Source organism: Medicago truncatula, chromosome 3, assembly GCF_003473485.1.
Source record: "Medicago truncatula cultivar Jemalong A17 chromosome 3, MtrunA17r5.0-ANR, whole genome shotgun sequence".
Classification (NCBI taxonomy): Eukaryota; Viridiplantae; Streptophyta; class Magnoliopsida; order Fabales; family Fabaceae; genus Medicago; species Medicago truncatula.
This window is the reverse complement of record NC_053044.1, coordinates 44,737,133-44,809,221: the sequence shown is the minus strand read 5'-3', so window position 1 is coordinate 44,809,221 and position 72,089 is coordinate 44,737,133. Positions and strand designations below refer to the sequence as shown.

Below are 72,089 nucleotides of genomic sequence, written 5' to 3'. Positions count from 1 at the left end.
CATCGCAGATCCAATACACATGATGCATAGTTGATGTAGTATTTTTGCATCAAACAATTGCAAGTATTTATATCGTCTCCTCAAGGACTAGTGCGATATCATGGACCGTTCGACACCAAATATCATTCTAAGTTGAAAATAATTTGTTTGTTTGTTTTAGTAACTAAATTGCAAAAGTAAAAGTTGAGAGTAATAGGGCGTGAAACTTGTTAGGATTAGAGTTCCTTGAGCAAGCGTCACACGTAACCTAATGATGTTTTGATAGATGGTTATTCTAAACCTAGATTCAAAAGTATTTCTCAATCACAATTAAATCAAAGATAAACATTAAGGTGCAAGAATAACATCAATATCAAATCAAATGCTAGAACCATATATTTATAGATCAAAAGATTACATGTTAAGCTAAGATCAAGGAACTCTAATCCTAACAAGTTTTACGTCCTATTAATCTCAACTTTATCATTTGCAACTTAGTTATTCAAACAAACAACAAATTATCGTTTAACTTAAAATGATATTTGGTGTCGAACGGTCCGCGATATCGCACTAGTCCCTAAGAAGACGATACAAATACTTACAATTGTTTGATGCAAAAATACTACATCAATAGTCATCATATATTAAAGCAACCACTGTCTATATGTACCAAAAGTGGTATATCATTGTTACTATTGTTGGTACCATTTTCTGTTTTTGTTATGTTATGAATCTTTTTAGAATTTACATGTTGTAGATATTTTAAAAATTATCAATGTTAATTAACGATGTCGATCTTTTTAATATTCTCTAATTTTGCTGTTACTTTCGTGGATCTTTTTTAACTCTCTAATATCAAAGTTACGTACTATTGTAGATAGTTTTTAAATAATTCTTTTTATATTGAATTTTTTTAAATGCGAAAGAAGAATAAACGATTAATGAGAAATATTAGAAATACTTTTCTTTTTAACATCCATTTTGACATTCACTCGTTTATTTGAAGAAATTTTGTGGTTCTCACCAATACTTTACAAATTTTAAAGTATGAGATACACATGAGTTTTATCCAACAAGAATGTGTTATGTGTTGGAGATTATTTCTTGGTATGGAGGTTGCTTGGTCGAAGAACGAAAGTGTGGTTTCACGGTAGAAATACATTCTCAATCTTTTATGAAAAACAAGAATGAATGGTTTCGACTAGCTGACCCCCTAAGGATCCTAATGCAAAACTTTAGGGAGAAAAAAATGTTCTTGTTGACAGACGAAAGGTACGAGAGATTGGTGGGTATGTAAGCTAAATTACTTTCCCCACTCAAGACTTGACATCATCTAACGAGTCAGTGTAGTGACTCAATTTATGCACTCTTCTAATGCGGAACATCTTGAGACAGTTTATAGAATACTGAGATATTTGAAGGCAGATCTTGAAAAAGGGTTATTTTTTAAGAAGATCGGTGAAATAAATGTGTCTATATTTACTAATGCAGATTGGGCCGGTTCAGTCACATACATAAGATTAACCTTTGAAAGTCAAATCAATGAACATTTTGGTTAAATGTAAATCACACCTAACACCTAAAGTAGAGAGATCATAAAAAGAAAGAAAATTACTTTAAAAGAAAATAAAAAGAAAGAAATTGATGAGGAAAAAGCAATTGTGGCTTAGTGAATAGTGATATATATCGTTAAAAGGGAAAGAAAAAAAAAAAAGCACGCACGTAGAATATATTTACAAAATGCCATTTTCTCTCTCTTCTAACTTAACCAAAGTTTTAAGTAGGCATGACATTTGAATCCATCCCATCCCATCCAGACCCGGTCACTCTCGTCCCATATTTAATAGGGAAAAAGTGATTTAATTGAATGTGGATGCGGAGAAAACACATTTCATTAGTATGGTTTTTTTTTTTTGGAAAAGTGGCTGAAATCGAATTATGTAACAACAAAAAAAGAAATTGAATTAGAATTTTCTCATGCAGTTGTGAATTTTAAGTTTATCATATCATATATTTATTGGATCATACTAACTTATACTATTAAGATACAATTTAATAAGTTAAAAAAGAAATTAATCAATAAATGTACAAGTTAAAAAGATGAAATTTAAAGTTTTTGAAATTAAGAATATACAATTTTCAAGATTTTATTTTTACTTTTAATTTCTTATCTTGTGCACTAAGGACACAAGTTAACATTTTCCATACTTATTTTAAATAATGTTCGAACTTTTTTCTTTTAAAGCCTAGCACGACTAGTTAATTACCTTTTTTTTTTCTTCACGTAATAAACGTTAATTTTTTTAAGAGAGTAAACGTTAATTATTTAAACACATATTTTATATTATTTTTAACTAGATAATGAACTTACAACCTCGTAATAATATTTTGAAAAAGGCTTAAACACATTTTTATCCGTTAACTTTTAAAAATTTATGATTTTGATTCATCAACAAAAAATCAATTTTGGCATTCTATCTTAAAAGAAACAGTTTTGCCCTTTTATCTTTTTAAAATGAAAAAGACTAGGTCCTCTATTTTTAGATACATGGTATCTTCTCGGCGGTTTGCAACGTTTTGTGAAGTTAAGGGGTTAAAATTACTAGCATTTAGAAGTTAAGAGATCAAAAGTAGTTCATCCGTCTCAAAATAATCATCTCTTTATTATTTTTCTAGGTCTCCAAATAATTGTCACTTTAGAATATTAATGCAACAATTTTTTTGACATTTATACCTTTATTTATTGAATTTCATTCAACTTAACTACTCCACTAACTATCATTAATAAAATAATTTTAATTATTTTCTTAAAAACCGTACATAAATCTTGAACAATCAATAATTTAAGTCGAGAAGGTTAAGATTCTCTCTATTTGCTAAAAATAAATGAATAATGTCATTTTGTGAGAGATAGACACAAAAAAATATGCAATTGGTCCCACTATTAGTATTACTTACTCCCTCCGTTCTTTTTTAAGTGTCACTTTTGGAGAAATTTTTTGTTCCTATTTAACTGTCACTTTTTGAAGTTCAATGCATCATTAAATATTGTTTTACCAATATTATCTTTGTTCGTTTATTGTGAAGAGAGAAATATATGAAATGAAATATTAAATGAATAAGGTTATTATAGTAAAAGTATATATTATTATATCAAAAGTAGTAACATTAATTGAATGTCTTGATTTATGTAAAATATCAGAAAGTGACAATTAAAAAGGAACGGAGGTAGTATTTTATTTTAAATGAAATAAAGTAAAGAGATTAATAAATGAAGATGATATTGTGGAATGAAGTATTTTACTACCACTAGTATTCAATTTTTTATAGGGATTAATGAAATTTGTCTCCCATGCATGGGCCCACTAATTGGCACTTGGCGATCACCCAAACCCCATAATTCTCTAAACCCCTTCCCCCTTCCACCTATAAATAACACCCCATTTCACCTCTTCTTTCTCCCCCTTCTCCCATTCCCTTCTTTATATCTTTACTCTGCCCACATTTTCTCTTTCATCCTGCTTCTCATATCGTGGAAACACAGAACAAGTCTACAACACACTACACCACTCCATAATCTTTGTAAGATCTCTTTCACTTCTATTATATGCTTTTTGTTTTATTCTATTTATACGTCCTTTCGTTTTTCTTAGATTACAATGTCATTATTCTATTCCACCTGTCCAATTTCTATGAATTTGGCCGTTTCATTTCCTTGCATGTCATTGATGTTTCGTATATCCTTAACAGTTAAGATAACATTTCATTATTTGTTTTTTTGGTATAGTAGTACATAACATTAGATAAAAAATATTAATATTTATTATTGTCGGTGTAAGATCAGATCATTCATAGTATTTTCTTTTTCCTTCTTCCTCGTCGGTGTTAATTTTTTTTTTTGGCTGATTTTGATTCCCTTTAACTCACGTCTCTGAGTCTCTCGTTTCATTATTTCACCCTTTTATGAATACTTTTAATATTATTTAAAAAAAAACTCATGGTTTTTTGTTTCATTTATGGGAAAAGAAATGGTGCACACGAGAAAAGAGAAAAGCGGTTGGAATTCGTTTTTTTAGTTTTGTTTTCGCTCTTTCTCAATTTTTCTAACGCAATTTCGCATTTTCTCAACGCGCTCGATTTTAGAGCGTGTATGATATTCACTTCCGCTTCTCGGGCCTAAAATAATGGCGCAGTTCACTCTTGGGCTTTTCTCACAGAGATATGGTCCGTACACGTGTAACTCAGACGGGCCCGTGGATTTGTTGATTCCGTCCAATCTGAGATAGATTAATCAATTTAATCGACCCCTCCAAAGTGAATAAAGTGACCAATATAAATCAACTAATTAAAGTTATATTATTGCAATTGGAATGGTTAATAATATCAGTTGATTTTCTTATTTTATTTTTAACTCACGTAAAATGTTTTTTAAAAAAAAAAATCACTTGCGAAGATCCAAATTCAGCAAAAAGTTAGTAGTAGTGAATAGTCTTTCAACAATTTTTTTAGTTGTTTGATCAATGTCTTTAAACATCAGATATCATTCTCTATAAAAAATAAGAGAATGCTATACAATGCTCCAAATATATTGATTAAGCATTCAAAACAAGTACACCCTCCGGTCACTAATATAAGCAAAAATCCATTTTTTTAGATACATTCAATTAATGATGTATGTGGTCTTTATTATATGTCACATACATCATTAATTGAATGTATTTTAAAAGTGAATTTTTGCTTATATTAGTGACCGGAGGGTGTAAGTTATTACTCCCTCCATTCCTTTTCTTTTGATGTTTTAGAACTTCAACTATATTCTAAAACTTTTGATGTTTTAGTGAATTTGTTATTGTTTTCTCAAGTTTACCCTTGTTGGAAAACACAATAAACTATTAAAGTAGTTGTGACCTTTGATTTATCACATGTGAATTTAATGATAAATAAGGACATTTAAGTAAAAAATACACAAATGTTTATATACTTTAATTACTCCTTAAAACTTGTGTCAAGAGCTAAAACATCAAAAGAAAAGGAATGGAGGGAGTATATAACAATAAAAAAAGAGTCACATTAACTTGTGCCTTTATGACACATGTTAAGCATTAAATTTCTTACCATTATTGAATTTGAAAAGTTATTACTTTTGATGCAATAACAACCATTGACTATCTTGGTTTATGTAAAATAACAATAATTAATGGCATTATTGAATTTTTTAAACAATAAATTAACACAATTTTTGATACAACATTTATATTTGTGGAATCTTTGACATGTGCATTAAGGGCAAAGTTAACTTTTCTCGTAAAAAAAATATCAATATCTAACGCATTACTCTTAAAAAAAAAACACATAGTAATTCATTAAAACTAATGATATTTGTACAACCATTTTGTGATAATTTTTAGACAACTTTCTTTTTTATACTCACATGACATTCTTTTTTCTCTCTGCATTGTTTTTGATCAATAAAAAAAGAGAAAAATAAGGTTGTCACCAAAATTGTGATCAATTAGATGTGCAAATATCATTACTTATTCTTTAATTTTATCTTTTGTTAAAATGAGTCGTTCGAGACATTCTTTTTGGTGTACTAAGATTGATTGAAAGGACATAAAACGGTTAAAGTCGGTGATATGAATACTTGGCATCGGAGCATGTTCCATTTCTGTCATGTTTGCCACTCTTTGCTGACACACTCTTATCTACTGCACTTTTCATCTCCTCTCAATTTTCTTTACTTTTTTTTGTCTCCCGTTCTTATTTCACTTTTCCACTTTAATTTACTAGTACAACACAGATATGCTAACCGATAGTATAAAAAATAAGTGCAATAAAACAGAATTTTATTGGCTTCTAATTTCTTTCATTAGAGCTGATTTTACCTGTATACTTATTCTATAGGTACACGAAGATTTCATCTGTTTATTTTTGTTTTTTTAGGCATAAGGTAGCACGTCCAAAAAAAATTACTTGATTTTAACAACTAAAAATAGATGATGAATTAAGAAAGAGTTGACTGTTTTCTCTTTATATATGAGTTATCTCTGTGTTGCTGCTGCAGCTGTCGGTTTGTCGAACGTAGATACTCCTTCTTCAAAATCAAAAGTGAGAGTTTGGGTTTTGTACTATTTGTAACATGTGCTAATTTTTACAAGGGTAACTTTATTGATTTTTTTGAAACACCAAAAATCATAAAATCGACTTTGAATCTAACGATAAAATTTGTTTAGTTTTGAACTAAAATAATTCTTCAAAAAAATATTACTAACTAGTATTAAATAAAAATAATAATAATTTTAATGTCTCTAGTTCTATGCGACTGCTTATGCTCTAAAAAACTGGTGATTCAATAATAGAGCACACAGAAATTAAATACTCAATGAGATATAATAATTTTTGTTATAGAAGTACTAGTATAATGTTACAGTAGGTGTATCTTGCATGAAAGAACTAGAGGTGTATATTCTGTGCTTCACGGGAATGGTGACTGTGATCTTTGATTCTTTGAGCGACACATCCCCAATTGTTTTTACAAGACATAATTAACACGTCTAAAGGAAGAAAGTACGAATCTCGTAATTTTAATAATGTTATTAGATTGACCGGTTTGTCGTACTAGGATGTCTTGTTTCCTACTAGGTACACCACCACCAACCCATGTTTAGTCCACTCTTTTTGCATCAATGGTTTTGTTTACTGCCACGTCAAATCTCTCTTTTTTTAACAAATTATTTTATAACTCAAATTAGTTTTTACAATAAGATCCAAATTTATTTAACATGGTGAGATGTGACTTGGATCTAGAAATCGGACAAGAGCTTAGATTATTTATCATACACTCGCTTAAATTATTTATCACTTCATATTTACTTTTATTGATAGTAATATTTTTTCTTGTGTTCATACTTTCGGCTTCAAAAGTCAATTGTGTCCTTTTTAACTTGGCGTATCTACTACTCTCTTTTGCTTTTCTTTTTTAACTGATAATAAAAAGTACAACTCTCTGGTTGCATAATAGATTACACGTGTATTCTTGTTTTATATTTCTCTTCACTCTGTTTCTGTGATTTTTCTTTTTTCTTTTTAATTAAGCCTCTTCACCAGTTTGTGGTTGGTGTTAGCTAGAACATGTTCACAAACCTTTACCTGTCACTTTCTCAAGCTGAAAACAGATTTCAGCCTTATTTTTTTGTTGGAAAAAACAATGTTCAGCGTTATTCTTTTTTGGGATCAAAAGCCTGTTTTTGTTGTTAACCGTACCTTGTTTTCTTGATTGAATTTGTGGCAAAAGATAGAATCTATGGGCGCATAATGTTTAGTACAATCCCTCACTTATTTGGTACAAAGTTTTAATTTTATATTTAAATTATACATGCAGGTTAACATGGTAACATTTCTTTGTTTTTATTTTATGGTTACTAAGATGAATTTCCAATTTAATTATATATTCAATCTTTTTGTCAAATTTGAGTAAGGCTAAAGATTTCTTTATTTAATGTGGCAGGTTAAAACCTTTATATTCTTTATTTGGAAACCAATTTACAGTATATAATCTGAGTTGATCAAAAGGAACATAATTTCCTTCACGATTTTGTTTAATTTCACCATGTTATGTGTTGTGTGCACTCAAAGCACATAGCATATCAATATGCTGTAGTTTCACTCATCAATAAATTATTTTAGAAATAACTTTAGATTATAAACCATTTTTTGGTAGGAGAAATTTAAATAATTTGGTTCAAGTTTAAATATTCCTTTTAAAATGCATATGATGTTGGAAGTCCTTTTCCTAGAGTTTACCTTAACCCAAGGATATTAGTATTGTTGTCACAATGTTAATGTACTAATCTTATTAAGAAATCCACTAGGAATAGATAGCGTATCAACCACGGGTGACTTCTATCATGGGCAGGGCCGGTAACCCAAGACACTATCTTTTTTAGGATTATGTAAGTTATTATTTTTATGTAGTATTTAATGCTATATATAAAGGCACCATTCAAACAAGGAGAATGTTAACCATTGTCCTTGGGGCATTGGATAAGGGGATAAAAATAGAAATATAGTACTCCCTCCGTCCCTGAATAAGTGACATATTTGACTATTTCACACAGATTAAGAAAAGTGTAAAGATGAAAGAAAGTAAGTGATACTTTTACTGAGTTGCCCTTGTCATTATTTTAAAACTTTTTCACTTTTAAGTAATGATTACTTTCTTTGTTCCACTACAAACTTTAACATGGGGACCACAAAAAGTATTTATAAGGGGTAAATCTGTCAAATTTTGCTTAGAAATCTGAGAAGGTCAAGTATTGTGGGACAAATATTTTTTACAAATAGGTCACTTATTCAGGGACGGAGGGAGTATTGAAAAATAGTGAAAAGTAATAAATTTAATTTTTTAAAAGTTAAAATATTGTTGAAACCAATGCAAACAATATATTTTTGCCTTTCTTAACCATTACTCTTATGATAATGGTTAGCAAGACCCTTCAAATAATTATAAATGCACAATTTTATTGATTTGTCTAGGACATAAAAAAATCTTAAAATCTACCCTGAGATCAACAAACCATTGTCATGTGAAATTGTTTGAAAAAGTATTAGTTTGTTGAAAACTTTGTTTAACCTATGTGCTTGAGAGAATATTAACTCAAATCATTTGTCATAGGATGGCTCTATTAGATGCTAGGTTATGATTGAATTAGTCAAGGAAAGGGAGAAAAAAAACTAAATCGGGTTAGTTAGGAAGAAGTTGGGAATACTTGGTGTTGGTAGAGACTAGAGAGTTAGTTAAGTGGACCCAAATTGATCCAAGGAATAAAATATCAATGTCTCACTTTTCATTGGGATATGAGAAGATTGAAAAAATGAAAAAGAAAGAAAATGATGTGAATGACTGTATCAGAGGTAAACTTAAACGCATATTTAATTAATTTTTGAGCTTATTTCACTCTCATCTGAGTCAGAATCGACTAATATCCTACCCAACTTTTGAGGGAAGTTTTTCAAACTTTGCATTTCTATATAGAAATCAGAAATGGACAAAGTTGTCAAACATCTCTAATGCTTTAATAATACATAGTCCTTTATTTTGTATTGTTTCTTTATGTACTTTTCTGTTTAAACCAAACAAAATAAAAAAAAAATTCATATGGAAAATGACCTTGGTCATGTTATTTAACTACTTTATTTTTCAATTACCTGGCCCACTGAAAACATCTGTTAGCTCCTGGTTTCTCCGAATTGATTGAGAGTGGCCAAACAGCATTTCTGCATATTAAATATGTTCTTGAACTTGTTTATTTAATATATGGTTGAAAATGACTTCATTCCTAGTACAACCGACTCTTTTTTTAACTTAGATTGTATCAATATATTTTTTTCAGCTAGAAATACATAGGAAAAACATTATACTTGCTTCTTCATGCAATCCACTAATGTAATTGTTCACCAAAATCCTGACAAATATAGATCTCTTTAAAAAGGATCCATTAAATATGGTCGCACCTTTTTTATATTATTATTTGCTTCAATTACATATATACCGTGAATATTGATTCAAGTTGGAAGTTAGACAATGACTTGTAAAAATCGCAAAATATGTGTTTTATAATTGCGCCAGCTAGGAAAATTCAGTTAACAGAGCGACACTTATTTCCATTTTACAAATTTAAACTTCTCTTTGGTGCAATCAACCTTTAAAAAAAAAAAATCTCTATTGTCACCGTGGGACCCACATTGGGTTTTTGTGAGCAAAGGTCCATCTATTGACCAAGTTGACAACTTGCTATTTGTTGTAGTCACGGACCCACAACCGGTTGCGATCACTGGTTTATGTTTTAGAAATCCTGAAATCGGATGGTTAATACTGAAAAGTATTATTTTATTATATCAAAGAAATAAAATATTTCCTTCAAAAAAAATATCAATATATTAACTTAAAGAATATCTTATCGATATATGCTTTGCTAATGACCGATTTCTGCGTTAACTAATGGGTATTAAAATTATTATTTTCTTTAGAGGGAGCAACAAAGGAGTAATATTGTAGCATTGATCCCGCACATATATATATTTTGTTTTTGATAGATGTTATTTAAAGATTTTTTATTTTTTTTTGAAGGAGTGTTATTTAAAGATGTTGAAAGGCTCTGATTTTCCATACCAGATATTGCCATATATATATACATGGAAATAGGCAACTAAGTAATTACAAATAATATCAAATTATACGGTAATGATTACATGTACATAGTGAAAAATAATGATCACTTAAAATCGTGCGAGATATTTGTTAATAATTGAGTGAGATATTAATAAATATATGGGATCAATTTGTACCAAAAAAAAAAAAAAAAAAAAATATATATATATATATATATATATATATATATATATATATATATATATATATATATATATATGTGTGTGTGTGTGATCAATGCTACAATATTGCTCCTTCCAAAGAAAAAGTTTGATCAATTGAAGTTATTGTATTTAGTCCAAAATTTAGACTAAATACATCAACTTTTTTGTTAATATATTTTTTGGTGGTGCTATATATAAGACTGGAGGTAATACTAAAAATGTATAACTTTGTAGTATTGAGTTCTTCCATGAATAATATACAATTGATCAAATTTGTATAATTAGTTCTGATGATCCAAACCTTCACGGTTTTGTTTTCAGGAAATTACTGCACAAAGGTGAGTGGAATCACTATCCGAGATCCAATTAAACATGAAACATATGATTTTTCTACTTGTCACTTTCAAGGTAAAATCAAGAAGTAGTGTATGTTTTCCATACATACATTTGTATAGGTATTATTTTTACAATTCTCACGTGATATTTTTTTCTTTCTTCTTTAGATTATAAAGAAGAAGCTAACAAAGCTACGTGAGAGTATGGGTTTTCAAACAGCACATAACACTAAGCTGATATCACAACCTGATTTGAAGGCAAAGGAAGACTCGTGCGATGGTCTAATTCCAAGGCCACTAAACTTTACTCAGTTCACTCCCTCTGGTTATGATTCGTGGCTGGTAAGCACCAACCAAGTAATAAACAACATTATATTTTATATTTGTCATATTATTAAGTGATTGTTTCACACTGTAACCGATCTCAACTGCAGATTTGAGATCGGACAGTTCGTATTTCAAACACATGATGTCACACAATCTGAGTTACCAATTTGATATCGGACGGACGGCACAAATCAATTACATAATCTTCAGAAAATTCATTCCACGTTTCTTGTGAACAGACAAACATGTACACAAGAAAATTAAATGATTTTTATGTTGAAATTATACGTGTATATCGACATATTATTTTAAAGTTATATATAAATGTACATTACATTACAATCAAATTTCGACAATTCATATACCGTGTTTAGATCCCACTACTAACTTGCAGTTGATAATGACGTGCATGCCTAGATTGATGTTTGTAATTATTAATTAATCATGGTCATTGTATGTGATCTTTGTTGGCATGCATTATTATTACTAGGTAAAGCACCCTTCTGCATTGAGCTCGTTTGATAGATTGATGAAAGCTGCCATTGGGAAAAGGATCGTCGTATTTTTAGATTATGATGGTACCTTATCACCCATTGTAAATGACCCTGATCGTGCTTTCATGTCCGATGAGGTAATAATTTACTACTAGTATATTTAATTAATTAATTAATTAACCTTTACCATTCCTATAGTACATTACAACCACAAATGCGTGTTTGTTCTTTTTTAATTTCATATTAATTGCGTCAATTTTTTTCTGAAATAATAATGTTTACAATAAAGATCATGTGGTGTTTAATTTAATTTGATATTAATACAAATAAATGGCAGATGCGTGCAGCAGTATCTGAAGTTGCTACTTATTTTCCAACAGCAATAATCAGTGGAAGAAGCCGAGAGAAGGTGAGTTATAAAGCTTACTTAATTTTTTATTAATTTGTTCCTTTTTCTATTAAAAAAAAAATAAAAAAATCTCATTATATAACTTTTTGGTTTAGGTAAAAGATTTTGTGAAGTTAAATAATTTATATTATGCTGGGAGTCATGGTATGGACATAATGGCACCATCAGGACCAATTAGATCTTCTGACGGCAACCACCAATGCTACAACAACACTCTTGACACAAATGTGAGTAATTCCATTTGTGCCAATATACTTTAACCATTTTTAATTAGAGCATTTGATTCTTATAAAATAAAGCATTTGATATTGATGTTAATTTTCAGGGCAATGAAGTTCCATTTCAACCTGCCAAGAAGTTTTTACCTGCAATTCAAGAGGTCAGCAAGTTACATGGGACCATCTTCTGGTGCTGTAATTTAATATTTTTATTTTCTCTCTTTGAACTAATTGTTTGGTTCAATACAGTAATGTTGAAAGATGTAATAAAATCACAGGTGCTGCTTATTATAAGCTTTTCAGAGAGTTGATGACGTTTACAATCACATGATTTAAAATTCAAGTGTTCATACTTTTTAAGAATCTATATGGTATTACATGCCATTAAGAAATTGAAAACTTTTATTGCAAATATTAAAACATTAGTAATTTTATTTTAAAACTTATTTCAACAAACAATTTTCACTTTTGATTTCTTAACAACTTCACATCAACAAAACTTAAATTTTCATGAATAGTCATGCGTTATTACGCAATCTTTGTAAACAATCTGGTGCCGTAGAGTTTTGTTAGGTATAGCACCCAACATCTAATGTCACATCAATTTTTATATTTTAATTCTTATTTCTCCTAAAATTATTTGAATTGTAAATAATTTAATGACATAAATAAATAGTATTCAATGTATATTAGCACAGTAAATATTATGCAAACTATGGTGTTCAAGATAACACCTCAATATATTTTGCAGTGAAAATTGATGTTTTGACTATTTGTGAAAACAGATATTAAGAAAATTGGAGAATGTAATAAAGGACATAGAAGGTGCAAAAATAGAAAACAACAGATTCTGCATCTCTGTACATTTCAGGCAGGTTCATGAAAAGGTACCATTTAATTTCTATTATTTTTTCGAATCATTTCTAGTCCTATTATTTATTTACTATATAGTTCTACATCTAAAGATAATAATGATGTTTGAATCCAGGATTATAACAAATTGGAAGAGAAAGTGAAGTCTGTGCTTGGAAAGAATCCACTGTTCTGCTTGACTGAGGGTAAAAAGGTATACTTTGCATTATTTTTTAACTTCACCTGTTTATGAATTTAATAATCAATCCTATTTGATTTCCCAACGGTACTCAATACTTTTTATTTGTATAGGTTATGGAAATAAGGCCATCAATAGAATGGAACAAAGGAAATGCTGTTGAATATTTTCTTGACACATTAGGATTAAGCAGTTCCAGCAATTTCCTTCCTGTATATATTGGTGATGATAAAACTGATGAAGATGCTTTTAAGGTATATAACCTTACCATCACTTAATTTGTTCTTAACGATATATATAACATATGCACATATATTCGATATCGAGTTAATAGTTACGGCTTAATTTTCTCAACTTTCTGTAGGTTATAAAAAGAATGGGGCAAGGTTATCCGATTATAGTGTCTTCGACTCCAAGAGAAACCGATGCTTTGTACTCTCTGCGTGATCCATCAGAAGTACTAATCTTCTTGTCAAGGCTAGCAAAATGGACGAAGACATATTACTCAAGAAGGCCTTTAAATATTGGTAATTAAGATAAGATATAGAATATAAATCATCAAAGTGAAAGTTTTAGAGTATGCATAGTTACTTCCCACAATGGTTTTTGGAGAAGTGGGTAGGATACTTGTTACTTATTTTCCTTCAATTAGTAGTTGGTTTGTAAAATAACATTGTATATGTAATATATGTTTCCCTTCTGTAAAAAATGTTCCAAGATAGAATAACTTCTCATATAGAGTATATTTTGATATCAATGAAGCAAAATTTAAAGGCTATACAAGCAAAAGCTTTGCATGATGATTACATTTATAACAATAGAAAACATAACTCATACACTGTTCAATTCAATGAAGCATCATAAATGATCACACAAAAAGGCTGATATGATGGCAAGACAAAATCAACAATATCTTTAACTTGTGCAAAATGATAAATCTGTCACATTCTACATTCTCATTCTCATGAACCTGACGAATAATTGTTGGAACCTATACTCATGGGAATTAGCCAACCAGAATTTCAATAGGGGACAGATGGATTGCCCGGATTTATCCAGTGAGAACAAAAGATTAAAAAAAGACAACGATAAATTGACCGGTGAATTGGCACTTGCGAAGAAGTGGTGCGACAAGTTAGTAGCTTTTCTACAGGACATTGTCAATGTGGGATCAGATCATCAGATTAACCGCATCATCGACAAAGGACAAGTGGGTTACATTTTGATGATGACAACATTGCAATAGGTGAATGTAGAGCCTTTGTTCCTTGCCGAATGATACTGTTAAACTGAGAGATGTGGTTCATGCCATGTGTTCCTTGCCGGAGTAATCTGAAAGATGCGGTTCACCTACTCCAATATGGTTATCATAAAAACGCGCCACATTTAGGCTGGACACACGTGTTCCTTGCCGGATGATGCAGTTCCATTTGCCAAAAGAGATTTCTGTAAAAACAATATAAAGGTATGTTAAATATGAACTATAGTGGTGAAAAAATAAAAAGAAAGAACATGAAATAAAACAAAGCATTACCCAATAAAATTGGATTACGAACATGGTTGATCTGGAGAATTGTCCGAATTTTCTTGCTCATTAACAGAACTACTTGAGCCTTCAACTTGACGTGATGCTTCTTCTTTACCCTCTAAGAGAACCAAGCACAAGCAAAGGCACTTATTATAATCCATAGTTTTATATTTATAATGATATCCTCATGAAAAGTTATAGAGAAATAGTTTGTTACAAATCTAATTGAAATAACCATTTAGATACCTGGTTGCTCATTTTTCCATCTGCAATGATTTCGACCACGGCTGGAAAACCTTTCCCTTGAATTAGAATTCAAATTGTTTGGCTGCCTGTGGAACTGACCGGGTCTAGAAGATCTTCCCCTTGAATTAAAATTCAAATTCCCTCGTCTCTCAGATATGTTATATGTGTAATTGTGATATCTCTGCATAAAATTTAAACATTAAAAATATATTATGCTTAATTGAAATAGAACATTTGCAGGTGAAAGAAGGGTGAAAAATATTAACCTCATGGTAAGCAAATGGGTTTGGCATGAAAGTTCCGATGCCTCCACTAAATATGGGAAGTGAATAAGGAATGCATTGGTTTATGTTGCTGTGCAAATCAGAAGTAAATGGTGGTGGCATACGAGGAACTGTGGGAGGCACAACGTTCTCAGAACCTGAAGGTCTCCAACTCCAATAAAATGGTGCTCGGAAATCTATTGAATGTAAAATAGGGGGAGGATGATAGAAAAGCTCCTCTAATCGTCCATTCTCACAATACCGTCCATACAGAAGATTCTTCCAATAGCTTTCAAAATCACCATATAAAATATCATAAAAGTGGTTCAAAAAATAATGCGAATCTTCAACATGGCTAATATTCTCATGCCTGAAGATGTCCATGCTCACAGTTGATGGATCATGGACGTCATCAAGTTGAGTAGGCTTCAGAGCTGAGGATGATAGACTGCACTTTAATGTTGAGTCCGAAGCTGGAATGTATTTACAACTTGTTGTTGGTTTCATCACATTACTATCTTTGATTATTGCAACAGTTGGATCGACACTATCTTTTTCCACTTTAAATGATCGTTTTCCACTTGAAGCAGTTTTTGATTGAACAGCAGATTCTGGACTAGAGCAACAATCACTAGCAAAGTGATGATGCATGGCATGACTTGATGAACATAGAGGGCTTTTGTTTTTATCAGTAAGTGCTTTTTTCTTGGAACTTGTATGTTTTCTATCACAACTCAACATGTCATCGGTCCTTGAGCTTCGGGTATGAGAAACAACAGATGCATCTTTTAATTCTTCTAATTGATTATCAGACTTTTGGTAAATACCCTGAGATTTGAGAGAAGCTAGATCCAGCTCATCCTCAAATTCTTGACATGTTAGCTTTCCAACTTTTTTATCTCTTATATCAAGATTATAAATGCTGACACGAATCCAAGAACCATTCCCATGTCTATTCCACGTGTTCTCGAAAAAGTGATCAAATTCAGAAATCAGATACTCATCGGTGCAGTCCAATATTCGCATCATCTGTTCAGCACCATATGCAATTGCACTCTTTATTCTAAAGAAATTACCTGTAGAATAGATTATAACTAGACAATCAGATAAATTACTCGGAGATATTATAACCAGACAATCAGATATTTAGATAGAAGAAGGATCACACCAGTAATAGGAAAAATAAGCTATCTTCTTGAACACAGACTAGAATTAAAAAACATGAAAAATATAATAAAAGAAGAGAGAGGCAACACAAATAATCCATCTTCTAACTTATATAGATTATTAGTCTTGAAATCATATCTAGCTACAGGTCTAACAGGGCATCCAAAATTTGCAATTGTTTGGATCCACTGATATATTATTTAGCATAATTTGGAGTTATGTATACTTAGAGATTTTGTTCATCAAAATTACATTTATTAATTTATCACACTCAAAAGTGGAAAAATATCAATGCTCTTAAGAATATACTGTAGACACTTCATACACCTTCTATATTCAGCGAACAAATCAACGTTCTTTTTCTTACACGTATGTAACAGAATCATCTTTGATAAAAGAATTGTTTCAATGAAGGTTTTAAAGTGAAATACCTCTACTGATGCTATGCCCCAGGTTGTTGTTTTCCTGCAGAGGATCAATAATATTGATGTGTTTGGAAACAAAATGCTTCTCTCGATTTTTCTGGTTGCGCCAACCATAACAGAACTTTGAAGCAATAAGAAAGCTTTCTGTGAGCAGCAAGTCTTGGCGATCTTTTCTTGGACAATCAGCTATCGCAATTTTGAATTCAGAAAGAAAAAAAAAAGAGTAAATGCTATCATTCATAATGAAGAGAACATATTATTCAAGATATATGATCAACTCAAGAAATTTTTCCACATACCAGTCATATTAGGAAGTGAGTCTAGGGGCACTGGTCCACTCAAGCTAATGCAATAGTTTCCCCAGTCAAATTTACTAAAGAACTCCAGAAATCGAAACAGTACCTACGATATGCCAACAATAAGATCAAAATAACATAAATTTTATCTTCTTATCCTTCATAAGCCATATTAATATTAATATATACATCAAAATAATCAAGTTTGTCACCTCAAGTGGTCCAACAAATTCATTGTTGTAAAGATTAAATAAGTATAGGACTAAAATTTCCAACGCATAAGTTGAAAAGAGTCCACTCTTAGAACCCAAGAGACGACTCTCATGGTAACACCAAGCTTTTATCAATATAACACTGCGCTTGAATATATGATTCCGACTTATCAAATAATCAACCTGCAATAATCGATTATTTTTTAGAGATCTTGCAAAATAAAAAAATATGCTTGAAATCACAACTTACTATAATAAATATTACCTCGTCCAAAAAACAAAGTGAGCATAAACCACTCAATTGGTTGAAAGATATGTCAATTACAAATTTTTCAACCAAGCACTTAATGATCTTCACCTGGCATTGAACAACAAAAAACACGCGAAGGTTGAAAAATATTTTTATCACGTTTTTTTTTATCAATTATCGGAACAACTTTTATATTTGGATACTCATAAATACTATACACGCATTATTTTCTCTCTATCTCTCTGTTCCTATCACATTTATCACATCACTTAAACAAATTGTATATGAAAATGCATTGCATTGGATAAGAAAAAAATACCTCTGCATTGACAAGCTGAACCTCTTTAACCCTAAATTTAGAAAACTCGTTGTTCATTTCACTTTCTAATATTTGCTGAATATGAGGGATGAAAATTTCAGGAAATAGTTCATTGTTGCCAAAAATTGTGAGATCAATATCTCCATCACGTAAGTAAGTCTTCAAGGGTACTGATCCAAATTCAAAAACCTGTTATTTAATAAATAAGTCGTCCCGTTATTATTCATACAATACTATTATTCAGATATAAAGAGAAATTAACTTGTTGATATTAATTAATATTAAGTTGGTTTGAGTGAAATTAGACTCAAATCTCTAAAGTAAGATATATATTAGATTCGAGTGTTGTAAATTAAATAAAAATTTGGTTGAAAATGAAGACTTAATTAAAGTTGGTCAAGTTCTTTCAAAAAAAAATTAAAGTTGGTCAAGTTATTAGATTTTTTTTTGAAAGAAAAAAATAAAGTTGGTCAAGTTATTAGATAAAGATCGGTTAAAGTAAAAAAAAAAAAAAAAAAAAAAAAAACAAGTATAGTGCAATGAATATCCAAAATTTTCATTGAAGAAATCCAACATTATGAAATAGAAGTACTAATAATTATTCTCTAACACAATTTTTAAAATAGTCTCGTCTATTCAGTTGAAATTTAAATTTTACTAGCTAAATTATTATAGATTCGGTAAAATTTAATTAATAGAAACAAGTGTGTTAAAAAAATATGTGTTATACATCATGACATAGCATTTTTCTTTATCAAAATGCAACAACTTGGGTGGATCTCTCTCTCTCTCTTGACAAAACAAACATGGATCTCTTATTAAAAGAATTATAAAACAGTCAAGTTTTAATGTCAATAACATGCATGCCAAACACAGTTAAGTAGTACGTAAATCATAACTATGATGAAATCTATATGGCTTCAAAATACATACATTAATGAAAGGCTCGAGATATTTTCGGTAACTAAAAAATAATGAATATTGGGGTGCAACACAAGGATTTCATAACTATAACTACACTGATATATAATTAATGAGTAGAAAATGAAGCAGATTTTACGTACCTTGACAGGGACATGGCTGATGATGAGGCCCTTAATGTAAGATACAATGTTATTTCGAAGCGTTTCTGATTTAGGATTGGGCTCAAGAAATTGAAGCAGCTCTATAGTTCTATCTTCAACTTGTGACCATTTGCTTCTTTCAAGTACCTTGGGAACAAAGATTTCTTCACTACATAGGAGACCATTTGGAACTAAATTATTCACCATGGTTGGTTTTGTTTCCTGCATATATATGGACCAGGAAATGAAAAAGTAATCAAGTGGTTAACGAGATGACAAATCATTTGAAAGAACTCAAGTTCGATATATGATAGTATTAAGTTGAGCATAAGCTAATTAGCTCAACAAAATTGTGAATAATCCATTAAAAAATAAAAACAAACCTTTTAAGTACTGGCTTTAAATATAAGAGATCTATTTCATTAGATCGATAAATAATGTATAACTAGAGACATAAAATATAAGAGATCTATTTCATTAGATCAAACCAGGCAAATAAATCATTGAAAATAGTTCATAAACATTTTGCTATCCATACACAATTGATGAAGTAATATAAAATAAGTTACATCTATTGTTAGGCATATCAAACTGCTTGACTTTATCGTAAAAAAATAATGACATTGCATAATATTGAGTCTCAATGTAATCCTCTCCTGTAATTGTATAGATCGAGTTGGATAGAGAGAGAATCTTACAAAAAAATATTATTATTTTATTTTGGTGGGTCAATTTCTCTCTTCAATTGATTTTTTGTTTTGTTTTTGAGGCACTCTTCAATTGTAATTGTCTAGAGTTACATTATTAATAATGTAACTCTAACAACATTGTAGCATATCGTTGCTTTGATCCATTAAAAACATGATTGCCAATAGAAAAAGAGATGACATCCAATAAAATCAGCAAATTAAAAGCATATTGGATCTTCTCTTTCTTGATCTAGTCCAAGCCCCATCAAAAGATGAGAATCAAGGAAGAAAAAAAGAAGAAAATTATTGATTTCATGAGTCTCACATAGAAAAACATAAAACAATAAAAATTTCATAAAATCATCAAAAGAAAAGAGATATTGAACCCTAAGTAAGATCTCTTTCAAATATTTTGCATAGTCGATAAGAAACAACATTAAAATTAAATATCAACATTGAAGTTTGAGATGATAAAAAGGAAGTTTGTGTGAAACTTACAAAAGCAAATTTGGATCAAGAGGTGAATGAAGAAGAGCAAAAGATTGCAAAATAGTCGATTAGTAACGAAGAGAGTTGAAATTTTTCTAAATATTTGAGTTCGCTGTGAAGTAACGAGGTTTGCAAATGATGGAATTTATTCACATGCCAAATAACCTGAGATACTAAATTGTTGGTTTAACGACATCATCATCTTGAAAACAGACCAAACTCAAACCGATAGATCACAAAAAGTGTTGGTTTAATGGCGTAATCATCTTGAAAATAGACAAAACTCATTCTGAATTTCACAAAACACGAGGATAACTATGAGAGACATTGGTACTTGTGAATAGTCTAAATGTTTTATTTTGTTTATAATACACCATATGCCTTTAATATAAACACTCAATGCATATTTTACATATACTTCGTCCGACCACTTAAACAAAAATGTATTTTTTAGATCATTCGTTGAATAATTGATGCATCTGACCTATATTTTTGTCGAGATACGACAGTTTTTCGATGAATCTAAAAAATATTTTTTTTTATAATAGTGACCAAGAGAAGTATTAAAGAAGTCAAAATAATTATTCGCATAAAATTGAGGATGACTACTATATACATTGGTATTTGTGAATAATCTAAATGTTTTATTTTGCTTCTAATACTCCCTATGTCTTAACTATATGCACCCGTTATATATTTCACGCACATTAGAAAAAATTGGTAGTGTAATTCATGTGTATATTTTGTGAATAATTATTACGATAGTACCCTTTATTTTAATTTTTCATATTTTAAAATAAATTAGTAGTATTAATTAGAATTATGTTTAGAAAAAAATAAATAAATATGCATTTGAAAGAAACTTTATATTTATGGTCAAAAAAGTTTCACAAAAGGTGCTAATAGATAGGGACAAAGTGAGTATAAATAAAAAAACTAACATTTTGATGGAAAATATTAAATCACTATTTTTTTATTGATTAAATCACTATTTTTAATGGCAGTAAAATTGACCTTATATAAAAAATAGTAAAGTAATTTAAGAATTGAACAGGGACTTAAATATATCCCACCATTTTTTTTAGGGAATCATTAATGTTTTTATTATTAATGCTTTTATTATCAATTCTACATTTTATAATAAATACTTTTCATTTTTAATGAAAATAAATATCATGATACATTTAATATTTTGTTTCTCCTTTTAATTTTCATTGTTAATTTATTGAAGAAATTATTATTTTATAATCATGAATATGAATTTTCTTTTAAATTTTTAAAAATTAATTATATTATATTATAATATAATAAAGTTTTCTTAAAATGAAAACAAACAAAACCAGAAATAATATATCACAGAAACCTATGACAACTATGATAAGCATTGATACTTGTGAATGGTTTATATATTTTATTTTATTTTATTTCTAATACGCTCTATTCTATAATTATAAACACTCATCGCAGTCCTCGTGAATTTAACTTAGTTAGTAGAAACTATAAACAATATATAATATATGTAAGGTTTGAGGTTCAAACCCTAGTTACCACAAAAAAAATAAAAATTATCATTCATCGTATATTTCTCATATATTAAAAAGTTCATAATGATATTTCATAAAAATCGATGATGATTGTGATATGCATTTATACATATGAATAATTTAAATATTTTATTTTATTCGTAACACTCTCTACGTCTCTACTTATTAATACCCGTTGGATATTTCAGATATATGAAGAAATAAACTTTTTTAAACGGATTTGGTTTTGACTTTTTATATTTGAAAATAAATTATTGGTATTAAATAGAGATATATTTATAAAAAAATAGTAAATACACTTAATAACTTGGAAGGAATGTTTATGCATATTAACAATTTTTTCTTCTTCTCAAAAGATTCTTATAGATGGAGATGGAGGGGGTATAAATAAAAAATTAATGATTATATAATAAATTCTTTTCATTTTTTGATGAAAATAAATTTCATTATTTTATAATACATTTCATATTTGGCATCTAATTTTCTCTTAACTTTCATTTTCATACTTAATTTATTTATGAATTTACCATTTTATAATCATGCATTTAACTTGTCTTTTAAATTTTCAACAATTCATTGTATCATATAGTAATAAAATAAAATAAAAAGATTTTTTTTATAATGATAGCAGTCAAATCTCATAATGATGATTCAAAAAAATCAAAGATGATTATGATAAACATGTACTCCCTCCGGTCTCAAATGTAGGGAAAAAAACAAAAAAAATTGTGGTCTCAAATGTAAGAAAAAGTATAGTAAAAGCAACCTAATAAATGCTACTATTCCAATTTTACCCTATCTCCATGAGTTCAAAAGCCACTTTCATTAATTATTACTAAAACATGACAAGGGCAAAATTGGAAAGTTGTACATTTTTTAACATGATTTCAATGTAATCAATTCATTTTCTTAATTAGTGTGTTTTTTTTTTCCCTACATTTGAGACCGGAGGGAGTACTTGTGAAGACTTTATCTAATGTACATAAGTAAAATGTTCTAGCAATACACAAATGTATTTTTTATGATTGAATTAAGGAGAATGCTAACTAATACTCTGATAATCTAAAATTCGACAACAATGTAAGTAAAATCTGACAAAAATTGTTCCACTCTCGAATTAAACTCATGTTCTCATGAATAATTTTTCATTGATGAAACTCATTAACCATTTAAATCAAATTGTTTGGTTATAAGAGCTCTTAAGTCATTATATTATGGTGTAAATCTATACGATAACCATTTTTATAAATAATTATCAAATATTCAATTCTTATTTGTTCCCTCAAAATAAAAAAATCTTATTTGACTTTAATATAAGTAAAAAATCTTAGAAACTACGTATTTAATATTTTAAAATTTTATCTTTTCTTTACGAAATTTATCTTTTTACAAATCCTAGGATCACTTTGTAAATAGATGACATAATGGAGGGTTTTTCAGACATCTCAGTCCGAGTATCAGAAAACGACAACAGCACCAAAAAGAAGGACAAACCAACCAATGGCGATATGGTAATAAAATCTCAGTAACAGTAAGTTGGTGAAGTATTCAAGGAAACAATGAAAAACACACATTTCACATTTTTGTTTTTTTCTCCTTTTACTTTCATCATCATTTTCATAAATTAAAAAAAAATAAAATAATTCAAGATAGATAAATGAGAGAGAGAAGAGTTGTTGGTGGTGGATGACGGTGCAACGCGTTCCTTTCTTTTTTTGTCAAACTTCTCGAACCTTCCATCGTTGAAACTCGCCGGAACGGAAATTCGATCTCCGATCGTCGGAATCAAGACGTAGTTATTCGTTCTAGATTCGATCGCCGGTGGCGTTTTGCGTTTATCGGCGATGGAGAAAATGAACGGAACTGAAAACAATGGAGTGTTTAACAGCACGGAGATGGAGTACATCAGAAGACATCACAATCAACAGCCAGGAGAGAATCAGTGTTCTTCTGCACTTGTTAAGCATATCAGAGCTCCTGTTCCTCTTGTAATCAATCTTACTTTACTTTTCATTATTCATTTTCCGTTTTTTATTTGGTTATTTCTGTTTTTTTTTTTTTTTTTTTTTTTTTAGCTTTTTGGTCTATGAATTGTTGATAGTTGAATCTCTGGAACACCGATACATACTTCTGATGAAAGGCGTGTCTGATTTGTCGGTGTCAGACACTTACACTCTCTGACACGATGTAATTACATTCAATTAATTCATTTTTCACTGGAATGCACAATATAGAAACTATGTTGATTGAATTAAATGATTCTCCTATGTTTATCACTGGAAAATTGCTAATTTAGTTTGAATTGACAAGTGATCGTGTGTCTGGTATCTGACACGTGTTGGTGTGTTGGTGTCTTACGCCGACACATGTGAATTACATTCAATTAATTCATTTTTCCAAATTTTTACCAGTGGTGTCTGTGTCAGTGTATGTGTCGTGCTTCATACTTGAATATGATGATGATCTAGTTATTTGTATCTGCAATCGATATTATGATGTGAAGAGTTTGGCTGTGGCAATGTGTAATGCAGAATTTAGAAACTATGTTAATTGAATTGAATGATTCTACTATGTTTCTCAATGGAATTGTTTATTTATTGCGTTTATTTTTTTCTTTCTTTCTCTAGGTATGGTCTTTGGTGAGGAGGTTTGATCAGCCGCAGAAATATAAACCATTCGTGAGCAGGTGTGTGGTGAGGGGAAACCTTGAGATTGGGAGTTTAAGAGAAGTTGATGTTAAGTCAGGGCTTCCGGCTACAACTAGTACTGAAAGATTGGAGGTCCTTGATGACAATGAGCATATTCTAAGCATCAGGATTATTGGTGGTGATCATAGGCTTAGGGTATGATTACTTCCTTACCATAATTTACCTTCTTTATTCTTTTGTTGAAACAATAAAACATTTCCTCAACCACTCATTATGATGAACTAATTATATATGTTTGTGTGTGTAAGACACACATTGCATCGGTAGAAACAGAATATACATAATTAATCTCTGTTGGGAGCTTTAAAAATCTCTAATCCATATCTGGGATGTTGATACCGTGAGGGAGGTCTATTAGTTCGTTGTTGAGTGTGTACATTGTGTTTCATTCATATAATTGACTGAGTGCAATCATGTGTGCTGTTGTAACAACTAACAAGATGTTGAATAGTAGACTTCATTATTTTGAACAGTTATTATATTTGTTGCATTATTCCAAGTAGTATAAGCTCTAGCCAGTAGTATAATATTATACACGTCATTTAGTATATTTGGGGTGGAAGGAATTTTTGTTATCCTTTTGTCTTTATGATGGTAAGCCTGGTACTTGTTTCCGATGCATATGATATCTACTTTTTTAATGTTTTCTATCATAATTTAAACTTGAAACCTGCAAACTTTCACTGCATCTCTTCAAGAATTTGCTTCTCCATTCTTGCTCAACTGATAAGTAGCTTCTAGATTTGCTTTAAGATGCAATATCCATAGCTCAAAGATCTGAGCTCTGATATTAGTTTATAGGTACATGGTCAAAATAGGAAGGAAATAGATGAATGAAGAGATCATTATTAAATAGCTTATCTCTCAACGAGATAATTCAAGTTAATAGAGACTGAATGTTTACAAGAATTCCCAATTCCCGGAAATTTAAAAGCCTGGTCTAGTCCATGTAAAACTAACTAACCAGCTCACTGCTACACTTAGGTTCTGTCCCTCAAGTTATATGCTTTTTTTTTAATGGTCCCACTAGTTATATGGTAACAGATATTCCTAACACTGTTTCTTATCATATATTGCTCAGAATGGTATAAATTTGATTCTATTTTGAGTCATGTGCATCGTTTTACAAAGGAAAAATATCTGTTAAAGTGCCGCTTCTTCTGCTGGCGTAAAGTTAATGTAGTTGTCATTTGTCAACAAGATCCTTGATGTTTGGTTCTTCTGGTTTACATTGTTCCCTGTGTGTAGCTAAAACTTTCATTGTCTAGGAATTCAACCAATTGTCAAACCAAGGACATGTTTAAGATTCCATGAATTCTTAGGCCACTAATTAACTGTCATAGTTTGCTAACTTTGAAACTGATGTTCCTATATTATGATGTCACTAGAATTGCTTTATCCCAAAAGCCTAAGTGCTTATTTATCAAAAAAAAAAAAAAAACCTAAGTGCTTAAGCCACAAGAATGGTTTAATACAAATACAACCAAGATTCCCCTGAGTCAATAATCTCTCTTCACTTTGGAGATGTTCCTTTCAAGGTGTATAATTTTATTCCCAAGAGCACTGTCCGGGAATGTTACTTTGAGGTAAATTTGAAAACATGTTTGGTCCGCATTTAATATTTTGGGAATACGTTCAAAATTCAAATGATGCGAGAAAGAATTGGAAATTAATATTTCTAATATACCTTTCATTCCCATGCTATGTGAAAGAGTATATCCACCTCTGATTATGGAATATAAATCAAGTAAAACATGGAAGGGTCATTTTCCTAGACTCAATATTGCCTTAGATTGTTTTCGTCAAGGCTTGCACTTAATTTGGAAATGTCATATATTTTTATTTCTTTCTGTTGCATGCTACAGTTTACCTCCTCCTCCACCTCGCTTAATTAACAACAAAAACGATCTTTTGTTTTTCAGAACTACTCATCTATCATGTCCCTCCATCCAGAAATTATTGATGGAAGACCAGGAACCCTGGTAATTGAATCTTTTGTGGTAGATGTACCAGAGGGGAATACCAAGGATGAGACCTGCTACTTCGTTGAAGCCTTAATTAAGTGCAATCTCAAATCACTTTCAGATGTCTCAGAAGGACATGCTGTGCAGGACCTCACTGAACCACTTGATCGGATGCATGAGTTGTTGATAAGTGGCTGAAAACTTTCTGCCACGGATGAAGCTTCAGGGGCTTTCCGATCTTGGAGGCTTAGGAGACGGACTGGCAAGTGGAAATAGTGTCTGTTTCATATGTTATAGACTTGTAGCATTTGCTTATTTGGTCTGCTTTATTAATTTCTCTGTTATATATGCTGGTTTCTCTCTTTGGTAGTGTTAAAGAACAGAATATTTTAGACAGGTGTCTGAATCCAGTACAGTAAAAGGTGAAGAAGGAGCATTTGCTTCAGTGTGATCTTCATGTCATGTTCTTTCTGTATATAGGTGCTGGTGAAAGTTGGTCTGTAAAATTGTTTTGATTAGTTGCAGTAAAATTCCATCATTTAGCTGAGGATACTTATATATAAACAGATCTCAGACTTCTTTGTTTCATTATCTAGCAGCATTATTATAACTTTATCGAATTCAGCAATCATATTTATATGAAAGAAACTATAGAAATGTGTAAAGAGTGAAAAATCAGAAAATATGAAGAGATTTTGTTTGTTTTTGTGTGTGTGGCCATTATGACATTAATTTAGACCTGGTAACATATTAAAAAATTATTTATGATCAAAGGTCACTTAATTAATGTGAATGATGATGATAATTGGATGTAACACAAATGATTCCGTAAAGAAAACTTTTTTTGTAGGCCGTTAAAAAGAAACTTAAATGATACGCATAATATTTTTTTTTTTAAAAGGTGTATCTCGAGGTGAAAGGAACAATTGTCGTAAAAAATAGATGAAAAAAGAGTAGAGGGGTGATAAGGAAAAGGAAGAGGATAATTAATGCTAGGGTTCTATTCCTCATCCCCACGAGATTTAACCTTATCAAATGGTTTGACATTGGTGCCGCCACGTTAATGATTTTGGATATGATTATCTGTGAAAGATAATGGCTGTTCGTTGTTATTTATTCTTATTCAAAAAATACGTAGAAATATACAGTTGTTTATTAGATGAATTATGTATGGGCAATATAAAACACTTGCATATCTATCCAATGAAGTGATACCATAATGTCATTTGTTACGTTACTTTTCAATTATTTTAAACTTAAACATCAAATATTGTGTATTTCATGGTTTTTATTTTAAGTGAGTTAAGTTATGAGAGTTCACTAGGAGCATGACATACCCGATACCTTAAGGCTCATAGTGGTTACAAAGGTATTCAGAGATTGTCCACCAACGAAATTCTAAAGCTAACAACATGAGTTGAACCCACGTTCTTGAGTCCATCTTTGCTCCATTTGGGTTTGCTCCATTTACCCAATTTACCATCATGGATGTGTGACATGTGGCAAATCAGAAAACCAAGGGCTGGATTAAAAGGGTTGGAAAATGCATTTGTTTTATAAAAAACAAGGGTACGCGCTTTTGTTCCAACTCCACTCACGACCCTTCTTCTTCCTCTCCCCACATCACTTCTGTGCTTCTCTCTCCCACTCGCCGGCGCCGGCACCGTCGCAGCCCTTTCTGTTCATACAGAAGCGGTGCCACCCCCTTCCTTTTCTTTTTCCGATACATGCAACATGGATTGAAATCGATTCTGTAGGATTTTATTTAGGGATGTTTCTCCCTTTTTGGTACTTTTCTCTCTTCAGGACCAACATATTTTTCTGTTAAATAAGGATTGCCGTGAAAGAGTCTGTTGCAGTTGCCAAGTATCATCATTCTATCGAAAGGAAACCTAGAACAAGGCCCGATTATAGTGCACAACCCACCAAGAAGAAGAAACCCATTACAGAAAGAGATTATGATACTAGCATTAAAAGTGCCTCGAAAATTGTTTAGCCAATCTAGGTGAGAAAGAAAATCCTTTGCTTATAAGGATCCCTTGGTGAATTCCAAGCTTGAGATGATAAAGAAGGAGCATGCACCAGCAGACAACAAACGCGCGTGTGCTTTTTCCAACCTTTTTAATCCCAGCCCTTGATTTTCTATTTTGCCACATGTCACACATCCATGATGATAAATGGGGTAAATTGAGCAAACCTAAATGGAGTAAAGATGAACTCCACGTTCTTATGGGATGAGTCAACTTTGTATCAACCGGACCAACCTAGATTGGCTAGGTGTTTAAATATTGTTCTGACAATGGCAAGGAATGAGAAAGGAGAGCAAGAGTCACAAGAGATTTTTTGAAAGACAAATTAGTTTAGTTTAATATAGTAATCTGGGGAACTGGGAAATAGAATACTAGCAAAGATAATCAAGTATTTATTAAACCATTATTTAAATAAAATAACAAATATTGTGGTGACCGGATATCAAAAGCATAATTTTTAACATATGCATCGACAACTTTGTCAAAAAAAAAAAAAAAAACATATGCATCGACAATTATTCCGAATCACATTTATATTTCAAATGAGGTTGCATGTGATAAAAAACTGGCAACCAAACATGCCATTAAGTTTCCATGTTAGAAAGTTAAATAAAGCTTATATTCTGCCATCCATTTTTCATGTTATTTGTTTTTAATGAAAAAATAATAGTAAAAAACAACTGCAGTCACGAACTCACTATCCAAAGCTAAAGAGCAAGCAATATCATAAGATACTACTTATCAGAATTATTTTTCAATACCATTTCCCAGACAAACTAATTGTATCCAGACCTAACCCAAAAAAGACCCGAACAGAACATTTTGTTTGGAAGTAAGCCAACTAAAAGTTGATGGCCAATTGCATGCCGGTTCCCATTCAAAATACGCATATAAAAAACGAAAAAATGAGAAGTATCCTATTTGAGGTTCAAAACATAATCAAATGACAGCCAGTTTCACCAGATGGGAACTCTAATTCGAATCACTTCTGCAGAGGCTAGCTGACTCTTGGTAAATGTAGATCTATTGAGACACAGAAGCACGCTATTGAGTACGATCAGATCCATATGCGGGCAATGTGGATGTCGGTTGTAGCATGTCATGATTTGGGAAATGCATTCCTGGTGGCATGTTTCCAGGTGGCATTTGCATTGGCCTTTGTAGTGGCATGCTCCCAGGTGGCATTTGCATTGGCACATTTCCAGGTGGCATTTGTAGTGGCCTTTGTAGTGGAATGCTCCCAGGTGGCATGTTTCCAGGTGGCATTTGCATTGGCCCATTTCCAGGTTGCATTTGCATTGGCCCATTTCCAGGTGGCATGTTTCCAGCTGGCATGTAAATGTTATTGTGCATCTGCAATGGCATAGATTGAGCAACTGTTGGTAGAGTTGTTCCCCATCCTGCCTGAGATTGGGGTATCATAGCCGGGTCAGAAATTGGAGTATATTGAGAACCATTATACTGCTGAGCAGGAGGAACCGTCATGGGAACAGGTTGCCCTAAAATTGAGGGCTGAGTGTTCACAACTGGTATCATAGGAATGGTATAGTCTCTACTCCTATCATTATTGACCTGTAATTACAAAAATCATCGTTGAAATTAAACCGAATCTGTGAATTCATATTACATGCAGCAAGCTTACAAAATTATTAACCAGTTGATCGCTGCCATTGCTTCCCCTTCAGAATGTATAAAGGAAAATATAATACTGAACAACAAATCTAAAATTACGACAGGTTTCTTATATTAATATTATCACATTTTTTTTATTTTTTAAATACAGTCAAGAGATTCAGAAAGCTGTGATGTAGACCAATGATTATAGGGAACCTTTCAAGACTCAAAGTTAAAGGATTTTCAGTGAATGATACACTGACATCATCCCAGAAAGGAATATCAAGGTCTATAACTAGATAGTCCAGTTCTTCAGTATATTTAACTAAGAATAATCCCATTTCTCTCATCTTTGAGGTTAGGAATGCTGAGATCCTAACAAGTTATCATAATGTTTTTAAGGCATCTCCAATTCATATACTCTTTCAAGGATTCATTTAAATGACATCAATCCTCAGTCTGGGTTGATTATTTACCTTTATACTAAGATCTGTATGACGTGAGTACGAAAGGTGAAGCTTGCAAAAACCTCCATCATATATGCAGTGTCCTTCCAATGCTTCTTTGGCCACAACAGCTGTCTGAGTATCTGCAAGCCATAGCATGTAACTCTGAATTCTCAAACTTAGAATGACAGAATGACAGTACAAAATAAAACAAGGCAAGTAGTAAATCTCTATCTGCTGATAGGTTGAAATTCCCCATGTTTCGATGCCAAGTCAATGACATAAAAATGCATAGATAACACTTGAACTATCATTGTTATACCTATCAAAGATAACTATAGGCATTGCTGAGGAGATTCCTAGTGAGGAACATACCCAGAATCCTTGAGAAAACAATCATATCTTTGGAAATAATTTAGAGGAAAATTGAGAGACCAAGAAGGTGCAGCTACAAACAAGTATCTTTGTTAAATATTTCTATCCAAAATAAATCAATCTCAGTAGGATCACTTTTGATTGAAGGATTATTAGATCACAAGAGGCAGGATCTCCCCGGCAATACTGCAAACAAAGGAGTTCATCTACATGCATATGCAAATGCATACTGTAACACTTGCCAGTTTCCTCAATAAGCCATAAGTGTTCGATTTTTTTCATAGAATTGGACAACATAGAAGCACATTTGAGAACTTTCCCTAAATGCAATGTCTAAAGCTTTAGGTGATATGGATAACAGTCGGCAAGCACACCCACTTGGTTTGCATTTTGCACTAATACTACTAATGTAGAGTACAAACATAATATATCCAAATGCTGACCAGTTAAATTCTTCAAATAATCTTAGATCGAACCTGGATATTGAATCAGAGCCTGTAAACCACCATTCTTATCAAACATTGCAATCTTTTGGATAGGACCAAAAGCAGAGAAAACCTATCACAAACAAGAAAATTGTAGAATATTATTACCTAAGCTGTATTGTCAAAAGATACTGTAAAAACGGTTGTTCAGGCTTAAAAGTACCATATGTAAAACATCCAACGTTACAGCATATTGCATGTTCTCAATAGATGCAAGAAGAACGTTACTCTCAGCCTCCAGTCTTTTCCCATCCAAACCAATCATGACCTGGAAAAAAAAATTAAAAATGAGTACTTCAAAAAAGATCTTCAGTATGCAAAGTCCGCATACAAGGGAAACCCTTGGTGGAAGGCACACACATAACTGATGGTGCATGAAAAAAGCATTCAAGTTAACTTTAGCAATTTGGAGGTTTTCAATTACACAAAGCAGGTGGCAACATATCTAATATGCTATCCCTTAAAACAAAACAGCCAAAACGTTACCTGTCCACCTCCCTCAATGGCTGATTGAGCAACAGGAAGGTAAGGATTAGTATAGTCTCTGGAGCATGAAAAATAACCAATTAGATTATTTTTTTAATCAGAATAGAAAGTAAAAGGGATCATAGCTGATCAAGGGTAACATCAAATTAAAAAAGTCAGCAATGCTTTGTTTCCTGTAAGCCAGCAATACCAGGGAAAACAGAAATACCTGCTCCTGTGGCTTTGAAACTTCACAGTTAAATCTGAATGTCCAGAGTATGTGATCTTGAGGGTGCATGGTCCCACATGTTCAGAGAGCAGATATCTGATAATGAGCGAGATTAAAGATCAACAATCCAAAATACCAAAATTGAGAAATATTAAGAGCTAATTAATGTTTCAATAAACATCAAGTTTCAGCTCGAACTTGGGACTTCAATTTATTCAAGCGCTGCCCAGTTGGCACTCGCTAATCATATTGACTGATTGTCATTGTAAGGAGCACGGGAAGAGCTATGGGAAATGGATTGAAAGTTTAAAAATGAATGAACAATTTAGTTGACTGATAGTAGAAAAAAGATCTGCTTTTCCAAATTATACCAGAATGATCCTTCTATCCTCATATCCCCCCTATTTATTTATCAAAGAAATATCCTCTAACTGATTGTTCTAACTCCCCTAACTAATTGATCAATTTGATTCAACTTCCCCAACCACTTGTCATCCTTTTGTCACAATATCTAGCCTTCAATTTCATTGAGTGAATGATAATAGGAGTAAGAAATCTATGAATGATTCCCCTACTTATCTAACAGATATCCCCTCTAACAACCTAAATTCCCTAACTAACTTCTACAACAACTGTCCCTTCCTTATATCATAATAATTAATGACTATAAACCACATTCTGTGATTCATATAATTGCAACCAACTGCAAAAAGAAGTATATAAACTCCGTAAAAAGACACTGCTTCATCTCTAAATATAAGACCCTATTGACAAAATTACGGGAATTAAGAAAGTTGGTAGCAAGTTTACCCTTCATAGTAATTATTGCTTACAAAAAAGATGTGAAATAAATTAGAGGTGTTTTTATTAAATTATAATTAATGCAGTTGGAAAATTAGAAGGGAGTCCTGTAAAAATGAGCAAGGAAATTTCTCAAGAGTATCCTATCTTTAGGCATGGATGTAGTATATACAAAAAGAACTACCAGAGCCAATGCAGAAGAATCAAACAGTTGGCTATTCAATCATCTGAGAACAAAAGCACCACGACATCTAACCACCGTATGATATCCATTAGTTGAACTATAAACATTGGCAAAAGTATTTCAATTGTTACCTAGGTATGCTTCTTCCATCCAAAGCATCCTTTGCAGAAGTGGCAGTCTCAGCATCTGAGAACTGAACCAGTGCCTAAACAGTGGTGCATAGAATTAGCTTGTGGTTGCTGCATCAAAAAAGGGACAACAAAAAAATATTTCATTTCATTAACCTGGAATCCTGCAGTCTTCTCAAAAGTAGTAATCTTATGCACAAATCCAAAAGCTGAAAAGACCTGCATAAGCAAATGTTAAACTTTCAAGAGGACGTTTAGTAAGATAAATTTTAAAATTTGAACACAAAATGAACAAAGGATTTTGCTTTCTAAGCTATGTTATAGAAAAATAGAAATACTAAAAATCAAAATTTCAGCATAAGTAATAATTTATATAAACAACCAAGCTCCATTTTATGAACACAGAAGATAGGGATTAAAAAAGAAAACCATGATAGGACTTAAATAAGACTGCAGGTTTAAGGCTTTAAGCAAATCAATACATATCTTGAAATGCTTATGTTGCATGCATTGGTGGTATCACAAGAAATAGAACATTGTAAGCAACGAGCAAAACCGATGAAAAACTAAGAAACCATAAAAATAATTGCCAAAAATTTCTCATTAAATCTCAAACATTAACTGCAGAAAGTGGAGGAATTAGTTAAGCCAAGTGACATATTTCAAATCACAAATTTCTTAGATGAATAGCTGCCAGTGGCTGCAAGGAATCTATAACTGAAATAATAATGTAAGAGTTGAAAGGAAAGGGTATTATTAACTTTAATACATGAATAGTTGATTCAAACAAAGGATTTACGAAGTTAATTGCCTCCTGAACTGTATATTTTGTGAAAACTAAGCATTTAATTGCCAAGTATAGAATGGAACTTTTAGCCTACATTAAAAGACTAAGAAAATCTAAAAAAACATCCAAACAATAGTAGGGACGCAAATGATGGTAGCTAATCTATGCACAAGTAAAATGCATATGATGAGTCAATGCAGCATGGGTGCACAAATCAGTGAAAAAATGAGGCAACATCCTAAACTACAAGAGTGGTAGGAGTTCAAGAGGGAGACTAGGGAAGAAAGAGGTAGTGATAAGGAAAGGAGAAAAGAGACAAACACACAAGCGCTATTTCTCCCAAAGCACTAAGCTTCCATCGAAGATATTGCCTTCACATGGGCCTGCTGATTCATTTATATACATGTCAACAAGTTTTCCATATCCTGGCAAAGAAAAACCTAAGCACAGAACTAAATGACCAGCATCCTCGTTATGACCGTGTTAGCATGTACAACTGATGCACACATGCCTTTGCTATTTTCTTACCAAGTGCAAGACATCAATGCTGACAAGGCGTGCGTCTTCACCCTCAACCGTTACCAACAATACATTTCCAGCAACATCTGCAGCAGTTTTGTTATGCACTATTTCTTGCCGATTTGAATATTGCAGATATACAGTTTTCCCTCGCACTTGTGCAGGCTCCGATGATGAGGCATAGTATGAAATCATTGCAATGGCTTGATTCAAATCCGCCTGTAAATTATTGGTAACAATCAGTAATTTTATTTCATATGAAGGACAAAACAATACCAAGAAAAAAATATAAGAAAAAAAAAATCACTCACAAATTCAATAAAAGCTTGATTCCGATTCGACCCGACATTGCACTTTGTGTTCACAACTTTGCCAAATGGATTCCCAAGTTCAATCAGCTCCTCCTCAGTGCATTCCCATGGCAAGTTTCTCAAATGAAGCACCTTGGATGGGGGCTGGGTGTACCGAAACTGTTGCTGACTAGAGACCGATGCCATTTCAAACAATAACTCTACCTGCTGAATTGCAACCCCTTAGACTTACAATATCCAATTTCACAATCAGGCATCACACTATAAAGCACAGACTCAGACACGACACGGACACGTCGACACCAATAATAATTTGAAAAAATGACATAATTCAATGTAATTGTATGTGTCGTGTCGGTGTCGGATACGATAGGTAGCTGAACCGGAACTCGCGTAATCCGAAGAGTATATGTGTTTCATAGTTATCACATCATACATACACAAATAATTTCCAACAGGTTATATTAACCACTTCACACATTCATGATTTAACTAGCATGCTTCAAAAATGAACCTTAATTTACAGATAAAATTATGCAATAACACCTAATAAAAAGAAAATCTAAACAAATCAGTGCAGTACAGTAGCTAAAGAGAAAAAATAACATTGTGTTTAGGGGGTAACATTTCCATGAAATTAAAATTCCAGAAAAGAAAAAAAACACATAAATTAACCTAAACCGAATCAGTTTCAGACAATAATGGGCCTTTAGTTATCGAAATCTACAAGAATAAAATCAGAATGTGGAAACGAATAAGGGAAAAAAAAATTCAATCACCAGAGAGAATTGAGAAGATAAAAGCTCAGATTTTTTACAGGTTCGAGAAATTAGGGTTGAAACATCAAAAGGGGGAAACGGGAACGAACCTTCTCCGTTAACAAGCGTTCCGTTTTATTGTTCCCGGGACCCCGTCTGGAAAGACAAACTAGTACTTATGACGTGCCTCCACCTTAAACCTTAATCATACATCATAAATTCATGATTTTATTTTTTGCTAAATTATTTTGCTTATGTGTTTTATATATTTTTTTTATTGTTGTTAATTTAGTTCTAATCTCACCATTCATTCATGTCATATATTTTCATACATGAGTTTTAACATGCATGTGAGTTGTATTTTGATGTGATCGTTTGCGTTGTTTGGATATAAGGCTCGAGGTTTTCTGTGTATTTTAAATGTAAATGTTAGAGTTCGTCTTATAATCGAAAATTCATGATGGTGAATCATCGCTTACAAGTCGTGCAATTGTGTGTCTCATGGTTGAACTAATCAAAGGAATTCTCATAATTGCTATATGATTTCAGGAGCTGGGTAGGACATCTCTCTATAATAGTGAGAGCTAAGCCACTATAAATTCGTCTCACATCATTCATCCATCCATTTATGTTGTATATTTGCATACATGAGTTTTAACATGCTTTATGGAAGTTGTATTTGGATGTATCTTCTATGTTGCTCGAATATTGGAGTCGACGTTTTCTATGTATTTAAATTGTAAATGTTAGGGTTTTTTTTTTTTGAAGGAATGTTAGGGTTTGTTTTATAATCGGAAATTCATGATAGTGAATCATCGCTTCCAATTTATGCAATTGTGTGTCTTATGGTTGAACTAACCAGAGGAGTTTTCATAATTGTAATACGATTTTCAGAAACAGGGTAGGACATCTCTCTCTTATAACGAGAGCTAAGCCATTACAGTACTAATCACTCACCATTCATCCTTCCATTTACGTCATAGATTTGCATACATTGTGTAAGTTGGATCCTGACTTAATCTTTTACATTATTCGAACATGCGAGTCGAGGATTCTGCATACTTTAAATGCAAATGGTACTTTTTATCAAAAATATCTTCATCGCTTTCAATTAGTGAAATTGCATGTCTTATGGTTATAATAATCAGAGAATTGTCATAATTGTTATGTGATTTTCAACATCAAGTAACATGGTGGTGCATCTCTTTTTTGTAGTGTGGGGCGAGTCATTCTGCACAGAACCACCACTTAGGCAAACTTTGGAAATAGGTGATCGGATTGTCGTGTTGCATATATAAGGTGCGCGTGACAAATATGGTTGTATGTGTTATTTTTGTTTTACGTGTGACAAAGATTTTCTTTTTATAGGTTGCGTGTGACAAAGATATTTTTTACAATTTGTTGGCGGGTGCATAACATATATTGAAGGTAAGAAGGATATGAAAGAACAACCACACAAAGACTAAACAAGGGGTATCAGTCCCCAAAACATTAGATGCCAACAAATGGCTAAACTGCGACAGACACACATCAAAAAATAAAAAATCGGAATCCAATGAACCTAAAATTTTTGCTAATGCACCAAGACGTTCCAGTTCAATTTCAACAACCGTCGAATCTTCCACTTTAAGAGCCATATCCTCACAAATTAAGGATTTACACCGCCGCCACTAAATCCACATGCAACTCAATGGGCTTAAAACCAAATAATATATCATACCTAAAACCTTGAACACCGTCACAACTCCTCCACATAAGCACAACAACGCCTTACATTCCTAGTAAAAACACCTGGCCACTCACCATCGCTTCCTCTTACAACTCCTCCACAACCAACAAACACACCCTCTTTACAAGAACCATCAATATTCAACTTCACCCAACCACGCGCATGGGGTTTCCATCATATAAGAATGGTCTCACGCACAACTTTCATCATTTTTACGACTACTACGCATGGTGATCCAACCCATTAGTTTGTCTTGGTTATCTTTGTAATATTTCATTTTTCTCCTTTTTGGCTAGTTATCTAGCGTTATTTGTGTTGTAAACACTTTTGTTCTCTTTGAATCCTTGTGCGTCAAAGAGACATTTTATCTATTATATCTTTTGGCTTCTTTAAAAAAACTAATTTTTAATTTTTTAATATTCATAAAAGTAAATATTGATTATTTTTTATGATAAAAAATAAAAAATAAAGTATGATTGTCATAAATAATGAAATGATATTTTCTAAAATATAATAGTCGATGAATAACTCTTTATTTCATAAAAATTATCGTTAATTCATTGACTCGAAAAACAAGTGCATCATTATATATTTATATAAATTTATGCAAAGCAAATGTAGCTCAATTTGCAAATGTACCGTAAAAGCTCCATAATTAAAATTATATATTTATATAAATTTATGCTGCGTATAAACATAAAACGAGTTGGGTAATCTAAGTCAGTATGCCTCTACTCATTTTATTGAGGGAAGTATTTATCTATTTGTTGTTTTGAAATTTGAATCTCAATTACTACGGATCTATAGCCAGCTCGCACAATGTTTATATATATTAGACAAAGAGAAATGAGAGAAATGATTGATAAAATAACAACAAAGACCGTAAATCATGATCCAGTCTGACCAAGAAGGACATCCTTATAAGGAGTGGGAAGGGGTATATCAACTTTGGTCTCTTCACTAATTTGACGGTTAATCATTGGTTGATGATGACCCAAAATCAAGGGAACCCGTCCTTCTCTTGCACTTACTAGTCTCTCTTGTGCTCCACCTCGCAATTTCTCCAACCTCATCGTTCCATTCATTTGTTGCATTTTGAACACTTTTATCAAATTTGTCAATCCACCAATGAAGAACATCAAGCTTCCAAATATGCCAAGCCAAACCCAAGTCCCACCCTGAATCATAATCACAACAATCCAAGCATAAGATTAAGAAACATATGCATGTTTCTCAAAAAAGAAAAGGGTTAAATTTTGGGCATGTTTGGATTGAATCTTTGGATTGATTATTTGAACTTATATAATGTCATTGCCACATTGGCATAAACACTTTGTGACATCATCTTGATAACTTATGAAAACAACTTATGATGTGTTAACAATTTTTTTTCATAAACTCTTCATAGTAGCTTATGAAAACAAGCAGTTTTATTTTATTTTATCTTTTATTATAGAAATAGCTTTTTTATACATAAGCTGTAAAATGTGTTGTGTTCTCAAAATAGGACCTATTCGTTGGCAATATGTCTACCAACATGTCTACGCCGATTCAAATCTATCTCATACCCAAAAATTTGTTGATACACCATGAACTATATAATTTATTTGGTGTTCTTGAAAATCACTAATGGACTCTAAATATAAAATCTCTAGTGCTTTTTCTTTCTTCATATTACATGTATTTTCCCAACAAATTTGGATTTTTCAAACACACCTGGACTTTACTAATTAACTTTAAACAACTCAAGCTCAAACAATTTTTTTTTTCTTCGGTAAATCAAACAACTTTAAATATTCGGCTCAACTCATTTTTTAAACGTTCAATGTTACTAATTAGTTATTAGACTTTATCTTACATCGAGTTTCAACTTGAGTTCTCAAATTCTCTTATCTCTTAACTCAAGTCACTTGAGTTATCCAACCCCCTCAACTCGGCTCGTTTCACCTAATTATCACTAATCTCGCAATAATTACCACAACCATTAATTAAAATAGCTAGTTGGTGTAATAATTGAAGTATGTAGAGTACTTACAAGCAAGTTCATTCCATGGTGGATGATTCCAGATTGTTGATGATGATTAAGAATTGCACCAAGCATGAATGACAAACTCCCCATCAAAAAAGGGATATACACAAACTGCTGCAAGATTTGAACATGTCCATCCGCTCTCTCATAAATTTGACACGAGTTATGAATCGATCCTACCATCCACAATACAGGACCAGCAACTAGCATGTTCACAACATGCTTTTCCAATTTCAAATAATATCCTTTCTCTTCCTGTCCCACACATCAACATAAAAATAAGCAAAAGACATTTTCCAATTTAGATTGAATCCTATACTTGGTTCTTACTAATCTTTCAGTGTCCTAATAACTCATATCACTAGATTACACATTTGAAAACTAAACATAAGTTCGTTATAAAATCAAGATATGACACAGTAGGTTAAGGTTCAAACCCGACTACTAACATTTTATCCTCATGTAAAAAAACTAATCAATATTTTCTATCAAATAAAAAAAATATAAGCATGTGTTTGGACAGACTGTATAATGTAACATGTAATATAACTTTTGTCAAAATCAGCCCCGTATGTCAAAATATAAGCATGACTCTTTACGAACCTCGATGAAAGTGAATAGAATTCCTAGAAAGATGAGAAGCGATCCAAGGATCTGAACAACAGGAGCAGCAAACTCAACAAACAAGAGTTGAAGATCAAAGGGCAACAAAGACGAGCGGAAATCAATGGCAGCAAAATGAGCAAGAATATCATGAAGATTAACAAAGATAATAATGGTAAGAGCAATAAGAAGAACAACGAGGCCCGAACGGGCTTCAGGAGAAAGCTGGGCCACAAAACCGGAACAAAGGATCACGGTGGCAAATAGATATAGGCCTGCGTTTATGTATTCGTAACGGTTTCTAGTGAGGCCCGGGCCGTATGTACGGAACTCTCTTGCTGAAGCTAGTTTCACCATTGTCTGAAAAGGAATGTGTGTGTAGTGTTGGGTTGGTTGGTTGTGGCAGAGAGAGAGAGAGAGACGTTGAAGAGAGGAAAGAGTTGAGATTTTGGCTTGGACACGTGGCTACTTGCATGGAGTTGTGTTGGTGTACTGTGACATGTGGCATGAGCAGAGAGTAAAAATGCCGGTTTTTGCGGGAAAATAGGGTAGCCAGCCATGTCAACAGATCTGGTTATGGTTATGGTTATGGTTAGTGGGCCTATGTTGGGCTTACGTTTCCTTAAGACCCAAGCAAGAGGAGTAAATGAAACAAACAAAAAAGATACCAACTAATTCACTGTTCTAGACTTGTAGATTTTTCTCGCGCATTAATATTATGATTCAAATTGATTGTACTATACATAGTATCTTGTCTTGCAAATTTTTTGGGCGATATTTGTGGTTTGGGATAATAGTTTAATAACTTATTTAACACTATGTTTGGTGATCATATCATTCTTTTGAACTACTTTTTCTCTATATCTAACCAAATTTCATAAAACTAAAGATTTCTCCTTAACCTATTTTATTTGTTTGTTTTGGTGCATTTATCTACTTTTTTTGAAGGAATTGGTCAAATTATTGTTATGTTGCAAGTAGTGGTGTGGATTGATCCAGCTTTCCTTCTATTGATTGTTATTTTTTTTTTGTCATGCATTAGGATTGTTACTTATCTACTTTAATAGATTTGGGCTTGTTCCATTTTTACATCCTATTTATTAAAATTGCACATTTGATTTTTTATTTTATTTTTATATACTATTCTAATCAATTTTAGTCATTTTTAATTGATAAATTAGATTGACATATTTTCTTATTGAATTTTAAGACAAAGACAACTCAGCATGTGTTTGTTTTGGCATTGAAAATTCACGTTTAGCATCTTTTTAATAATTGAGTTTTTGATCATTGTTTTTTTTGTCAACATCAACCTAAGAAAATTCAACATTATATTCCTCCCAAATACCCATCACTTTTGCAAAGGGAGAAAGGACAACTAAAATACAAATTAAAGTATCAACTTGCTCAGTTGCTTGATACTCACACAGCTGGGTCCTGGATAACTTCGTTGGTCCTTGATTAACTACGTACTCCTGGTTTTGGTTTATAATTATAATCTGTGTGTGCAGCTAAATTGTTTATCTTCTCTGATTTAATTTTCCCATTAACGCTTTTTATTTTTTACTTTTGTGCTATACGTGCATGTCATTTTCATCTTTGTTTTCACATTTTTTTAAGAGCTTGGTTTTCCCATTTGCGAAAGGGAACTTTGTAAGAAACAGCTGTAAAAACTACTATCATCGTAAAATATATTAAAGCTGTAAAAAATATTGAACTTTTCGTGTTAATTGGATTTTTTGCTCCATAATTCAAAACCCTTAAACTAATAAGCTCACTGTTTACGCATGGTTCATGACTTCTGATCACTATTTTTCTGAGACAATGACTTCATGTCACTACTACTAGTAACAGGAGTGTGCATTTTAGTCCACTATTTATGTATAATTCTTCTTGATTCATGTTAACCCCCCGGCACATATATAATTTTGGACTTACAGGGAATTCACTAAGTATTTTAATTCCTAGATCCTCAAACATAAAGTTAAAAAAAGATGAATGATATTGATTGCTTAACTTTCTACTAATATCTAGGGACAATAATTAAAAACCCTATATACCTCCTGACCATAGAACATTAAAATGTTTGTCTTTTAAAAATTCTCAAGTGTATTAACTGTTTTAATAGAATATTATCAATTATTTAACATCCTTTTTTTTTTTGTACAAATTATTTTACATCATTTATCAAACCCAATAAGTAAAGAATAAAATTTATAAATGGTAAATTTGAAAAATATACTAATTATCAACTCTGAACATAAATTAACTATAAGCTTGTTACTCTATGTTGCATCTCTTTAAGCAAAAATTCGATGCCCAACGTCGTACACTATTCAAAGGAACACTTACAATGAGACAAATATAGCAAATAATATCAATAAAACATTCTTCCATTAAAAAAAAAAATCAATAAAACATTTTTTTTAACACCATACCAATCCAATTATCCACTCCACCATTGCCGAAAGTTCTGGTGTTAACTTAAGAATATTCAATACAAAAGAGTCAAAAAGGAAGAGAATATCACTCTAAACAAGCCAACATTATTGAGTCCGCCAATAGTCCACGTACTTTCTTTTTTGAGGAAAAGTTCACTGATGTACTTATTATTACACCAACTTGATCCATATAAATTTTGGGGCTGACATACACATTTTCAAGAAGTAACATGTAGGGCATAATAAGTCCATTCTGTTATCCAGATCGAATATTCATCCAAGAATCAAACTAGTTTAAGAGGTTGAAATCCCTTACCACTATGACCAAGTCATAATTGGTGGAAAAAAAATGATTCACACTACATTAAAATTGAAATGGTTGTTCATTTTTGTACATTTTTTAAATCGATCTCACATTATAGATTATAGAGAGTACTGACTTTGCTTCTTTTTATTTATAGCAATCAAAGTAATGCATTTTATTAATAATCAAATGAGAAATACAATACGCAATAACACTTAGATAAGATGATAAGAGATCTCTTTCAACTAAACCGGAGGTTCTGGGGTTCGAATAGAGTCACGAGAATACATCACTGTTAAATTTCTTGATGGAGAGCTTTGTCATTTACGAAGATCCTATTCGACTCGAAAGATTAATCTCTGCAGTTGCACGCAGATGATACTCAGTACACACAAATAACATCACATGATAAACTTGAGGAAATATTATTTAAATCAAAGAGTACAACCCTAAACATAAACTCAGATGTCACTCACATGAATGATTGTTGAGATATTAAAAACGTAAAATAAATCTACATCTATTATGACCGTGACATGTCATTCACTCCATATATCTTTTTAGTTTGATCTCCTCTTTAGTGAATGGCATCTTATCATCTACCTTGCACAAAGGATTGTACAAGAAGATAAAGAGGAACATACGAAGTGGGTCATACTTCAAGTGGCATTTTAAAATGAAGCATTTTAAGTGAGTCATAATCATCAATCACAACTAACCCAATATATATTGATGCCGAGACAAATTCTAAAATGAGGCATTTTAAAAATTAAGTAAAATTATTATACTTCTATTTAAATTATATTTTATTTTGACCTTCTTAAGACCCCAGAAACGTTTATAAAACTATTGTAGTTGTTTCATCTAGTACTATTTTTTTGAATAATAGTATTTCCTTTTTTTTTTTTTTTTTTTTTTTAGTAAAAAGCAATATATATATAGAAGGATTCTCGATTCATTTAACAATATAAAGTCTGATAAATAAACAAGATGCAAAAAACAATTGTTAAGTTTCTTCAAACATAACCATGCACCTTACAATATTCTAATGCTGAAACCTAAACAGTTCTTCCTGATGAATCCATGCGAATTCCAAACATTTGAGTGTCCCATGGCCTGTAGCTTCTTGGATTAATCGCAAGTGACAGTAAATTCATTCAATATTTGTTGAGATAAAGTTGATCTTAAATAAGATTTGGAGATTGCTAGCAATAAGCTCTTTAAGAACATCTTTAATGGTGCTCTTATTAAAAAAATATATGTCATTTTTGTTCCTATGCATATATTAAAGTCTCAAAACTAGAGAGGGAATGCGGCTAAAGGAGAATCAACTTCAAAAACCAATTTGTTCTCTTCTCATTATATATTTGTTAGGTTATCATGTGCAGCAAATTCTCTCTTTTGTTAGGATTATATGTAATTAACTATAACTCTTACGTATTACTTTTGATATGGTGATTATATATATTAAAAATCTTGTTATTCATAATCTCAATGCTTTATCATCAACTTAATGATTTTCTGAATTGATAACTTATGAAAATGATCTTTTGATTTAACTAGTCCTTAATTCTAAAGACTTTTTAAATTCGAATCTAGGATGATTTATCTATGAATGTTAGAAATTTACCTCATTCAATTTCAAGTATAAGCAATTTTTTCCACTTTTTAAGGTCATTGAATAAATGATGATTAAAAATTTCTCTTTAAAAGATTGATAATTAAAAAGTCACTAGCTTGAGTATCTCACCCGAGAAAAAAAGTGAATACTTAATGTTCACACACAAAAGTGAATATTTATTAGGGTCTTCAAGCATCCCAATTTTAGTATCTACTCCAATTTTCAAAAGTGCTGTTACAATATGAGTATTCTTTTAAAAAGTTAATTATTACAATTTTCAATGCATTTGATATAGTACAATTTTTCATTAAAAACTTATCATTTAAAGTGTTTAAAGAGTGCCCGGAACACTCGTTAATATTTCCCTATTTATAAAAGTAGAAATTAATGTAAAATAAAATAGTAAGAGATATGCTATATTTCGCAAAGGAATTTTGTCTCAAATTGATGAATTGCTTACGTGTTATCATTGTAAAATGTTTGGTCAAATATTCAAGGGTTTAATAAGTTTTTAGTTCCTATCAATATTTACAATTTTGCTTTTAGTCTCTACAAAATAAAATCACATCTTTTAGTTCCTGTGACATTTTTTTTACGCATTTTATAGACAAAAAATGTTGATGAAAATTTTTGATAGAGACTAAAAATGCTGATGGAAAATTTTTATAGGGACTAAAAATGTTGATGGAAAACTTTATAAAGACTAAAAAGTATGATTTTATTTTGTAGGGATTAAAAACAAAATTCTTAATATTTATAGGGACCATTTACTTAATTAATCCAATATTCAACTAAAGTTTTTGAAAATCCCAGTATGGGTGGATGTAAACCTGAAAATTTTAACAACCTTCGTTGTCTCTTGCGAAACTACAATTCGCTATAGAGTTGTGTTATTTGAACATCCATATATGCGATAACTTTTGTGACAATCAAAATTTTACAAAGAAAATGAGGTAGTGACACAAAAATCAAAGCAATAGAGAGAGAAAGTAAAAAGATAGAGGATTGATATTTGAACAATCATTTCATACAACTTTTGGTGACAACTTCTTTTTCTATCTTTTCATTGGTTAAAAACAATGGAGAGAGAAAAAAGAAGAGAGAGAATAAGAGGATAATGTGAGTATGAGAGAGAAAATTGTTAAAAAATTGTCACAAAGTGGTTGTACAAATATCATATCTCAAAAATATAATATGAGTATGAGAGAGAAAGTTGTCACAAAAGTTATAAAAAATGGTTGTTCAAATATCATTTCTAATACTCCATCCGTTCTTTAATGTAGGCATTTACGGCCTTTTTCACATTTCTTAAAAAATGTTGTCAGTGTAATTAATGTGTCTGTTTTGTGTGTTAATATTACCAATTTATTCTTTGTTTATATGTGTATTAAATTTGGCTTTTCATATTTCAAGACAAGTTAGTAGTATTAATTAGGGGTATGTTTAGGAAAAAAATAATAAATGCATCTAGTAATTTGAAAGGGGATTTAATTTAGAGACAAAAATAAAGTCAAATGGGGGCTTAGATATATAGACCGAGGAAGTATTTTATTATATTTAATGCATTTGAATTTAATTCTTTAACTTTAAATTAATTAAATGTACAAAATTTAAATATTTTTTTTTACTTTTAGGTTGCTTGACATGTGTCATAATGACACAAGTTAGCATGTTTAATTAAAGAGTGAAGTTATTAATTATCGTTGCATTCAAAAAGTAAAACACTTACTTTAAGAATGAGAGAGTAATTGATATCACTAGTTCTACTTTTTAAATTGACAAGTTTAGAGAGTTTGTTACTCGATAGGAACATATGTAATTCCACGAAAAAATCTTTGCTATCTTGTAGGCATAATCAATTTAAATTTAGAATTTATTTAAAATTTATTGAATAGAACCTGGTAATTCCATAAGCTAATTTTAGAGTATCTAAACTTATTCAAAACTTCTTGGATTTGTCAACTTATTCATAATGAGAAGAATTTTATTAGATTGCTACACCCATCACAGGGAGACATTTCATTATTACAAAATATCAAAAAACACATAAAAGAAGGAATCTTGATACTTGATAGAACTCTAAAATCCTTGAACTTTTATCCCTCAATAACATCAACATTGTTCACAATTTGTGACAATCTTTTCCACTTTCACCACCTTCTCTAACTCTATGCTACCCTTCTCCAAATCCCCAATTTTCGATTCTTCCATAACCCTCTCTTTTCTGTATTTGAAGTAAATCACAAGCTGGAGTATGCTTAAGGGAGTTCCAACCAGACTAGGACCCTGTAATCATAGTACCAAAAATTAAGAAAAACAATATTAGTATTTCTATTTAACTAATTTTTCTTAGATTAATTAATGAGATTATGTATGATTAAGAAACAAACCGCAACAAATACATCACGAACAAGGATTCCATAAGCTAACCAGAATACACTAGCTGAAAAAGCACACAAAGATAATGGTAGTGGCATGAATTCCACACTCTTTGTTTGTATCACTTTCTTCTGCAAAAATCAAAATATAACTTTGTTACCATCTAATTACAAGTTTACAACATCATGCTTTTGTTGTTGACGATTGTTAATCTATGTTTGATATCACCGTGAGCGTGCCAGAATCACGGTATGATATCAAACATAGACAGACTAAAAATGTTAATGTAAAATTATGAATGGAAGGAAAAATGAGTGACTCACCATTGCAACAAGAGGAGAACCATATAATGCTACAGAAACAACTAAACCTATGCTACCAACAAGTAACTTTCTATGAGTTGTATCGTGCAAGAAAAAAGTTGAAACAGCTACGGTTATGCAGAACACAAGTAGAACAGGTGTCGTGATCATAGCTACCTTCACCTTCATATTGCAATACAACATAAATATCATTAGTCACTTTCTACCTATCTTATTTTTTAATCATGCGTGTAGATAACTAGATATAGTAAAAAATTAAACATGCAATTTAAAAAAAATTAGTTAAATAGAAGAATACCCCATCAACGTCATCATTTTAATTAAAAAAAATAATGTAATGAAAACTTCATGTTGATGATGCTTTAATTAATTACCTTTCCTTTAGGCGAAGAATACCAGAAGTATATAAGAACATAGGATAACTCAAGAGCAATTCCAACTCCATTAACGGTTACAAGAGGAAAATTTTCCCATTTGTAGCTTACAATAGGTAACCCATACCATGTGAAAAGAAGACAATTCAACAATCCAATTATGTAAGGAATGCATGAAAATTCCTCGGTGCTTTTCTTCCTTATTACTCTTTTAAATGTAACCCTGAAAATTAACCATGAAAGACTTCAATACTTCATTTTCTCCAATTAAGAGTGGTAGATGATGAATTAATTATGTTATGTAACTTACATTGGCGCCGCATAAAGTGAGACTGAAGCAGCATTGCCTGCAAGAACACCAATGAAGTAAGGTTTAAGAAACTAAGGAATGTCATTTGTATGGTTCTAATGAAATTAAGCCAAGGAAACATTAATTAATTCTAATGAAGGAGCTTAAGCTAAGGATTAAGGAATGAAATTGTTAGACTCAAATGGTTCACAACAACAACTTGAGTTCGAAAAAAAATGCTTTATCATTCTTTACTTTGGTGGCCGAATTTCAAAAATCGAAGGGTTAAGAAAAAAAATTAATAACGAACAAACGAAATAATACCAAGAACAGCAACAGCCAGACGAAGTGTATTTGACATCTTTAATTTGTTTTTTACTCTCTACTTAGAAGAAGAAATGATAATATTTTGTATTGTACCACGAAGAAGAACATTGAGGACATGCTCTATTTATAGTCGTTATGTAGGACGCGTATTTAATTAACATAGTAGTGTCCAGCTTGAAACAAGTACGAAAACAAATTAGAAACTTGGGAGGAAAATAAGTCAAAAAAAAAAAGTGGTAGAAGTGCTTTCTACGTAGTTAATAATCACGTGGACACAAATTTGGTTCAACTTGAGAAGTTTTTTTTTTTATTTTTTATCAACTTGATCAATATTACCAATCCAGAACTCCAGCTTTTTTCTTATCATTATTATTATTTTCCATAAACTTTGGTGTGTGTGGGTATGATAGCTATATAATTGACAAATTTCTTGCGTGACACTTGATATTTCATGTAATCTATCATATTTTTTGGCTGTGTGTTTATTTATTTATAATATTATAATATAATTTATCAAAATCAAGTGCCTTTTCTGTTGGTAAAGCATTATAAGATACCAATAATGCATATTAAAACATTACAAAAAGGATTTGTTATGATGACGTGGCTCCCATTTTGGAGAGATACATATGAGAATAAAAACCATTTGATTCTTTTATGTTTTTACATGTTCCATTTGTGTTCAATTTTTTTTATTTGAAGTTGTGACCACACAAGTGTTTCTTTTGATTAAGTATTGTCTGATCTAATCAATTAAAAAATTGACAAGTTTCATAATTTATGAAAAGGAAGATTTAATTTGATAGGTATGATCATACTTACAAATGTCTTAAGAACACTACATAAGAACAATAAAACTTTAAAAATTGTATTGAAAAAATAATTTTTAAACTTCTAAAACGTTGAATCAACATTTACCAAAACATTATTAGTATATTTATTTCCTTGAACAATATTTTAAGGACACTAATTATCATTTTCTGAATTTTTACACATCTACTGTGTAAAAATGTTCCACATTATGAATGCGGATCCTCTCCACATAACATTGTATGAACCTTTACACAATCGAAACTCATCCATTTGACCCGAATTCGATTCTTAAATGGAACAATTATTCGCCATACTATACCTACCTTGCGACCAAACATCGGATTGCTAATATCCTATTTCCATGGAAAAAAGGGGTTAAAAAAAAAAAACGCAACCATTTGATTAATCTAATGGTTGAGAGATTATGAGAACAACTTACTATTTCAAATTAACTTTACCTCTCTATATAACACACACACACTCTCTCTATATATATATATATATATACTTTCATATATTAATTATATGCATATTAATTAAGCTTTTGCAACAAACCATCAAAAACTGGTGTGGTGCAAATCGGTTTAACTGAACCATTTCTTTTGCTCCAACCTTTAAATTTTATATTAGAAAATATTTATTTTAAGAAAGTATAATTGAAAATCCAATGATATATACACACACACAATTTTCCTTATCATTTTTGTTAATATTTTTATCTTATGAGTTATATAATATAATTATATCTTAATTAAAATTTGATCACATTTTAAGTTTATTACTACATGTTATCTTAATTATAAGAAACTTTTTAAGTATTTTAATGTCATTTATACAAAAAAATGCATATGTAATATGTAGAAGGTGGACCACTTAACTTCTAGTCAATCTATGAGCCAATTTTCCCGTACTTGTGTGGAAATATATTTGGACAAGAAACTCATTTTAAAATTCATTGCGGGTGCTTTAGATCGTGTTCTTAATTTTGAATATGAAGGATTACATGTTGTGTGTTTTAGTTATGGGAAATATGGCCACAAAATTGGAATTTATCCGGACAACAATCTTTTTGATGTGAATAAAGAGACAGATAAGGTCCTTTTTGATTTTATGATGGTTTCTTTGTTCGGGTTTCGGAAGTGAAACAACTAGTAAACTTGAATTCTACAATGAAGATCCATTCGGTTTATATAAAAAAATTCGCAAATGAATCAGAAAGATATTTCATCAGAAGCAATTGAGTGATAAATCTCAACCAAAAATTTCATAAGCAAAAAATTGTGAAAATATGAAAGGAAAAAACATAGATAAATGCAATTAATTTTTTTAATGTTGATGAGGTAATTATAGATAGAAATTTTAGGAGTGGTGGTTCACATGTTACATAAAAAATTTCAGGTGAGGTGTCGACATTAAATCTTTAGTGGGTTTAAAGGCAATGATAGTTCATAAGTCTTTGAAGGAGTCTTAACTCTCAAACTAGGATCGAGGGTCTGCTAACCGGTGTCTCCGGGGCATTGGTTAAGCATACCATAAAAGGAAATTATTACCATAAAAGGAAACTGTTTTTGACTTTATTATCAATTAATTACAATTTCAATGCATTAATTACTATATAATTTCCTTTTTCATATCCTTAACCACTGCCCCGGAGGCACCGGTTAGCATTTCCCTAAATTAAAAGGTACAAATTGTCATATTGGGTCTAAGCATGAAGAAAAGAATGATCAAATTGTCACTAGCTAGGTTAGAATGGTCTTCGTAGCATTGCCCTTTCGATACTTAGAGTGTTCATCTTTCCACCATCCCTTAGATATTTAAGAGTAGTCATAATATACCATTATCCCTTCGGAAAACTGTGCTTTGAAATATTTTGTCCCTTCGAAATTTTTAGTGATCCTATCGTAATATTAGAGTGTTCACATTATCATACTGGAGCATCCATTGTACTATATTAGAATGATCATCGCATCATATTGAAGCAGTCATAGTACTATAATAGACGGGTCATAATACTATAGTTAAAGTGTAATTTTGGAACGATTTCTATAGTGCTTCAGAAGTTCGATGTAATTTAATTCTGAACAATTTTATCATGCAGATGTTGTAGGTGATAGATACACAACTTGCACAATTTTAAGTAGTGTCATGAAACTTTTTAGAAAGTGTAACCTAATGCTTGATAATCCATTGGTGGAATGATTTTTAAATATTTTAAGTAAAACATTTTAACTTGTTTTTTTTTTTTGAACAAACTAAAATGAGATAAAATAACAAAAAGTTTTGATCCCTAGCATAAGGAGTGCCAAAGGAAACAAACATTTCAACTTGTTATTTAAATTCATAACCGAATATGATTTTTAAATAGTTTTCGAAGCACAAAATTTATATAAATTATACATAGAAGTAAATAAATAAATAAAAAGTAAGAAAATTTGAGTTCCCCAATCCCATTTACATGCTACTCACAGCACCAACAAAATAATAATAATTAAAGAACATTATAAAAAGTTACTTTTTCTCAAAACTCACCTAAATTCATCACAAAATAGATAGGAAATAAACTCTTATACTTAAATTAAAATAATTACTCTTTCATGACTAAATAAAAATTCCAGAATTTAAATTTACTTGATTTTTTTTTCATTTTATTAATATAATAAAATATTTTCTACTAATTCTAGCACTATAAAATCAAATATTATAAAAAAATATGTTCGCATCCTCGACACTATAAAATCCTCAAAAAAAAAAAAAAAAAAAGGAAGTTGAAAATAATTTTTATAGCGTCGAGGGTGTAAAAATATTTTTTTTTATGATGTTTGATTTTATTCAAGTGTTTTTTGAAAGGAACTTTTTCATTCAGGTGTTCTTACCAATTTTAGGATTAAATGTAGTTGAGGAAATGGAACGTGATTGCCATGTAATGATCAGTTTGGGGTTAAAATTGTTTCAAATTCTCCATCAATTTCTCCCTAACCAAACCAATCAGAATTATTTCTCATCAATTCCCTTAATCACATTTACAGTAATTTTTTTGACTCTCCTCTCGTAGTCTTCATTTATTGGATATTAATTTCTTTCCTTCATAAAGTTTTCACCAAGCAAGGAGCCTACCCTATACATGCATCGACGTGCTCCTTATGCTAAATAGCGAACTGGTCATGTCGCACTCCCCCTCCTAATATAATTAATCACTCAAATAAATTAATTAATTTTTTTTTGAGCAAATAAATTAATTTATTTATCACTCATTATACTACTAACATCTTAAAATAATTTTTTTTTCTACACATTGCTAAAAAAAATAACACATGACATTAACTTAATAAAAATCAAAAGGTAGTAATAATAAATATTTTCACACAACAAAATAATATATATTAGTTCAAGAATAGAATAAAATATCAACTATTGATCTAAGGTTATAAGGAGAACGACGCCCGACGAGCTTTGTAAGTGAGCAAAGGGGTTACATAGAAAAGACACTTTGGCCTTCAAGTTTGTAAGTGAGCAAAAAAAATAGTTTTAGGATAGTTTGATCTTGTCTTAGGGAACTTTAGAAATCCTCTTTTACCTTTTTTATATGCTAGGATGTGGAGATCCTTGGAGTGATGGCGAGGTAGTCGTTGGGTGATGGTTATAGGTGGTGCGGTCTTAAATGTGAGATGGACCGTTAATCTATCCTTAAGGTCACAAATGTCCTCTAGAAGGGCTCAGGTGCCCTCCAGATGGGTTCTGAAGCCCTAGGCGCGTCCCCCTAAAGGTGCCTCCTCATCAAGCTTCTAGAAGCACCTAGAATGTTGTAAAGTGACTTAGGGCTCAAGTTACTTGGGGCTTAAGTCACAGAAATACAAGCCCGTGAAAGACTATAAATACCCCTCTTGAGATCATTCTCATGACATGACCTAAACAGACTAAACCATAGTTTTAGACATTGTAATCATTGCAAGTACATGAGAAAAAGGCGTTATGAATAACTTGAATCCAAAGAAACTTAACGTCTGCAGTAGTAAAACGGAGTTTGTGTTATGTTTTGGACTTTGGATACTTGGGCCTTAGTTCGGCATGGATGTATTGGGCCAACTGTGTGTTCAGGCCAATGTTCGACATGGATGTATTGTGCATTCCAAATTTTAAAATTCGGATTCATGTTTACTATTTCAGATTTTATAATCCGGACAATTCTTATGTATAATCATCCATCAGACTCTCTCACAATTCAACAGTTTTGAGTTTTGCTTTTAAAAACAACAAAAAAACTAAGTAAAAAAATGTTAAAAACCTGTCAAATAAAATCATAAAAATAGCACAAAAAAATTCTAAAAATCAAATAAAACTAAGGGTTAATGGTGCTTTACCCCCTGTAATATATGTCATTTTTTATTTTCCCCCCTGTAAAATATTTTTTTGATTTATTCCTCTGTAAATATTTTTTTTTTGGAATACCCCCCTAATAGGTCATAAAAAAACGAAAAAATTCTGCAAAAAAAAAAATAAAGTCGTTTTTTTATGACCTATTAGGGGGTATTAAAAATATATATATATTTTACAGGGGTAAATCAAAAAAAATATTTTACAGGGGGGGAAAACCAAAAATGACCTATATTGCAGGGGGTAAAGCACCATTAAATGCAATTTTTTTTTGGATTTTTCTAAGAATATGAAAAATTTAAAAAAAAAATGAAAAATAGGTCTAAACGATGGAATTTTTGATTTTGATGGGCGGAGTCCCGTAAGAAGTTTCTTCTGCGGGAGTAATGGTCCTTGATTTTTTTTTTTTTTTTTTTGGGAAGTTTCGAAGAGATTAATTGTCCAATCTTAATTTGATTCATAAGCAGTGCAACTGTAAAGACTCTTGCAAGCTTCCGACTCTAATGCCCGAAAGAAAAGGATACAATCATATGTAAAAAGCAAATCTGAAATACAAGATGTTCTTCTAAACCTTTGAACCACTTAGGAGATATAAAACCAATTTGGATTGCTATTAACAATGCTGGAATAATTAACCGTGTGTTAACACAAATAAAATTCCATTCCATCCATTTACAATCAAAATCCATCTTTATCGTCCTCAAATAACTCCAATCAATGATATTGTATGTCTTGCTAATATCAATACTCTAGGTAACATTCTTGGCTTATCCCTCATCCCATACTTTATTAGGGTTGTTCATGTCCAATCCAATCCAATGTAAATCGCAACCAAACCAAAAAATAAAAAATCAAACAAAAAAAACCCGCAATTTTAAATGGATTGGATTGGTTTTCGGTTCCTTTAGTATAAACCGATCCAATCCAATCCAAAACGAAATATTTATACTTGTATATATGATTATATGAATTTTTTATAAATGTTTCATTAATTTACAATTTTTTGACTATTATCTAAACTTTCTCTATAATTATGTTGACTTTTTTTTCTTTCTTTTAAAAAATATTATTAATTTACGAACTATTTTTTTTTAACATACTATTTTATTTGGTCTATGTTGCTTTTATTTTCTACTTATTCATCTTTTCGTGGCCTTACTTTTTTATTAAATGTCATAAAATAATATATTTTCTTAAAAAAATAAACAACAATGAAAACCGAAAATCAATCTAATCCAAACTGATTTTTTTTAATCGGATTGGATTTGATTTCAAAATCAAACCAATTGGATGAACAATAAGAAAACTAAAGTGATTGGATCAGATGATTTTTCCTCCTAAAACCGAACCAATCCAATCCCCGAACACCCATACTTCATGGCATTGAATATTTCAACTGCAACATGCACATTATGAATTATAGACCCCCTAAGAATATAAAAAAAAGACCAAAACTCTAAAATGCCCACATATAAAATCATTCAGTCAATTAGCTAAGAATTTAGAATCAATTTTAGAAAAGACAACAGAAAGAGAAATAGGCTTTCAATTAGAGACAGTCAAAGGCTTATTCTTTTAACGGTGCCAATTTCACTTGGTTATTTTATAGATAGTTGGCTCTACTTTTAAATGGATCACGCGGATAATATCATTAATCTTTCATGTTAGTTCGTTCTTGGATCGGATACCGAATTTAAAAAGAAAAGTTTATTGTTTTACACAAATCAAAAGATATTTTTGATTAATATACACATAACTTTTCATGTACATCCTCTAAAAAAAACAACTTCTTAAGGATAAAATAAAAGTACAGATGACCAAAAAAAGTTGATATAACCTTGACCTTTGAGATGATAATTTGGATATTTTTCCTCTAAAAAATTGATAGTTAAAAAGTAACTAATTAATTATTTTTTATGCAAAAAGTCACTTGCAATGAGACGGAATTAGATCCTCTCATGTCCTTTTTATCCCGCCATCCCTCCTTTTCCTAATCCAATGGTTGATTGATTTACAAAGTAAAAAACAATACAAAGGAGAGAGAAAAACATGTGGGGTGAATGGTTGAGATTAGTGCAACACAAACAACATAAGAGAAATGATAGGATGATCCAAATTCCAATGGGACTAATAAATATGACTTTTTAAAGTGAATACTTAATGTTAAAAAAAATGTGAATATTTAAGTTTATGTAAGATCTACCAAAAAAAAAAAGTTTATGTAATTTGTTATGCATGGAAATTCAATATCACCCATTAACAACATGTTTATAAACAATAATTGATATTATTCGTTCTACTTTCTAAAGTGATTTGATAAGTTTAGAGAGTGTTTCTTTTGAGAGGAAGTTAGAGAGTATTGTTTTAAAGTAGCATATATAATTCCATGAAAAAAATATTTGGTATCTTTTTTTTTCTTCTGTGAGGAGAACAAATATTTGGTGCCTTGTTTAGATACCGATATCTTGTATGAATAGTTAATTTAAAATTAAAATTTATTTTGAAATAATTAAATAATAAAGATAATATAACATTAAATAAGACTAGATATTAAGCAATATATTATATTCAACAAAATTTGAGGGTATTCGAGCGTAGCCTCAGCTTGAATACGCGGTTGTAATCCACGTTTTTTTCCCTCCAAAATCACGGAAAAAGCAGGCATTAATGTAGGCTTTGGCGATAATTGATTTTGGGTGTATCGATTATGGAAAGTTGATTCTGATTAAAATTAAAAGTGAGTTGAAATTGATTTGTATTTAAATACATGTAAAAGTAAATTGAATTATGAATTTGTGCTAGAATCAATTCTAGAATAAAAAACTACAAATAGTAGCTTCATTTAGAATTACTTTTAGTTCGCAAAATTAATTTCTCAAAAAAAATTGTCAAAAATAATTTTAAAGAGTTAAAATTACTTTTGGCATTTGGAAAACATTTTCTAGCTAAGAAAAGAAATCAAAAAATTAAACCAAACACTCTATTAGTTTTGATCATCAAAAGAGAGAGAAAGAAAGAGAAAGATTTGATTACAACACCCATAGTGGGGGATATTTCATTACAGTATACAGAAAAACACATAAAAGAAGGAATCTGAATATAAGTCTCTAAAACCCTTGGACTTTTGTCCCTCAACAACATCAACATTGTTCACAATTTGTGACAATCTTTTCCACTTTCACCACCTTCTCTAACTCTATGCTACCCTTTTCCAAGTCCCCAATTTTTTGCTCTTCCACAACCCTTGCTTTTCTGTATTTGAAGTAAACCACAAGCTGTAGAATGCTTAAGGGTGTTCCAACCACACTTGGACCCTGTAATAATCATAATAGCAAAATTTAATAAAAAAACAATACATACTAATTAATTAATGTGATTATAAAGAGTGATTAATTTAGAAACTAACCGCAACAAATACATCACGAACAAGGATTCCATAAACTAACCAACAAGCACTAGCTGAGAAAGCACACAAGGATAATGGTAGTGGCATGAATTCAACACTCTTTGTTTCTATAACTTTCTTCTGCAAAAATCAAATATAACACTGTTATTGTTATTATCTATAGTAATTATTACAATATGTTCCTCTTTTTTTTGGTGATGAATTTTGAATATGTGAAAGAAGAAAATGACTCACCATTGCAACAAGAGGAGAACCATACAATGCAACAGAAACACCTAAACCTATGCTTCCAACAAGTAACTTTCTGTGAGCTGTATCATGGAATGAAAAAGCTGAAACAGCTGCAACTATGCAGAACACAAGCAGAACAGGTGTCATGATCATCGCCACCTTCACCTGCAAATTATAAATGATGAAAACTTTAGACATGTTGATAGATGATGGTGCTTAACATATGTTTGGTATTATGTAGTTGTGCCAGAATCACGACGACCTATCGTGATTTGTCAAAAGTTATAGAGTGTGGTTTGGAAAATCATGATGGGTTGTCCCGATTTTAACATACCAACGTGATACCAAACATACACTTAATTTGTTTTGGTTGCAAAAGATTTTAAACTAATGAAAAGCTGGCATGTAAGTTAACTAATTACCTTTCCTTTGGGCGAAGAATACCAGAAATAAATGAGAACATAAGATAACTCAAGAGCAATTCCAACTCCATTAACTGTGACAAGAGGAAAATTTTCCCATTTGTAGCTTACAATAGGTAACCCATACCATGTGAAAAGAAGACAATTCAACAATCCAATTATGTAAGGAATGCATGAAAATTCCTCTGTGCTTTTCTTCCTTATTACTCTTTTAAATGTAACCCTGAAAATTAAGCATCAAAATTAAGGATTCAACACTTCATTTTGGTAGATAATGAGTGGTACTAATGAATTGATTATGATATGTTACTCACATTGGCGCAGCATAAAGTGAGACTGAGGCAGCATTGCCTGTAAGAACACAAAGGAAATAATAATTAATCCTAATTAAGGAGGAGCTTAAACTAGCTAAAGAACGAAGTGATTGGATTCAAGTGGTTAATATGTTAATCATTTTTCTGAGACTAGTTAAGACAAAAATGAAATTAAGAAATGAACGAACGAAGAAATACCAAGAACAGCAACAGCCAAACGAAGTGTCTCTGACATGTTAAATTTGTTGTTTAGTCTCTACTTAGAAGAAGAGATGTAATGTAATATTTTTGTTTTGAGAGAAGAGCATTAAGGACATGCTCTATTTATAGTTGTTACTTAGGACGCGTATGTAACATGGTAGTGTCCAGCTTGAAACAAAACCGTACGAGAAAGAAATAAAAAAGAGAAAAGAAATTAGAAACTTGAAGGATGAAAAAGAAGAAGAGGCAAAAGTGGTTTGTACATAAGTAATAATCACGTGGACGCAATATTTGGTTCAACTTGAGAAGCTTTCCATCAACTTGAGAATTCCAGCCTTTTTTTCTCCCTAGTTTTTAGAGGCTTATTGTTATTATTTCCCATAAATTTTGCTAGCTATTATTCACAAATTTCTTGCGTGTCACTTGATTTTTCACGTAATCTATCTTATTTATTTTTTGGCTATCAATTTACTTATTATTTGTTTATAATATATAATATATAATTTATTAAAATCAACTGATTTTGCTGTTGGTAAAGCATTATAAAGGTACCAATTATTGAACACATTATTAAGATGATTTGTTCTTGATGACGTGGCTCCCATTTTGGTGAGATGCATATGACAATGATTATTAAGTTAGGGGTGATTGTTTCATGTTTAAAAATGACATTCTTGGAAATACATGACTAGAGAATGATTATACTCATGTTTGTTATAAGGTTGAGAAAAATTATTATTGGATATAAAGCTTCTTATGAATAAAGTAACTTCCATTAATATCATGAATTTATTCCTATGTAAGAAGGTGAGAATGTGCATTCCTATGAAATCATATATATATATTTTATTTTATTTTTTAAATTGTGACTTCCAATTTTCTCAGAAATGTCAACTTATTTGCCGAACACTTTTTTTTTTTAAAAAAAAAATACCTAGTACATAATCCAATTTTCATATTTTTATTTTCAGATAAGTAATTTCTTAGTATAATTTATGTGTCGCTGAAATAAACACCCCCTTATAATTTAGTTTTTTTCTCGAAGGATGCGCCTGAAATTGGACTGTATAGTTCAATTTGAAGGGTTAATTAAGAAATTGAAGAAAAGAAAAATAATTTTATGCCACAATTTCAAATAAAAATGATTTAGACACACATAAAAAAATATATAATTAATTATTTTAAAACTATATATGCATCATTTAATTCTTTTAAGCTTTATCTTTTTCATTTATATTTGCGTGTTTAAATAATTTTTATTTGAAAGTTGTGACCATACATGTGTTTCTCTTGATTTTTAAAAAGTTGTATAAATATTTGAAAGGGTACACTTTTTTCTAATGACACTAGTTAAGTTAAAGAATTCAAAAATAAAAAATTTGTATTCAAAACAAAACTTCTAAAAAGTTGAACTAACATTTTCCTACATATTTTTACTATATTTGTTTTCTTAACCAAACCTTAAAAATATTTCATTAGTATTTTTCTATTTTTTTTTACTCATATACATTGTAAAAATATTTTGCAGATTCATTCCGTTATATCTTATCGCTATAGCACTTTCTAATATTAAGACCTATTATCTTCAAATAGATTGAATTATTCCTACACATTTCCGCTACATTTGTTTTCTTAACCAAACCTTAAAGCATATTTCTCTAGCATTTTCCTAATTTTTACACATCTACATTCATTCCGTTATATCTACATTGTAAATATATTTTACATATTCATTCCGTTATATGTTATCATCATAGCACTTTCTAATATTAACACCTATTGTCTTTGAATAGATTAAATTATTCCTACATTTGTTTTCTTAACCAAACCTTAACATTTTCCTGATTTTTACACATCTACATGTTATAGCACTTTCTTATATTAACACGAACACTTCTTTACATTTACATTGAACATTAATTACACTCTTGTGAAAGAAAAAAAAAATAATCCAAGAAGGCTTAATCGAATTTTTCTAATGTTAGAGATTGGACAAAATTTTGGTTTGAGTGTAACTATCTCTTCACGGTTTAAACTTTTACTAATGTAAATTTGATTTATTGGAAGCTTAATGTTAAAAGAAAAATTGTCTTCATAGGAAAATTCATTTTAGATTTTCTTGTGTTTACGAGAGGAGAATACTTGTGTTCACAAACTAACCAATACTTTTTTTTCGTCAATGAATTAGTCTAGTTGGATCAATTATCTATTTGTGCTAGAGAATGTTCTTTAAAGATATAGGGTTGGTTTACTTTCTTATAGGTTTCAATGATCTTATTTTGGTGGATTTGTTTTACACCTCCCAACTTTTGTTTTTCATTTTTATATTTTTTTTAATAGGCTAAATTTTTTTCATTTTTATATAAATAATACCTTTGGAGAGATTGTATAGGATTGGTGGTACATTTAGGTGCCAAGATAGTTTGGATCTCAACATGTTACAATGATACAACCTTCTCCATATTTGCTTAGTTTCTTTTTATCATTAGTTTAATATAATTATTTTAACTATTTGTGTATTCAACACATTAAAACATAAAAAAACAATATTTTTTTATATGAAAGTTATAAATTATTTCCATTTTTTGAATCCTTTCACAAGTGTCCTAAAAATACTTGTTAGCAAGACCCAAATATTAAACAACGGTTAATTTGAAGTTAAGAGAGAGTGCATTCCGTAAGATTTTAGATGATTGGTGTCTAAGTTACATGTGTAATTGCTATTTTAGTGATATTTTAATACAACACCTCTCTAAAAAATATTAATATATCCTCAACGTTAATTTAAAGAGTCCCCTCTAAAATAAATTAATTTAGAGACTCCTCCAACTAGCGACATGACAAAATTTACAGCAACATTTTTTTTTCCTAGGACTGATCCATAAATCGATCATATATAGAGCGATTCATGCAACACTGAATATAGGTTGTGTGCACTCATAAGTCACAACCCGTTGGTTTAACGGTCGTGTGTATTCACAACCCTATAATTTTGCACAGTCACACATATTTCGATCCACCAATTAAGAAACTACTTTTTATATTTAAGACTCACTAATCTATTTTAGATTTTAAAAAATTAAAACTGCTTTAAAATCTAGATCATCCAATATTGGTTAGAAGACCATGATGTGTGTAACCGTGTGTGGTGAAGGAACGTATCTCTTATCAAATGTAATGTGAAAAGGTACTTGTATTAGAATTGTATTAACAACATTTTTACATTTTTGCTTTTTCTAGATTACCTTTGAAGAATGGTGGGTAATTTACCCACCAACCAATGAAAATGAACAATTTGTTGGTGGGATCAAGATAATTCATGAATACCACTTAAAATGTGCTTATGTGGCTAATGTGTATTGGTTAGGGTAAATTACCCACCATTCTTCTATGGGTACCCTAATTGTCACCTTTAACAGTACATTCTATTGAGAAGGTTAAGTCCAAGCAAAAGACTAAATTGAGAGAAAATGAGTTATTTGAAAATGATAGAAGGAATATTACGATACAATTAAGGCAAAATACACATTTATACGGTGATCTCAAGTAACTAGCATAACAAACATCCACCTAGTTATAACAAACTTTTAACCCTTAAAAAACCAATTCTAACAAATTTTTAACTATATCTAACATATTCGTCAATTCAACATTTACTGGTATATTTAGGTGAGTTTTTTTTTTCAAAACTATTTTCTATCATTTAAAAAATTATAATAGCTAAATATTATTTACCAAAAGTTTCAGTGAAATGAAAATAAATTTTTCTGAATCTTTATATTCATAATAGTCAATATTGAATATTTTTTTAAGATAAAATGTAAAAAATTTATATGATACTTACAAACAATAAAATGATTTTTCCTAAAATACAAAAGCCAACAAATAGCTCTTTTGTTTAAAAAAATAATCTTTAATATATTAATTTAAAAACAAATATACCAAAATCATTCAATAATATGTGAATGTACACAAACTCCTTTGCAATAAACGTATCTTTGATCAACACAATCCGTAAAATAATGCAAGGAACCAAAATCATGCAATATGTGAATGTACTATACAAACTCCTTTGCAATAAACGTATCTTTGATCAACTCAATCCGTATAATAATGAAAGAAAAGTGATACGAAATAAGTCATTTGTGTAAAGCATCAAAACTTCTAGAAAACATATTTGTACAAAATAAGAAGCCTAATTGCTCTGTGCAAAAGGTGAAGTTACGTAATCCCATCTTCTTGGTGCCACATAGCAACTGAATTAATGCTCCTCTTAGAGGGCATTATGTATTTTTTTTCCCCGTTGAAACAGCACTTAGAGTTATGTACTTATCCTATTGAGGGACATTTTATGTGGTTTGCATTTAAGCAAATATTATCTACCTCATATAATGTATGGTTGGAAAATCAAGCACTTGTATTAGAAGAAAAAAAAATCAAGAATTAAACTCAAGTAACTTTAAATACATTAATTACTTAAGTTTTTTAAACTCAAGTGATTAATGCGTTCAAGTTAATAGTCATATAAAAAAATTGAAGTTAAATCTGAGTCAAAATACCTTTTCTATACGAGATTATTTATCTCACAATTAAATTTTAAATTACCAAGTCCTCATTCCCAATGCTCTAAAAAAAAAAAAGTCCTCATTCCCAAAAAAAATTGAAGTATTAAAAAAGGTATGGAGGTGAAACTAAATATACACGTAAATAAATCAAGCATGTAAGCTTATAAAAAAATCAAGAATGTCTCACCCACAATTAAAATTTGTTATCTGTTCAGGTTAGGAATATGATAATGATGTTGGCTGGAGGAAGAAAGAAAAGAAAAGGAAGACAGTTAAAAAGCTAAGGAAAAAAAATGAAGAAAATGTCATAGCAAGTGCTACTTGGAACTTTGGTACGGTAAAGAGACAACCCCTCTTCATTTTTTTTTTTTGTGGCAGCCGGGTTCGAACCCAGAACCTTGCATATTTTATTCATTGTTCTTACCAACTGAGCTAAGTTCACGAGGACAGACCCTGTTCATTTAGCAATAAGGTATTGAATTTGCAAGTTAAAAATATATTTGATATTTTGATTAAAAAAAGAATTTATTGATATGCAAAAAGAACAAATAAATATTATTATTATTATTGCACTTCTATTCAAATGCTAAGAAATGCTCTAAGGAGATTTGTTAAGAAGTTTAAAGCGAAAATTTATTCTGAAATTATGCATTCAACGCATTGAAATAAAAAAAAGTAATTTTTTCTAAATAGTTATTTTTTTTTTCATTTTTTAATTCTTAACAAATGTGTTAAAGACACTTTCTTTAAAAAAAATATCTTAAAAGATAAAAAGAGAACATAATAAAATAATATTTATTTTTAAATTATTATATAAATAAGTATATCCAAAAGCTTGTACACAAACAAGTCTTTCTTATATATTGTTATCTCAAACAGATGTTTTGCGGCTTCGTAAGGTTTATTGTCAGCCACAAAATTCCCATTGTCTTGTAGTGGGGACAGAGTAAATTGTTTAGCTATGATTTGAATAAGCGGTTCATGCAAACCCGATATATTGTGTATGTCTTTCATGATGGCGGGGTCATATAGTTAATATATGAATCATACACTTTATTAAGTCTGGTCTTGGCAAGTGCAACAAGACCTTTTGCATAGGGCTTCAAATTTAGAGGGTACTCAAAATTTAAAAAAGAAAGTTTTTTTTTTTTTTTTTTTGTATATATGAAGAAAATCAGTCGGTAAATGTCTTTTTTTTAGGTAAGAGTTTGAAATACAATAATTTTGCTATCATTTATACATTGTTTGTAGGTAAATATATATTTTTTTTATAGGTAATAGTCATGTATGAACTATTGCTCTTACATTTAACTACAACGTAGATGTTTGTCAATATAAGTGGTGTTGGATTTTTTTTAAACACATTTTAAACGAAAATTATCAAAATTATAACGGGACCTCCGAATTATCGGGGACGGCCCTGCATTCTATAAATGAGTCTCATATAAAATAATGATGCAATATATATAAAAAAATATTAAAAAAAGAGTGTTAACACTACTCTTGTTTTACTTTGCGTCTACAAATAGTGTATTTTTCTCTATTTTTTGGTACCAAGTATTTTTTTATCTATTTACTGTCCCCTTAATAAAAAAGTCTTGGCGGTCAAACAACTCAATGATTGCAAAATCAATTAGCATATCATGGCCTTCTAAATCTTACTCGATTGATTTAACGTTTATGATGCTACACTGAGAATGATTGCCCCAAGCACGTGCGCTTCGATACATTGGCAGTGTGTCTAGCAAAATTTTTGAGGGATTCTCTATATTTTTAAGCATCATGCTAACGAATGTTTAAATGATATTGTTTGAATAAATTTTAATTAGAATTTTTTTGAGAGACAAATTAAAATAGAAATTTTATTTTGAAAATATTAAATATAAGTTAAATATTTGTCAAGGCAATAAATAATATTCTTTTTATGCAAAAAAAAAAACCAAATATTTAGGTAACGACGACCCAATAGTTTCGTAAAGTTTAGAGGTGATGATTTATTTTTGGGGTCTCACAAAAGAGTGGACATTGGAATATGTTTATGAGATGAATTTGACATGTTTATGGGAGCTAAAACTATATGGTTGCAACCGATTATGTCAATTGATAAAGGAGAAGCTTTAGAATTACTAGCAGCTATGAAATGGGTAAGAGAACTAGAGTTTAAGAAGATTATTGTTTGCTTAGATTCAAAAGTAGTATAGTAGACTCGTTCAACACACATGTTCGAGATGACGCGGAGCTTGGTTCCATCCTAGCTAGGTGTAGAGTTAATTTATCTGATATTCGTAACAACTCTTATGTCGATTTTTCTAAAAGAGATGCTAATATGATTGCTCATAATCTTGCAAAAGCGACCATATATAATGACAATTCTCATCTCTATTTTGATATATACGATTGTATTATTCCTTTGAATTTTAATGAAATGAATTAGCACCTTTCCAGAAGAAAAAAAAAAGGTGTGAGGTTAATGACATTTGTGTGCACATGTATTCAGTTCTATTTTTTATTTTATTTTTAAGATAAATTATTAGTATTAATTAATAAGTTGAAGGGAAAAAATTATGATAATTTTTTTAAGAGAAAGCTTATATTTAAGGACTATTTTTTAAATAAAGCTTAACATTTGTGTATAGATGTACTCACTTCTTCCCTAAAAAAAACAGATGCACTCACTTGTAATTTAAATAAAGCTTATATTTTAGAACTATTTTTTAAAGAAAAATTATATTAGAAACAGAGGAAGTAGCTAGCCTCTTATTTATGCCCTAAAAATACTATTTGGGATTTGTGGTCTGTATTATTGCAAGAAGTGGACATAAATTTGGATAACTAGCTAGTCACGTCGTTAGGGAAATAGTACAAATATCGGCTCTAGAACACACCAATATTTTCGTTGTTGCATTGTTGGTAGATCTAGAACACACCAATGTTGCATAATTACTAGTTAGGAGCAGATTGAATAATAAATAAACACATCCTTTTGAATCATATTTCCATTTATGTTTGTCCTACCTTCAAAAGGCACGTCGAAATTATAATTCGATTATACACGTGGATCCTTACTTTGATGGAATTAAGCCTAGACATGGCTCCCTATGTTTTGTATAATGTAACAGCTTATTATATAAACAAAATCTTATCTATTCAAATTTGAGTGTGTTTTTTTGTCAACTCGACGTGGCATTATTATACAATACTATTCATGATTGGTAATAGTTAGGAATATAAAGATATCCGTGTGATATTATACTATACGAAAGTATTAAGATGAGAGCCAGTTGGAATGCAAAAAGCAGACAAAGAAACTTAAGAATTTGTCACTAGCAAACTGGAGTTTAGCTAGCTTTACAGATTCACATGGTTTTAGCTTATGAAACCCTAAATATTTTTAAATGGTTTTCTATAATGTACGGTTTAGTACACTACTACTTGGTTGTGTTGTGCTGTTACTTTGGACTTGTTTATGGGCACTTAAGATAATTAGGTAGACATGTAAAAAGCTAAGGTTAGAACCAACAATATCCAGCTGGGTTGGTATTGACCTTGTTTATACCTAAAAGGAAAATCAAATGCATGTTGGTGGCTGCTATAGTTACACTCTTTAGCAAGAAGTAGAAATCCCCAGTTGGATCTGTGTCATAGCTTAGTAGTTACTGAGTAGGATACAATGATTGCCATGCACCTGTACACTGTAGTTTCCGCACAGAATCAACCAAAGTGGGCGCAAACTGCTGTTGCCTATTCCTTTTGTACTGGCCAATACTGACCATTGGGAATGGGTTTATTCAATCTTTACCAATCCATTCATCAGACACTAGTCTACTTTTTACTTAGTTCGGTTTTAAATATAAGAAAAATTCGAGTAAAAAATAAATGTATTTGAATCAAAATTTAATTTTCGTTGATTCAATTTTATCTCATACTCTTTTCGGTCATATTTATAGACAAAAAAAAAACATTTTAGGTTCGTTGATTACCTAATGTATTTGACTTATATATAGACCAAATACATTAGATATTAAATGGATCTAAAATTATTATTTTTTTTGTTTATAAATGCTATCGGGTGAAGTATATATTTAAGATTGGAGTGAGTAACTCTTTTTATAGGATTTCTAATAATTGGATAAGGATGTTTTAATAAAGGAGAATGTTAAACGGTGGATATTAGTTAAGCAACCAAACCAATTTTATTTTATAAAAAATAGTGTAATTATTACTTAATCAAAAATCAAAACTTATATTTTTAAAACAAATTTTCTATTTATAGTTTCCTTAATCATTGTCCTGAGGACATTGGTTCAAGACCCTTTAATAAATGATAAATATTTACAATTGAAATCAACAATATTAATCATTTCCTCAATACCTATGTAAAACTCAAATGTGACACCTAATATGAGACAAAAGTAATAATTTATTACTCCCCCTGTCTCATTATAAATGAGTCATTTGCTCATTTCACACATACTCCCTCCGTTTCAAAATAAGTGTCGTTTTAGCCAAAAAAATTGTTTCAAAATGAATGTCACTTTCGGTTTCCAGTGCAATACTAATAACTTTTTCTTTTCAATTATACCCTTCAATTAATATTATGTTACATTACTTCCAAAGTATTTTTTTTTCTTTAATGAAAAAGAAACCAATAGTTGATTAGGATAATTTGGTAAAATTGCTATGACATTTGACCACTTTATCTCAATCCTTAATATGTGTGTAATTGGCTAAAGCGACACTCATTTTGAAACGGAGGGAGTATGAAGAAAACATGTATAAGTGAAAGAGAGAGAAAAATGGTTTTGACTATCTTTGTCAAGTATTGATGCATTATTCTTTATCATAAATGTAAAGTAGAATATATTGAATTGAGAGTTGTGAAATTAATATTAATTAGAGTTATAATTGGAAAATAATCATTAGACATAACACTTTTACTAAACTGCACTTATTTTATATGAAAAACTCAAACTTAAAGTTGCATTGAAAATTGTGTGAGAAAATGGTTTGAGTATTTATTGAGGGAAAAGTTGGAAGAAAAAAAAATTAAAGTTGTATTGGAAATGTAAAGTGACATCCATTTTAAAATAATTTTTTTTAGCTAAAGCGACACTCATTTTGAAACGGAGAAAGTGATTAATATTGTATTGAAAAGTGAAATGGATCAATTTTTTGGGACAATATTTTTTGCAAATGACTCATTTATTATGGGACGGAGGAATATTTAAATTTAGAGTTAAATATATTTTTAAATCTAGTTCACATATATAGTTTTTATTCAATTTTAGTTATTTTTTGAGAAAGATTAAGTTTAATAATAAATAATTGGCTAAATTACATATTTTTTAGTTCACTTTGGTCCTTTAAGTCTTTATTTTTTTCATTTTGGTCCCTTAAATTACAAATGTTATATAATTTAGTCTTTTAAGGTTTTTTTTTTTTTTTTTTCCGTTTCAAATTTATCCGTCATGTTATTAACGTAGGGGAGGGGAAGGGAAGGAAAGGGAGAAAGGATGGAAAACTTTCCCCTTGTTTAGGAGTTCAAAAACCAACAAGGAAAGGAGATGAAGGGCTTATGTTATAATTTTACTATTTTACCTTTTTTCTCTTAAAATCAATACATTGTGTTATACTTTGTAATTTATTCAAAACAGTTTATCTCATGAAAAACAAATTATTACGATCTCTTTTTCAAAAACAACTTATTTATTCAAAACAGCTTATTACGACCTCTTTTTCAAAAACAACTTATTTATGCAAAACAACTTATTACGACCTCTTTTCAAAAAACAGCTTATTCAAAACAGCTTATTTATGCAAAAACAACTTATAACGACCTCTATTAAAAAAACAACTTATTTATGCAAACCAGCTTATTACGACCTCTTTTTCAAAAACAACTTATTTATGCAAAACAGCTTAATACAATCTCTTTTTCAAAAACAACTTATTCAAAACATCTTATTTATCTAAACCAACTTATTACGACCTCTTTTCAAAAAAACAGATTATTCAAAACAACTTATTACAATCTATTATTCAAAAACAACTTATTCAAAACAGCTTATTTATGCAAAAACAACTTATTTATCCAAAACAGCTTCTAACAATCTCTTTTTCAAAAACAACTTATTCAAAACAACTTATTTAGGTAAAACAGCTTGTTACGATCTCCTGTTCAAAGACAACTTATTTATGCAAAACAACTTGTTACGATCTCTTTTTCAAAAACAACTTATTCAAAATGGCTTATTTATCCAAAAAAAGCTTATAACGACCTCTTTTTTAAAAAAACAACTTATTCAAAACAGCTTATTTATTCAAAATAACTTATTACGATATCATTTTCGAAAACAACATATTTATACAAAACAACTTATTCCGACCTCTTTTCAAAAAACAGCTTATTCAAAACAACTTATTTATGCAAAACAACTTATTACGACCTCTTTTTCAAAAATAGCTTATTCAAAAAAACTTATTTATCCAAAACAGCTTATTACGATCTCTTTTTAAAAACAATTTATTCAAAACAGCTTGTAATATGTTGTTTTGGATAAATAAGCTATTTTAAATAAGTTATTTTTGGAAAAGAAATCGTATTAAGCTGCTTTGCATAAATAAGCTGTTTTGGAAAAGAGGTCATAATAAGCTGTTTTTCATAAAAAAGCTGTTTTGCATAAATAAGATGTTTTGAATAAGCTGTTTTTTGAAAAGAGGCCGTAAGAAGTTGTTTTGCGTAAATAAGCTGTTTTGAATAAGTTGTTTTTGAAAATGAGTTTGAAATAAGCTGTTTTGGATAAATAAGTTGTTTTGAATAAGCTGTTTTTGAAAAAGAGGTCGTAATAAGCTATTTTTCTTTAAAAAACTGTTTTGAATAAGCTGTTTTTTGAAAAGAGGTTGCAAAAAGTTGTTTGGCATAGATAAGATGTTTTGAATAAGCTGTTTTTTGGAAAAGAGGTCGTAATAAGCTGTTTTGCATAAATAAGCTGTTTTGAATAAGTTGTTTGTGAAAATGAGGTCGTAATAAGCTGTTTTGGATAAATAAGCTGTTTTGAATAAGCTGTTTTTGAAAAAGAGGTCGTAATAAGCTGTTTTTCATAAAAAAGCTGTTTTGAATAAGCTGTTTTTTGAAAAGAGGTTGCAATAAGTTGTTTGCCATAGATAAGATGTTTTGAATAAGCTGTTTTTTTTTAAAAAGAGGTCGTAATAAGCTGTTTTTAAAAAAGTTGTTTTGAATAAGCTGTTTTTTGAAAAGAGGTTGCAATAAGTTGTTTGCCATAGATAAGATGTTTTGAATAAGCTGGTTTTTTTTTTGAAAAAGAGGTCGTAATAAGCTTTTTTCATAAAAAAGCTGTTTTGAATAAGTTGTTTTTTGAAAAGAGGTTGCAATAAGCTGTTTGCCATAGATAAGATGTTTTGAATAAGCTGTTTTTTTTTTTTTTTTTGAAAAAGAGGTCTTAATAAGCTGTTTTGAATAAGCGGTTTTTGAAAATGAGGTCGTAATAAGCTGTTTTGGATAAATAAGGTGTTTTGAATAGGCTGTTTTTGAAAAAGATGTCGTAATAAGTTGTTTTGCATAAATAAGCTGTTTTGAATAAGTTGTTTTTGAAAAAGAGATCGTATTAAGCTGTTTTTGCATAAATAAGTTGTTTTGAATAAACTGATTATTTTAAAAGAGGTCGTAATAAGCTGGTTTGAATAAATAAGCTGTTTTGAATAAGTCATTTTTGAAAAAGAGGTCGTAATAAGCTGTTTTGCATAAATAAGCTGTTTTGAATAAGTTGTTTCTGAAAAAGAGGTCGTAATAAACTGTTTTTAATAAATAAGCTGTTTTGAATAAGCTGGTTTTTTGAAAAAGAGATCGTAATAAGCTGTTTTGCATAAATAAGCTGTTTTTTTAAAAAGAGGTCGTAATAAACTATTTTGCATAAATAAGCTATTTTGAATAAGTTGTTTTTTAAAAGAGGTCGTAATAAGCTGTTTTGAATAAGCTGTATTTGAAAATGAGGTCGTAATAAGTTGTTTTGTATAAATAAGTTGTTTTGAATAAGCAGTTTTTGAAAATAAGGTCATAATAAGTTGTTTTGTATAAATAAGTTGTTTTGAATAAGCGGTTTTTGAAAATGAGGTCGTAATAAGGTGTTTTGTATTAATAAGTTGTTTTGAATTAGCGGGTTTTGAAAATAGGGTCGTAATGAGCTGTTTTGTATAAATAAAAGTTGTTTTGAATAAGTTGTTTTTGCAAAATATTGTAATAATTCAGTAATGTCTAAATTTGAAATTTTGAATTATTATGAGGGTAAAATTGTCAATTTGTATGTTTAACCCCCTAAAATCCTCAATTTGGGGGAACTTTAAAATTGGACAAATGAAGCCCTTCAAAACCCCCCAAAACCTTTCCCTTATTTTTTTAAAACTCGCAGACAAGGGTTTACCATTCCATAAGTCTTTCCTTCCCCTCCCCTCCCCTCCAAAACCCAACTCGCAAACAAAGCCTAAGTTACAAATATTAAGACATTTGTATCCTTAATAAGAATGACTAAAAGTTTAAAATGTTTGATGTTGATAACGTAAAAGATCAAAATATTTAATGTTTATAAGTTAAGTGAGAGAAACGAAATGATTTTTTTTTTTAAAGGACTAATATATCTAACGTATTTTAAAGTACCAAAATTTAAGGGCAAAAAAAACTTAAAGGACAAAAGTAAAACCTACAATTAAATTAAGTAACAATTTAGCCTAAATAATTTGAGTGCAAAGAAGATATATTAAGCTATAGGATTATGGGTGGATCTGGACTAACAGTATTAATGGGGCAATTTTTTATCAAATAATTAAATAATACTAAATGTAATAAGAAGTTATACTAAAAATATATGTCACAATTCCAAATTGCGACATACCCCCTATGTCACAAGACCCAATTGCGACCTACCCCCATTCTCAAAGTTTGCATTTATTTTGTCCTTATTGTATGTCACAAGTGGGACTTGTGACATATTTATTTATCATTTTTTCTATTAATTTAATAGAATTAGTTTTAAAAATTTAAAAAAATTGAAATAAATATTACTAGGAAAAAATCTATTAAATTACTAGGAAAAAATCGGAAAAAATATTTATTTCAATTATTTTTAAAAAAATTTAAAACTAAATCTATTAAATTACTAGGAAAAAATCGGAAGAAAAAATAAAATTAAACATGTCACATACAGTAAGGACAAAATAAATGCAAACTTTGAGAATGGAGGGTAGGTCGCAATTGGGTCTTGTGACATAGGGGGTATGTCGCAAGTTGGAATTGTGACATAGGGTATGTCTCAAGTCCAACTTGTGACATATGGGTCAACTCTCTAAAAGTATGGTAGTTTTGGGACAAATTTTATGATACATCCAATATATTTGAGTGTACCGGTACACCTATTCTTTAAATTAATAGTTAAATAAGTTGTTTTTTGAAGAAAAATATTATTTTTTTATCATTTATAATTATAATAACTAAATCTTATTCATCAAAAATGTCAACAAAATAAAATTATTATTTTTTGAATTTTTATCACTCATAATCGAGAACATTCATTATTTTTTATGATAGTATGTAAAAAAGAAAATTACTATAATTCTTATAAACAATGAAATGATGTTTTTTCTTATGAGATGATGTTCTATAAAATATAAATTTTGACAAATAACTATTTATTACATAAAAAATGATTGTTAATTTATAAAATTATGACGTACACCTCACAAAGTGAGTGTACAGTAGAAGTTAGTATTTTTGTTTCAACTAGGGCATTTTTTGATTTTTGGTTTCATGGGCATAAAAAAATAAAAAAATAAAAATTCGGCCCTTGAAGA

The 72,089-nt window shown here is 30.4% G+C and overlaps 6 protein-coding genes across 10 annotated transcripts; 2 read left to right on the top strand and 4 right to left on the bottom strand.

Annotated features, from left to right (window-relative positions):
* The first annotated feature begins 3,430 nt into the window (after nt 1–3,430).
* LOC11414338 (probable trehalose-phosphate phosphatase 2) lies at nt 3,431–13,896 on the top strand. 3 transcript variants are annotated; one of them, XM_024778513.2, is made up of 11 exons: nt 3,431–3,561; nt 10,675–10,691; nt 10,857–11,030; nt 11,506–11,646; nt 11,847–11,918; nt 12,014–12,145; nt 12,244–12,297; nt 12,922–13,023; nt 13,125–13,202; nt 13,301–13,441; nt 13,552–13,896. In XM_024778513.2, the coding sequence occupies exons 3-11, from the start codon at nt 10,893–10,895 to the stop codon at nt 13,720–13,722; spliced, it is 1,029 nt and encodes a 342-aa protein (XP_024634281.1). In that variant the 5' UTR covers nt 3,431–3,561; nt 10,675–10,691; nt 10,857–10,892; the 3' UTR covers nt 13,723–13,896. The 3 variants fall into 3 exon arrangements, with proteins under 3 accessions (XP_024634281.1, XP_003602209.1, XP_039687599.1); XM_003602161.3 differs by having other exon boundaries at nt 10,675–10,761; XM_039831665.1 differs by lacking the exon at nt 3,431–3,561 and having other exon boundaries at nt 10,571–10,691.
* Nucleotides 13,897–23,314: 9,418 nt separating this feature from the next.
* LOC11423648 (abscisic acid receptor PYL8) lies at nt 23,315–26,961 on the top strand. The gene is made up of 3 exons (XM_003602157.4): nt 23,315–23,667; nt 24,307–24,522; nt 26,310–26,961. Exons 1-3 carry the CDS (start codon nt 23,524–23,526, stop codon nt 26,547–26,549), a joined length of 600 nt encoding a protein of 199 aa, XP_003602205.1. The 5' UTR covers nt 23,315–23,523; the 3' UTR covers nt 26,550–26,961.
* Nucleotides 26,962–29,014: 2,053 nt separating this feature from the next.
* Nucleotides 29,015–35,722, bottom strand: LOC11425189 (polypyrimidine tract-binding protein homolog 2). Of its 3 annotated transcripts, none has more exons than XM_024779616.2 (11): nt 35,594–35,722; nt 34,726–34,929; nt 34,424–34,633; nt 33,265–33,327; nt 33,112–33,185; nt 31,996–32,091; nt 31,788–31,845; nt 31,465–31,569; nt 31,293–31,374; nt 30,472–30,584; nt 29,015–29,953 (listed from the first exon to the last, which is right to left on the bottom strand). In XM_024779616.2, the coding sequence occupies exons 2-11, from the start codon at nt 34,909–34,911 to the stop codon at nt 29,426–29,428; spliced, it is 1,515 nt and encodes a 504-aa protein (XP_024635384.1). In that variant the 5' UTR covers nt 34,912–34,929; nt 35,594–35,722; the 3' UTR covers nt 29,015–29,425. The 3 variants fall into 3 exon arrangements, with proteins under 3 accessions (XP_024635384.1, XP_024635385.1, XP_003602203.2); XM_024779617.2 differs by having other exon boundaries at nt 35,543–35,678; XM_003602155.4 differs by having other exon boundaries at nt 35,505–35,661.
* Nucleotides 35,723–37,879: 2,157 nt separating this feature from the next.
* On the bottom strand, nt 37,880–40,266 carry LOC25489779 (uncharacterized). The gene is made up of 3 exons (XM_013605955.3): nt 39,845–40,266; nt 39,248–39,496; nt 37,880–38,390 (listed from the first exon to the last, which is right to left on the bottom strand). The coding sequence occupies exons 1-3, from the start codon at nt 40,199–40,201 to the stop codon at nt 38,100–38,102; spliced, it is 897 nt and encodes a 298-aa protein (XP_013461409.1). The 5' UTR covers nt 40,202–40,266; the 3' UTR covers nt 37,880–38,099.
* Nucleotides 40,267–46,056: 5,790 nt separating this feature from the next.
* On the bottom strand, nt 46,057–48,015 carry LOC11441463 (bidirectional sugar transporter SWEET3). Its single transcript, XM_003602154.4, has 6 exons — nt 47,900–48,015; nt 47,597–47,633; nt 47,287–47,509; nt 46,913–47,074; nt 46,601–46,720; nt 46,057–46,496 (listed from the first exon to the last, which is right to left on the bottom strand). Exons 1-6 carry the CDS (start codon nt 47,934–47,936, stop codon nt 46,323–46,325), a joined length of 753 nt encoding a protein of 250 aa, XP_003602202.1. The 5' UTR covers nt 47,937–48,015; the 3' UTR covers nt 46,057–46,322.
* Nucleotides 48,016–56,076: 8,061 nt separating this feature from the next.
* On the bottom strand, nt 56,077–57,805 carry LOC11414337 (bidirectional sugar transporter SWEET3). The gene is made up of 6 exons (XM_003602153.4): nt 57,661–57,805; nt 57,463–57,499; nt 57,149–57,371; nt 56,730–56,891; nt 56,496–56,615; nt 56,077–56,403 (listed from the first exon to the last, which is right to left on the bottom strand). Exons 1-6 carry the CDS (start codon nt 57,695–57,697, stop codon nt 56,230–56,232), a joined length of 753 nt encoding a protein of 250 aa, XP_003602201.1. The 5' UTR covers nt 57,698–57,805; the 3' UTR covers nt 56,077–56,229.
* Between the last annotated feature and the right edge of the window lie 14,284 nt (nt 57,806–72,089).

Bases quoted from the DNA above. Each gene is read 5' to 3' on its own strand.
- LOC11414338 (XM_039831665.1), top strand. From the start codon at position 10,644: ATGATCCAAACCTTCACGGTTTTGTTTTCAGGAAATTACTGCACAAAG. The intron at 10,692-10,856 runs GTGAGTGGAATC...TTTCTTCTTTAG, and splicing joins CAGGAAATTACTGCACAAAG to ATTATAAAGAAGAAGCTAAC. The intron at 12,298-12,921 runs GTCAGCAAGTTA...TTGTGAAAACAG, and splicing joins TTTTACCTGCAATTCAAGAG to ATATTAAGAAAATTGGAGAA.
- LOC11423648 (XM_003602157.4), top strand. From the start codon at position 23,524: ATGGAGAAAATGAACGGAACTGAAAACAATGGAGTGTTTAACAGCACG. The intron at 23,668-24,306 runs GTAATCAATCTT...TTCTTTCTCTAG, and splicing joins TCAGAGCTCCTGTTCCTCTT to GTATGGTCTTTGGTGAGGAG. The intron at 24,523-26,309 runs GTATGATTACTT...TTTGTTTTTCAG, and splicing joins GTGGTGATCATAGGCTTAGG to AACTACTCATCTATCATGTC.
- LOC11425189 (XM_024779616.2), bottom strand. From the start codon at position 34,911: ATGGCATCGGTCTCTAGTCAGCAACAGTTTCGGTACACCCAGCCCCCA. The intron at 31,375-31,464 runs GTACTTTTAAGC...TGTTTGTGATAG, and splicing joins CGTTGGATGTTTTACATATG to GTTTTCTCTGCTTTTGGTCC. The intron at 29,954-30,471 runs GTAAATAATCAA...TTGTAATTACAG, and splicing joins ATACAGATCTTAGTATAAAG to GTCAATAATGATAGGAGTAG.
- LOC25489779 (XM_013605955.3), bottom strand. From the start codon at position 40,201: ATGGTGAAACTAGCTTCAGCAAGAGAGTTCCGTACATACGGCCCGGGC. The intron at 39,497-39,844 runs GTTCGTAAAGAG...TGTGTGGGACAG, and splicing joins TTCTATTCACTTTCATCGAG to GAAGAGAAAGGATATTATTT. The intron at 38,391-39,247 runs GTAAGTACTCTA...ATTATGATTCAG, and splicing joins ACCATGGAATGAACTTGCTT to GGTGGGACTTGGGTTTGGCT.
- LOC11441463 (XM_003602154.4), bottom strand. From the start codon at position 47,936: ATGTCAAATACACTTCGTCTGGCTGTTGCTGTTCTTG. The intron at 47,634-47,899 runs GTATTATTTCGT...GTGTTCTTGCAG, and splicing joins TCTGGCTGTTGCTGTTCTTG to GCAATGCTGCTTCAGTCTCA. The intron at 46,721-46,912 runs GTGAGTCACTCA...TGATTTTTGCAG, and splicing joins GTTCTCCTCTTGTTGCAATG to AAGAAAGTGATACAAACAAA.
- LOC11414337 (XM_003602153.4), bottom strand. From the start codon at position 57,697: ATGTCAGAGACACTTCGTTTGGCTGTTGCTGTTCTTG. The intron at 57,500-57,660 runs GTATTTCTTCGT...GTGTTCTTACAG, and splicing joins TTTGGCTGTTGCTGTTCTTG to GCAATGCTGCCTCAGTCTCA. The intron at 57,372-57,462 runs GTGAGTAACATA...CTTAATTTTCAG, and splicing joins TCACTTTATGCTGCGCCAAT to GGTTACATTTAAAAGAGTAA.